We start from the raw sequence: 72,089 nt of genomic DNA, 5'->3' as shown, positions 1-72,089 counted from the left end.
CTTAAGGATGATCACTTGATCTGGGCTGCTGTCCAACTGATGTCTGTATATGTGCGACCATTATTGGCGCAATATGCGATCGCGGTTAACTTAACTCAGCCATGTTTTAGTATTAGAGCTTATATACATTCAGATATTTATTGACCTTCGTTTTCCCATATGGCTCGAGCTTTTATATGTCGTGTTAGCATTTTAAGCAATGCGCGACCTCAATGTTTGTTAGTCCGAAGGTTATAATTAGTTTTTGGTATTTCCCATGATTTGATAGGTTCAAGAGCACAATCATCCGCATATTCTTCTTCTATCAAATGGGAACACGTTCTGCAAACATCCTGGTGGCCTGGTCATTTGAATCTTGGATAAAATGGTACATACCTACCACTGTTTCTGGTATAAAACTCCTTATCAATTTACGATCTCTTTTGATTATTTATGTGCATGAAATAGGGTTCTATATGCATTAAATAAGGTTCCATGTGCTTGAAATAAGCTTCTACGTGCATGAAATAAGTGTTAAATGGGCATGAAATAAGATTTTATATGCATGGAATAAGATTATATATGCATGAAATAAGATTCTATGTGCATGAAATAAGTGTTAAATGGGCATAAAATAAAATTATATGTGCATAAAATAAGGTTCCATATGCATGAAATAAGGTTCCATATGCATGAAATAAGGTTCTATGTGCATTAAAAGGTTCTTTAGTTGCATCAGTTGGTTATATTATGATACTGATTAATGTTAGTGATACGTGCATTTAATATAGTCTTTTTAGCCTATTTTATGCACGTATTTCTATGCTTTTATCGTGGTTTTATGCTACGAAATGCCCCAAATATGCTACTTTGGGTTATTTTGTCTTATTTGCAGGAATGAACCAGAAATTAGTGAAATCGAGCCATTTATCGTCCGTTTTGAATGCATTTGGAGGAAGGGTGAATTTGGAGCGGAATTATTGCTGCCTTGGGATGCGTGTAGCTGTTTCGGGAGCTAAAAGGACAAGTCAAAGTCAAACTAATGAGAATTATGAGCTGCTGAAGTTAGTTTCCACTCGATTGAGTACTTAACTGGTCGATCGAGTGGTTTTAGGTCAAATAATCAGTCGATCGAGTACTTTAGTTGGTCGATCGACCAGTTCCATATATGGGTTTAGTCGATCGAGCACTTTGTTTGGTCGATCGAACGGTCTGAGCTCTATTTTGCTCGATCGAGTGGTTCTAAACCACTCGATCGAGTGGTTTATCCTACGGGCTTGGGCTTTTTAGTTTATTTCCGTCAATTAGGTTAAATAATTCCTATTTTCTTATAAATAGGAAGGTAGGATGTCATTGTAATCGGACACTCTCTCGGTTTCTGAACCGCGCGTTACTTTTCCACTGTTGAATGTTACCTTCTATTTTCCTGATCTATTTCTACTGTAACTCTCTTCTCTCCCTTTCTCCTTATTTTAATTTAATGTTATTTATTCCCCCTTCCCTTATTCTTGCTCTTTCTCTTATGTCTAGCTAAATTCTCTTGCTAGGATTAGGGTAGTCAATGAATGAATGTTAATTGCTAATTAGGCTATTAGATCTGTCGTTGCTGTTGTTGTCTTTGTTGTTAAACTGCCCTTAACTGTATCTTGCTAGTTTATTCGAAGCAATTAGCCTTTTAATATTGGTAACCCTTGACCTTGACCGAAAGGTTGGGATAGGTGAGACCCGCAGTGAAAAATAGGTTGCTTTAGTGAGGGCGAAAGTTAAGCTAATAGCATTTACGGGTGAATTGAGACCGAAAGGAGATATTCATTGCCCCTTAGACCGACACATCGACTGATTTGTGACCTTACCCGCAATTAACTGACGTTCATTGATGACCCGAAATCCTAGTTCCCTTCTCTTATTGTTAATTTCTCTTGCCTTTATCCTTCTTGCCTTTATCCTTCTTGCCTTTAGCCTCATTAGTTTAGTCAAAACATTTCAAACCCCCAATTGTGACATTAGACAGATAGAATAGACAAGTAGATAGTTAACCGCCTCCCTGTGGAGATCGACCCTACTTACCGCTGACTTCTGTTGGTAGTAATCTAGGTATTTATTTTTGGTACAGAAACGACGGTATCAAATTTTGGCGCCGTTGCCGGGGAGGCAACTATTTATTTATTTGTTTAATTTTGTCTGTTTTTAGCCTCAGGGGATTTTTCCCTTGAGGCCGTTCTAATCTTTTTCTTTAGTGCTGTTTTGATAGGCCTTACAGGTACTACCTAGACAGTTCTAGGTGAAAGATTGTCAAAGGGAAGGCTTGAGTACCTTTGACCCATCACCTATGTCCCATTATATGGCGCAACAGGTGATTTACTGCGGGAGATGTGGTTCTGCTGAGCACAATGCAGTTCTTTGTATGGCAGAAAATGACGCGGTCTTTGAGTTCAAGCGTTGGGGACGTGTTAGCCATTCCCCTGTAGTTGTGCCGCCACATCCACCCTATCAATGGCCACCTCAACAAGATCCACCTGATATACAGAAAGAAGAGGTTGCGGAGCTGAAGTCCTTGTTGGAAACACTTGCATTCCAAGTGCAAGAAGGTGATAGAGACACTTTTTCGCGATTTGATAAACTCGAGTCTGAAATTGCTCAGTTAGCAGCTGAGTCGGATAGTTGGCAACCAGAAGAGGTATACTTTACTGAGATCGGTTTTTTCCCTGAAGAAACCGTGTTGCCCAATGCTGAGGATGACTTTTATGACTCGGACGATGAATTTCTATCATATTTCAAAAGTTTACACGAAGACTTCAGCGCTGTACAGGAAGAATCACTCGATCGAGTGACTTATATTATTCGATCGAGTGAATTTCCAGAAGAAAGCTCTCGATCGAGTGATAATTCTGCTCGATCGAGTGAAAATCAGGAAGGAAGTGGTCGATCGAGTGACAATTCTACTCGATCGACTGAATTGGCCAGCGAGAGCATTGATTCGTCATGTGGATTTGTTTTGGATGACGATTTTGACGATGATAATGGATACGGTGAGTCACCCCTATTCAAGGCCGAGTTGGATGCACTTGAGGCCGCGATTTACGGGACGAATTCCACTGAGGGCGACGAAAGGACAGCTAAGTCGGTATTTGCTCCTAGCACGGATGAGGTATTACATTCTTTTGTCGTTGATTCCATTGAGAGCAACCTACCTGAGGTAATTAGCGATGATTTTATTATTGTTAATATTCAAAGTATGCTACCTCGTTTGACTCGTGCTATTTCTTTTAATGCTATACCCCCTCCCATGTGGACGTGTAATTTAACGAATTTTCACCGTCCTTGTCATTTCAATTTTGTTAATCTAAAATGGAGCCCTAATTTTTTGTCTATTGCTCCCGCTCTCCTATATTTTGTGGATAAATTTAGGAGCTCACATAGGAAATTTGTTAGGCTTAAACGGTTGTACAATTTTATTTCCTATTTCTTTATTCCACTGTGGTGCTACTTACATTTCTGTGTAGCACATGCGCAGATGTATGATCTCATGCTGCGCGCTTTGAGCTGTTTTGATTATGATTGATTATAGTGGCTCGAAGAAAAAGAAGGCCGAGCTGGGACCTGACTGAAGCTAGCGCTACCCGGGAGGTAACCCGGAGTTTTTATTTTGCATTTTTATTTCATTTCAGTTGTAATATATGGTTTTCATTCCATAGACGATCTCAGTATGCTTGTCTAGTTAGTTTGCGGGCTGTTTTTATTTGCGTTTTGCAGGAAAACACTGGAGATTACTCGATCGAGTACTTTTTGTACTCGATCGAGCACTTTTGTTGCTGAATCCACTCGATCGAGTGATTATTTTACTCGATCGAGCACCTGCAAAGAGAGAACTACTCGATCGACTGCTATTCTTCTCGATCGAACAGTTTTAGATGCCCAGTTCACTCGATCGACCACTGTTCGACTGCTATCGAGTGTTTTTTACTTGGATTCGCTTCCCGTGACGATATTTGAGCTGTTTAGCGACCTCCCACGTTGCTGGCTGGTTTGGGGAGGTCCCTTATTCGCGCAATCTTGTGAGTTTTTCCGTATTTACTCTCTTTCTCTTTTAGTTTGCATTTCCTTTCCATGTTTTGGTACAATGAGGGCATTGTACGGTTTGGTTTGGGGAGGTTGTGCATCCGTATCTGTGTCTGCATGCTATTTTTATTGCATTTCTGTTGTCACGTTTAATTTTTGTATGCATTGTTGTTTATTTTCATAAAAATAAAAAATCTCATAAAAATAGAAAAACTACCGAAAGTTCAAAAAATTTCACGTTTATTTTAGCATATAGGTTGAGTCGGAACAGTCGATTTCCATGATGAAATTGCACTATTATTTGTCCTTTTGCTTAAGCCTTGCAATAAACTAATATCTTTAGCCTTGTCTTATTGCATATCTACGAGTTAATGTTAAAATTTAGCTGAACATATAGACTTGACCTGAAAATTTTGGCAACGTACTTATAATTTCTAAGGAATTAGAGCCTTATAAACTGGTGCCATTTATGACCGGTTTCATGTAGGATTGTGAGTAGTTACTCCTTGCATATCATGTATCATCAATTTGCACGTATATGAAATTCAATTGCTTTTTGCCGTCATATATTCGGGTTAGTGGTTGGTGTCACATGCAGGTAGGTGCTTACATTTCCCCTTTCTTTCATTTTTACCCATTTAACTCCATATTAGCCAAATTTGCCTGTTGACCCTTAGCTACATTCCAAATTTGGCCTGCCTTGTCAAGCTAGTTTAGATTGTTCTGCGGTATACTGTCTATTGTATCAAATTTTGGCGCGTATTCTGTTGATTCGGAGTTGGTAATTTTTGATGAAAAGGAGGATGATGAAAAAAGATGTGAAAAAGAAACGAAAAAAAAGTTGAAAAAAAAATTCGAAAAAAAGAAAAAAAAGAAGAAGAAGAAACCGAAAAAAATTGAAAAAAAAGAAAGAAAAAAGGATGTTGTTTGATGAGACGGTTTCACTCCTGTGCTTTATCTGTATCATTTAAGGAGTATTTTCAGTTCGGTTTGGTGAGTTTTATGCCAAATGAAGGGCATTGTGCTTATCTCATAATTGAGTAAGGATGGATGTTGTCATATGGTTCTGTTTAGGTACTAGCTTGATCACCTATACCTCCACATTCCCATATATGTTTTGTCTTTTTTTACCCATTGCCTCACTTTACCATATTTTTGTAAGCCCTCGGCTGTGACAGGACCTTGTTTGGTTGGAATGTGTGTACGGTAGCTAGAATTGTCTATCATATTAGTTGCATGCATGTTTATGTGGATCGTAGTCTAGGTGAGCGACTATTTTTCTTTCTCTCTTACATATATATATATATGTTCACCCTTTGCTTCATGAGAGAAGAGTGACCCGTGAGAGTCCATTATTAAAGGTCTTGCAAGGTCGACGGTTCAACTTTATTATAAACATCTTACAACTCGTTTGCTTTTGACTGTTTGCTATAAGTGTTAGTTTACTTGCATTAAATTGGTTTAAGCGGCCATTTGTAGCTAGCTCTGAGTTATCTTTTCCGTTCCATAGGTTTGCATTTAGTTTACTCGAGGACGAGTAAAGGTTTGGTTTGGGGAGATTTGATACGTGCATTTTATATAGTCTTTTTAGCCTATTTTATGCACGTATTTCTATGCTTTTATCGTAGTTTTATGCTATGAAATGCCCCGAATATGCTACTTTGGGTTATTTTGTCTTATTTGCAGGAATGAACCAGAAAGTAGTGAAATCGAGCCATTTATCGTCCGTTTTGCATGCATTTGGAGGAAGAGTGAATTTGGAGCGGAATTATTGTTGCCTTGGGATGCGTGTAGCTGTTTCGGGAGCTAAAAGGACAAGTCAAAGTCAAACTAACGAGAATTATGAGCTGCTGAAGTTAGTTTCCACTCGATCGAGTACTTAACTGGTCGATCGAGTGGTTTTAGGTCAAATAATCAGTCGATCGAGTGCTTTAGCTGGTCGATCGACCAATTTCATATATGGGTTTAGTCGACCGAGCACTTTGTTTGGTCGATCGAGCGGTCTGAGCTCTATTTTGCTCGATCGAGTGGTTCTAAACCACTCGATCGAGTGGTTTATCCTACGGGCTTGGGCTTTTTAGTTTATTTCCGTCAATTAGGTTAAATAATTCCTATTTTCTTATAAATAGGAAGGTAGGACGTCTTTGTAATCGGACACTCTCTCGGTTTCTGGACCGCGCGTTACTTTTCCACTGTTGAATGTTACCTTCTATTTTCCGGATCTATTTCTACTGTAACTCTCTTTTCTCCCTTTCTCCTTATTTTATTTTAATGTTATTTATTCCCCCTTCCCTTATTCTTGCTCTTTCATTTATGTCTAGCTAAATTCTCTTGCTAGGATTAGGGTAGTCAATGAATGAATGTTAATTGCTAATTAGGCTATTAGATCTGTCGTTGCTGTTGTTGTCTTTGTTGTTAAACTGCCCTTAACTGTATCTTGCTAGTTGATTCGAAGCAATTAGCCTTTTAATATTGGTAACCCTTGACCTGGACCGAAAGGTTGGGATAGGTGAGACCCGCAGTAAACAATAGGTTGCTTTAGTGAGGGCGAAAGTTAAGCTAATAGCATTTTAGGGTGAATTGAGACCGAAAGGAGATATTCATTGCCCCTTAGACCGATACATCGACTGATTTGTGACCTTACCCGCAATTAACTGACGTTCATTGATGACCCGAAATCCTAGTTCCCTTCTCTTATTGTTAATTTCTCTTGCCTTTATCCTTCTTGCCTTTAGCCTCATTAGTTTAGTCAAAACATTTCAAACCCCCAATTATGACATTAGACAGATTGAATAGACAAGTAGATAGTAAACCGCCTCCCTGTGGAGATCGACCCTACTTACCGCTGACTTCTGTTGGTAGTAATCTAGGTATTTATTTTTGGTACATAAACGACGGTATCAGTTAGGTAAGGACATTAGTTTAAATTATATGTGCGTGAAATAAGGTTCTGTGTGCATGAAATAAGGGAAATGACCGTGAAAGAAATTTAATGTATTTACCGGCCTTTCAAGGCATTTTAGTGTATCTATTACATATCTTACTAATATGTGAGAAACATTTCAGTGTATCTATGTTTGACCTCCAAACAATAAATTTTGCCATTGGATTGGATTAGAGCGAGCATTATATTAATGTTGTCCTTAGAGCTGTTTGGTAATGAGTAAGTTCCTAAATAAAATAGGTTTTGCATTGTGTTGATGTCCTCCAGGAAGGATTTTCTGAGTCGGTGTCAGAGCTTCTACTGGAGGTCCAATAAACACTGGATGAAGCCCCAAACTTGAGTATTCTATCTGGAAGCATATCATTAGTCACTGAAGAACTTCTTGGGAGTCATTCCCTCGCGCTTAACCAATTATCTGTACGTTTTTACTCCGATTTCATTATTCTTGCCAATCTTCTTAAATATGCTGATAGAATAGGACAATAAGTCATTATTCTAATCATTTTCTTTTATTTGCATTATCTTAGTCGTGTTATTTTCTCCAATTTTGTCTAATCTACTTTAGTTTGTGCAGAATTTCAAATTATATATATGTGAGAATGCTGATTTGTTGAAGTCCATCTTTGATGATCAATTGCTTGAAAAATAGAATATCTCAATTTGAGAGTGAGAAGGTGATATCATAGCATGTCTCCGATGGTACCTAACGTTTTCTAGTTTTTCACCAATTGTTTAAAGTGTAAACTCTGTTGTTTATTGGGATATGCAGCTTCAGTTGCAGAGTAAATTTGAAGATCTTATAGAACAATTGCAAGAAAGCCTTTGTTGTAAGTTGTCACTTGTTAAGTTGTTTTGTTTATCTTGTGAGCATGTTATTCTATTCTTATCAAACAATTTATTGTATTTGGTAGAGTAACTCGTATTTATTTAGTGTACTTTAAAGGCTATTAGCTCAATGGTAGAGCAATGTGCAAATTTTGCACAAAGGTATGGGTTCGAATCCCTTATAGCATATTAGATATATGAAAAAGCAACCTATGTGCATTAAACAACCCTGTATATGCATGAAATTAGTGTCCAATTTCCTCATCATTTTTGTCTTTAGATCCATGATAAAAAGTGGAAATAGGATTACCAATTACACTATTTCATTCTTAGAATAAAAGAAAGATTTGGTATTTTATTCATAGCCAATATGGGAGTCGAACCCACATCTTGTGCATTGCACAATGCTCTCCCATTTGAGCTAATTGACTTTCAAAATAAGTAAAGCGTAAACATTAATAATGTAGAGAACATGCGACAGTGACATACTGACATGGTACTGACACCCTCGGTATACGCTATCCATTTCAGCAAGTTCTACAACAAATAGCAGTCCCTTATAGAACCTGTGAGATATATAGTAGGATTCGATACGCGTTTGATTAGCTTACAACCGATATTTAGAGTTTCAGACTCGAATTAAGGATACATAAACTTTCAAAAGAAGGGCACAAGGTAACCCTTGATTAAAATTTCAGTGAAAACTTGAAATTACGGAGAAGATAATCAAACAAGCAATAAAACTACTTAAGCAAACAAAGGATTAAAATACTTAACGTAGGTGGTAGTTCTAACAATAGCCACTGTCACAGTAACTTATAAGACGCCAATCAATCCCATGGGCTAGCTAATGTATCATAAGAGAATACATAGGCTAATCCACAGTATATAGAAATAAGGTTTTGTCCAACAAGGTATTCTGTCAGGTTGAAAGAGAATTAAAACGATATCATTACAACATGGGCAATGGTAGAGTGTCATCGGGTGGTTCAATCTCGCAGCTATATCGAAGAGATAAGACAAAATATATACAGTTGGTCTTGTTTAGGACCTTGTACGACTGTGTATGACAGATATATTTTGAGATTGTTGTATATCGTACATGACATATAACTACCTAAGAGATTTGTTATATTCCGGAATTAGGATGATTTCATATTGTAAAACTGTCTTATTTAATATACCAGTTTCCTCATTTTAAGGTTTAATTTATAAGGCCGAAGTCAGGTACGCATCATTTCAAACAAATAAAGACAGAAAATTAACTAAAATTGTAAAACTCGAAACTATTTGTCAGATTTCATATTAGTTGCTCCAAATTATAGGATACTTTCATTATAAAAGCAAAACATCCAACTATCTAGTTCATTCACACAAAATAAAAACATAGTAAAACATTTCTAATACGAGTATCAACAATGACAAAAATTTGTGCTTAGTCCAATACATTCTCCTTCTCCTCCTAACTTGGACTCGTCCGAGATACAGCCGCTGAAGCTCGAGAATACCAAGGCTATATGCAGGGTTTTCAGGCATATTTGTGTTTGGAAACTCTCAGTTCGACAGTGTAATAACAATTTCTAATCTCCAAATCACATACTACAGGAGGAAACCAAGGTAGAAAATTTCTTCACAATAGCCAGTTTTAAGTTTGGGATATGATATAACACTAGAATTCAGTCATAACACCAAAATTCGACAACCATAAGAGGACGGCAATGAATTATCGTCATCTAAATTGATGAATATAAAAGCTAATTATCATCAACGAAAAAGAAATACAAATTAAATTGATGAATATAAACCCTAATTCGACTAATTTAATTGATGAATCGTAAAATTAAAAAGACATGAAAATATAAACCCTAATTTCACTAAAATAAAAATCAATTTCAAGTGTTTACCTCGGCGAATCCAAATACAGCTTCCATTGATGAAGATAGCATGATGAAATTGAATCCACAAAGTTTGGAATGTGATCGAAGAGAGAAAGGGAAAGATTCATAGCAACACGAAATCGGGAATTGATGTTCGAGCATAGAATATAATATGTACATCGAGGTTTAAAGAGAGAGAGAGAGAGAGAGAATAAATTAGGGGAATGAAAAATGTAAAATGACGGGGTTTGGGTTTGGCTGATCTATCAGTTGCAAATTAAGTGGTTCTCATAGTTCTCATTATGTTAGTGGTTCTCACCGGATCCTGACCCTATATATATATACATATATACATATATATATATATATATACATATATATATATATATATGTATATACATATATATATATATATATATATATATATATATATATATATATATATATATATATATATATATATATATATGTATATATATATACATATACATATATATATATATATATTCGAATGTTTGTATTTAGCCGCAAGAAATATGTATGCTTTCTTTGGTTGAGTCAGGTTCGTTAACATTTAATTCAATAATTTTTTTTTATTATTTGTATTTTAATGGCAGGAAATATAAATACGATTAGTTTTGGTAGTAATAGGCTAATAGTCTATATAAAACAAGGTTTGCCTTCTAACGACCCCAACAACTAGCTATGCTCATTATTAAACATTGTTTATTTATTATGGAGTATTACATGTAGAATAACATTATGGGAGAGATTCATATTTTTGAATACCGACAATTTTTTAAAAGGGAACAAAGGTTGGACAATGTTTAAATTATTATTTGGTATTTTTCACAAATTCTACTCCTTTATGAACTTTCTCTAAATTTTTCAGTCAATATCAGACTTGATACTATATAGTAGACATTATAAAACGGATTCTATATATTTACTATGACTTGAATTGTGATTTAAGTTTACCGAGAGTCCGCGTTTTACATTAACTCTAACGAGCAATATTGGAAACGAAGTAATAAACTTCTATAATAACAAAAATATCACGTTCGATTAGTTGTCAACCACCAAAGAGAACGTAAACCCAAATAGTAGGAAAAGTAGACAAATTAAACACAACTTCAAACATAAAGATAAGATATATAGTGGCCAATTAGCAAATTATACTGTTCACAATGTAGATTAAATAATGGAAAGGTTATAATAATACAATAATAAATTAAAGATTGCATGGATGTGGAGTTTCATAGAAGTAGAATACCTCAAAGTAACTACATATTTGGTTATATTTATCAAATGTTTAGTTATTCATATTATAATGGATATACACATGCATTATGAACGAGGATTCTTATCTCCGCAATTGTTTTACTCTGTACATCTCATCATAGGTACCCCGTAATTTGAATAAAATTTTACTTTTTATTGGTAAACAAGGCACATATCATTCTCTTATTTCAAGTGTTAATACACTCTTAGGAGAAGAGCACAACCGATTTAATTTACCGAGATTGTACATTCTTTATGTTGAAAGAGTTTTGTTATGCCAAAAGTACTTTTGTTTTAAGGTCTCCACATACTTTATAATATCCTAAGAATGAGAGTTAACTCAAATGGTAAGACCTCTCTTACTCCAACCGTGAGGTTGAGAGTTTTATTCTTACCTGCGATATAATCGATCATTTCAACAAAACAAACTTAATAACAATATGGCTTGATTATTAGGGATTGACATACTTTATGTACTCACAGATCACAAATATCAATTTGCAAGCTAGGCACCTTAAAAGAAATTAGGAGATTAAAACTAATTAAATATTTTAATTTGGATATTATATATTTGATATAATTTTGACTACATTTTATAAAAATAAGATGAATAGACCATTCGTTGTTATAATGTCGGTCTGTTATTTGTTATATACATACAATTTTACTATTGCAAACATCGAGATAATACGTGATATTTTAGCAACTGTTTGTAAAACGTAATATTACAAGTGGCCCGTGCATCGCACGGGCATTAAATCTAGTATATTATTAAAGGAAGCTTTTTTCGAGCGACTACAGAGAGTCCAACTTTCACAGAATATTTTTGAGAAAAAAAATAATAAATATGTTTCCATAGTTGACGTAAAGTGAGCATACAAAAATCCAATGTATCCTACCACTGCTAAGATACGGAATGTGATAAACAATTGTTAAACGTTCTAACAAATATAGTTACGCAAAACACCAACTCATTCTACCTTGAGTGTTAGACTAGATAAAATCGATATTTAAAAACCTAAACAAACACTATTACCTCAATGCATTTACATATATATAAGTATACGTATATTAATTTCCTTCAAAAAATTTACATCTCACTTAACGTTAAATTGTTTTTATTTTTATGTTTCTGTTTTCTTTTAAATGATATATATATGACATTATTTGTGGTGTTTATTTGGATCTTAATATTTACATTGTATTTAAATTTTAGTGTAGCATTAATCTGCTAATATTTTGGTTTCGCTTTGAATCAATTTGGTGTCTAATAATTTCCTAACAAATCTTATTTTTTATGTGTAGGTTTAAGCATACGATGGTGATATATCGATATAACAATCGCTATACTATACGAGTAAGGATCGTTTTTAAGCTTTAACGCAAGTAGCATAAATGTTTCATTTTTCTGAATTTTTTGTACAAATGTACGTACACATTACTTGGAATTTAATTTGTTATCTAATAGTTTTCTAATAAGTCTTTTTTCTTTTATAATTTTGAAGTTACGACGATTAATACTTATTTGGGTGAGTGTGGCTTCGAAAGTTTTGAAACAAATTATTGCATCAAACTATTGTTTATCATTAGTAATAGATTATCAAGTTTAATATTCCCGCCGCTTTTGACGAAATGAAAGGTTTGTGAAAAAGTTTGGTTATGCTTGCAAAAGTTTGGGTCAAATGAGACTTAATGCCCTTAGAAGATAACGGGAAGGGGGTATAGAACCTGTAGCATTTACAGGGTGTCTAACTTTCTCAAAACGCTTTCGAACGGTTTTTTTTTGTCCAATGAAGCGCGCACTTAGGTGCATTACAAGAGAGAGGATGAGGGATTCGAACGATATTAGACACTCCAACTTTTAAGAACTACCAAATTAAATATTTAGCAATTGAAAAGTTATAGTAATTGTTAACATTACTACTAACAATAACTAACTCAAAATATTTGCCTTAATTAATACGAATAGCCGATAGGATACATCTTAGAGCTATGTTAGAGTTCTTCTACTAAACCAAAGTGTACTACTATATATATACTCCTATATTGACATATGCACTTTCCATCTTCACCAAAAAATTGTTAAGAGGAATTATATGACCTATCGCGAGCCTACCAAGAGCTTCAAACGGAGCTCAATTGCGGATGTGTGTTTAACAATGACGACTTATTTGACAGTTTTGCTAATCGAATTCGAATTAGGTTCTAAGAGCCGTACATATAACTTTTGTTGTTAACTTACACATGTACCAAAATTTAATTTTATTGGAAGTTGGAAACTAATTTCGTAGAACTTGAGCTTTGATCATGTGCTCAAAATTTCAGTTTTTAAAACAAGAGATTCACGCATCCTGTCATCTACTTAACCAACTCGCATTTGATTTCTCCTAGATATCAGAAAACGATTATTAAATATATTGCAAAAGGACTATACTAAGCAATCCGTGCATCGCACGGACATTAACTCTGGTATATATCTATTTCAGGCTTTTTTATGTTTTCCTATTAGAATTAGAAAATTATTATTATTATTATTATTATTATTATTATTATTATTATTATTGTTATTGTTGTTGTTGTTGTTGTTATTGTTGTTGTTGTTGTTGTTGTTGTTATTATTATTATTATTATTATTATTATTATTATTATTATTATTATTATTATTATTATTATTATTATTATTATTATAAATTAATTATTTACAATTTTTTCAATTAAAACCCATTTTATATAAAAAAACACTTTATGTTAAAAATTAACCACTTTTCATTATTATAAAGTTACCACTTCTAAATTATTATAAATTTACCTCATTTTAACATATAGCTATCACTGTCTATCCTAAAATGATCACTTTTTTTTATCTTTTGCACCATACAGTTGCACACAATAACTATTATTCTCTCTTTCTTTCGGCTTTAACTAGATGAGACAAATAGAGAATGATAAAAGAGAGATTTAATGATTATAATTTCTGAAGTTTAATCTAAGATCAATATTAATCAATTAAATATAAACCTATTTAAAGTTATCTTATTCATTATAGGTATGACATGAATCTTATAGGGCGAGAGATGACTTTACTGTGCATGTGTATTTTGTAAAGAGGGGGTAGGGGTATGGCGGGTTTTTTGGGGAGGGGCGTGAGTTTCTCGAGGGGTAGGGTTAATCTCTAACGTTTAAGAGTGTAATTTAAGGAATATAAGCAGATATTGATAGAGGGAATTGTTTGTGGATAGAGATGGGATTGGGTAGGAAGGGTTAGATTGGTTAGTTGGGTGGGAAGGGTGAACGCATGTGAAAATTGATATGGTGAGGTAATATTAAAACAGGTAAATAAGTATATTTTATTTGAAGGCCGTACTATGAGAAAATGAGAAAAGCACACATATTATATTATTTGAAGGGGTAAGTTTCTCTAAAGTATCATATATATAAACGAAACCATATATAAGTATATAACATGTATGTTTTATATAACAGAAAAAAATACAACATTATTGGAGAGGGAAAAGGGAGTCAGAAAAAAAATAGACAAATAAGGAATGACAAAAGAGAGTTCTGATGATTATAATTTTAGAAATTTAATATAAGATCAATATAATTTAAATATAAACTACTTAATATTGTCTTATTCATTTTGGACAGGACATAAATCTGATAGGGTAATTTGTCTGTTTTTAGTGGTAGGAGTAGGGGTATGCTGGGCTTCTGGGGAGGGGGTAAATTTGTCGAAGGGTGAGTTAATCTCTGACGCTTTAGATTGCAAGTTAGAGAATATAAGCAGATGTCGATAAGGGAAATTGTTCACGGATAGGGATGGGGTTTGTTACGATGGGTTTAGGTTGTTTATTTTGGTGGGAACTGGGAATGGTGAATGCATGTGGAAAAATAGTTGATATGGTGAGCAATATTTGGAAAGGTAAATAGATAAATTTTATTTGAAGGAATCAATATAAGGAAATGAAAAACGTAAACATACTATAAATATAGGCTAAATGCCTCTGAAGTATCGTGTATATAAACACATAACTTTTGTACGTTTTATATAACGGGGGAAAAAACAATATTGGAAAGGTAAAAGTGAGTAAGGAAGAAAATGAGAGAAATGGGGAATGACAAAAGAGGGTTTTGATGACTATGAGTAGTTTATATTGAATTGATTGATATTGATCTATTTCAAGTCATGTAAACTTACATTTTATTTGTAAAAATAAAAATATAAAGGAAAAGAGAAGGAATAAGATGGAGGGAGAAAAAAGGGATGCAAATACGGAAATTGGAATATGATAAGTTTGTTTCATATTTATTCTATGTTTGTGGGATTTTGGTTTGTATTTCAGATGAAAATAGATATCACTTTTTATATATTCTTTATCTTTCTGTTTTACCTTATTTGTTAATAAAACTTGAAACAAGTAATGCAAAAAACTAGTTGCAACTTATCTTAGTATTCGTGCAACGCACGGAAATGAAAACTAGTGGATTTCTATTGGGCACCATTCTTGGTGGAGTCAAACTTTGATAAATTGTAGCGGAAGACAGAATATGTAATTTGTGTATATTGCGATGATTCGATTATGACGATAGATACAACCTTATATAGTACAAAGACTTGACAAATAAGAAACCTAAAACATGAATTAGGAAACAAAGAAACTATGGTAATTAGGAAACTATCCCAAAAATCGATCATAAGACGATTAACCATATCACAATACTCCCCCTCAAGTGGGAGCGTGAGGATCGCGAACGCCCAACTTGGATAACAGATAGGCATTGTGTCGCGCCAAGGGCCTTAGTGAAAATATCAGCATACTGCTACTTCGTGCCAACATGGGCAGTGGTGATGACGTCAGAGGTCAGAAGCTCACGAACAATATGGCAATCGATGTCAATATGTTTGGACCGCTCATGAAAAACAGGATCAACAGCGATATGGAGGGCAACTTGATTATCGCAATAACACTACGCCAAATAAGACCTTAAATAACGGACAGATAATGCAATTACCGTTATTAAATAGAAACACAGAACCGTTATTGTAACGACTGTTGTTAAATATATACCACGGTTGTATACAAACACGCGACCATTATATAACATCAATAACGGATCTATAACACCGTTATCATAACTCAAGAACCGTTATAAAACTGTTGTTAAATATTTTTATGGCAACGGGTATACTTTTAAGAAACCGTTATTAAATATTAATAACGGTTTCAAACCCTTTGTCCTAGTTTACTATTGACAACGGCTTAAAGGTTCCAAAACCGTTGTTAAATATTATATATGATAACGGTTCATTTCGTTATCTTATTTAATTAAATGTCAAAATTTAACAACGGTTTTATTGCGTGCTAAAGCGTTGTTATATTTATCAATTGACAACGGTATTTACCCGTTATCTATTTTTATTGATGAAACTTTGACAACGGTTCTTCTTAAATAAACCGTTATAAAAGTTTTGTACTCGACAACGATTATCGTTCGTTATCTTATATTTTTGGCGGTTTGAATGGGAGGAAAAAGATGTCAACGGTTATTTATCTAAATAAAACCGTTGTCAAATAATTGTTTGCAACGGGTTGTTTTTAACCGTTATCGTTTTTAATTATTTTTTTTTAAAAAAAATGATTTTAACTTGTTCTAGCAGCTGCGAAAATGCTATTTTTTCAGCGGCGTTTGTAAATTTTTTGAATGCTATTTTTCAAATTTTTATTGTTGAAAATAGCATTCCAAAGAAATGCACGCAAAAATGCACATCTTGCATCAAAATATTACACCCCGTGATCAATTAAACCCAGTTTCAAAACAGTACAAACAGGATGATCAAGCCAAAACACAACTTCCTTAAAAAAACAAAAGAAGCCAATACACAATGGCTCTATATATACACACACACACACACACACACACACACACACACACACACACACGTACATAAAGCATGAGCAAACTATTGAGGCTCCGCTAATGAAATAACATAACTGGCCCACATATTTCTCATCCAGTTGATGTCCTCTGGCGAATATTCTGGGGCTTTGTTGAGTATTAGTGGAAACTACAATTCAAAATAATCAAAGTAGATATAATACATGTAAGTATACAGAATTGAACTCAATTTACGTCTGAAATAGTTTTTAAATCACACTAACCCATATCGGAATGGTAGAAAGTTTTCCTTTGATAACCTTCCACATGGACTGACAAACGTAAAAGGTGCATTGTTGGTCCTCTGGTGCTTTAGGAGACTATTATATAAATCACACACAAATTAGCTGAATTAGATAATCAACCTCTCGCATAAACATTAATTAAATAATACGAGTAATTATTAAGAATACACTTACTAATTAAAATTGGGAACAGTGTTGCTTTCATATTTCCCAAGTGGACATAATCTTTTTTTTTTTGCTTCAAAAACACTAATTTATAAATATACACACATGCCATTATTATTTGCATATATATATGGCTCAAGTCATACAATAACAAATGACATTATTGAAGGTTGTAAACTTACTCAGTTATCATCCTTACACAACTGTCAGAGGGTTTGCCTTCGCGAGAGTCAATCCAGTACACTATTTTTGTTTCCACTTGGATTGCCAATAGCACCCAATGCTTCCTATTCAATTTGGGGTATTGAACTGTTAGTTCATTTACACGCATTTAAGCATGTTAATAATAAATTTATAAAACCGTGATTCATTACAATAATCACGTACTATACATACATATTCTCATTGTAGGGGGCAAGCCATAGTTTTTTTTTACGACATCAACCGATACTATTGATTTGTTCTTCGTATGAAATTCCGTGTAGAGAGAATGCCTTGGGACTCAAGAATCCGTAGGTGTGAATTGGGACCTTTAACTCAACGAACTGATTATTGAGGTACCTATTACGCCACATGGAACGAAGATTGTTATTGTAATTGATAATTTAAACAAACATCATTATTCGTAAATGGAAATGACTAAATAGTTTTATTAATAAAACTTACTTCATCCAAATCAAAATGTGAACAACATCTAAATTGTCAAGGTCGACAAATTCCATCAGTTGCTTCGGGTCCAGTACGGCTATATCAGCTGCGCCCATATTTCCTTTTCAATGTTAGTCATGATTTCATCCCCTCTAGGTGACCTCTTTACAGTCAGGTAGTTTTCATTTTTTTCTTATATTCACACTATTCATAATAAGAATCATAAGCAGGCTTGACTGCAACAAATTTCATTGACGTAGTAGTAATTGCTTTAGCTGCCATTATGGCTTTGCTTAACTTCTGCAAATGTAAATATTAAAGTATTTACGATATGTTAATATTCGTACCCTAATATATTTAAAGAACAAGTAATAATTAACGTCTTCATATAGGTACCTCGGGGATGGCAACATTGATGAGGTTGTCAGGCCATTGCACATAAGAGCATAGGGCTTCTTTCAAATAAGTGACCTCCTCATTAGGAAATGGTACTTTTACTTCCCCATACTCGTCTTTATATAATTGGAATACTTCCACTTTCCTGCATTTGTCACGAAGGGGTATACCATGAACCTTAACTTGCTGAAGCCGGTCGTAATTGAACACGTATCCTCTGGCAACAACAACTTTCTGTTTCCCCTGTAAATAGAACAGACGACAAGCCACCTTGCAATCGCCCATCACGTCAGCTTTAATCAATTAGTACACATACATTCACTACCTTTAATAAATTTCATAAGTAAAAAACGTGTATGATACTAATAATTATAAACTAGCAGCTATTACCTTTTTTGGTGTTGAGAAGAACATTTGATCATCAACTACCTCCACCTTATCCTGTGTTACGGCCTTCTTGGCTTCCTCTTCCTCTTCAACTGCCTGATATCGATCCTCGGCTCCTACCTCAGTCTCCTTTGCCATTTCCTTCTCCCTTGCCATGTCATCCTTGGCTTCCTTCTGTACATTAACACTTGTCCATATAACACGTACTGATTTTTCCAATCATATAACACACTGTATATAAGACATAAATATTATTACCTCCTCCTCCTCCTCCTCCTCTGCTTCCTTTATGAAATCTTGAACCATATCCAACTCTTTTTCTGATAGCTTTTCCCCAGTTTTCAACATTCTCAGCATCAACCTGGCAATTTTCTGTAGCTGTGTAGTAGAAATTAATGTCAGGATATATAGTTATAAATTACGTTAGTTCAAATATAGTATTTATACGGTTACCTTCTTGGAATCATCACCACTCGTAATCCTTCGAGTAGTTTTCCCAAAATACTTAGTGATACCAACATGCGTCGGTACCCCTCTCACCCGACTTGGATGCTCTGCTTTGCCGATTGCCCTAGCAAGAATGTTATCACGTCCTTCAGGCTTCCATTTTCCTTCCTGTACCTCCTTCTCACAGATCCTCTACATACACATAAAACCATTAAACAACTCACAATTATATAACTCCGACCACCAGTGGTAGGAGCGACATATTAAGTCAAACTTATAATTTCCTTTTTGATGTCCTTATCATATTCAGTATCCGTCTTTCCATTATTAGGAGTGTGACCTCCACCCAAGCGTCGTGACGACTGAATTTTCCAAACTTTGCCTACATTTCATTCATCACATTGATATCCTCTCAAAATATGTATGATTACTATGAACATATATAACATCTGACTAAAACACCTAATAATCTAATACTATAAGAATTATGTACTTACAAGTTTCGTCTTAATCAATCTATAAGCACCTCGGGAGCCGTAAAAGACGGTCTTTTTCTTTGGAATGTTCGCCTTGTTCCTCTCACTCATAGCCTTCATCAAATAAATTTTATCAAGAAACGTAAGCATGACCAAACACTAAACTAAGTATACTTCTTTACTTATTATTATTAAGTTACCTTAAACTTGTTAGACTGCCTATAAGTGATATAGCTATTCCAATGGTCCTGACTGACATACGGATACTTCTTTTTTGGTGGTTCTCAGCAATCTTTAACTTCCAAGATCTGAGGGCTTCCCCAGTCTTTTTTTTTAGGTACTTATCATACTTTTCGGGGTCAACGTAAGTTAACCGCATATATGATGAGCATAGTTGGTACAAGTGTTTCGGCTAATATACATATCAAGTAGTAACTTAATTTCAGCTAAAACATTTATTATTGTATATACATACCTTTATTCTGTTTATTAGCATGGTATTCCGTATTTTACTCAGTTCACTGATACGCAGCGTACCGAGAGGCACATACTGTCTTACACAACAACCAATCCAACTCGCAAAATACCCGGAATTCTCACCATATGGCAGCCCCGTATCTTTATCCCATTGTAAAGGATTAGGTATCTTTGAATTTTTTGCTTCTAGGGAAACCCTGTGGCGCATTCGACCCGCAGTGTGTTACAAATTATTCTCATCACCTGAGTCGTCGTCTGACGCATTTCCATTGTTTCTTTTCCGATTTTCGACCATATCTAAAGCAGAAATTAATAAACAAATAATAACAATGCATACTTATAATAACAAACAAATCTCTAGAGAGGAGAGTTTATTACTTCTTTAAAGAGGAGAATCCGGATTAATCTGGCGGCAGCAATGACGATGACTGCGACGACGATGGGGTAGGCTGGTGGTTGAGGGGAAGCTCAGTGGTTGAGGATATTATATGGGCGAGGGGAAGCTCAGAGTATGTATATGTGAATAATACAACACTTGCAAGAACTTGTTTATTGGAAAGTAATAAACACGGTATAAGAAAAACTGTTGTATTTTGTTTCCAAACAGACAATGGTTTTGTTTGAAACCGTAATTGATTAGTACTATCTACGACGGGTTAGAAATAAATGGTCTTAAATATTTTCATTTTGTTTGATTTTCCCACCAGGAAATAAAGCATCATTTTTATATAGATAACAATGGCCTGAACCGTTATAACTGTATAGGTCCAGAACAACGGTTTAGGTATAACCGTTTTATTTTATATTTCATTTTGTTTGATTTTACCGCCAAGAATAAAGCATCATTTTTATATAGATAATAGCGGCTTAGCTTGAACCGTTATAACTGTACATGTCCTGAACAACGGTTTAGGTATAACCGTTGTATTTAATAATTCATTTTGTTTGATTTTACCGCCAAGAAATAAAGCATCATTTGGTACGATTTTTCCGTAACCCGCCCGCTGCAACAGCAGAAAAAGTTTACAATAGCAGTTTGATATATAAAAGCAAGACAATAATTACACATGACGTAAGATATCTTGATTGGATTGCTGATATTTTCACGGCTGCCGGGAACGTTTTTTGGATTTGCTAGTCTCTTCGCGATTTTAATAACCTTTTAAACATCCAGGAGATGCCCCTTGGACCGCCCTATGGCTCTCGCCCCAAGAGGTCTCCTGTTTCCATCTTTTACAAATCAGGGCAGAGCCCTTTGCATTGCCATATCCCCTATGAGATGCTTGATACTGTTCTATCACTTCTTTGACACTTATCTAGGACGATCCCGATTAAGGTTAACACGAATGCATCGTGGATAAGATTGACGAGTTAACACTATTTTACACATTTTATCATTTTATTATTTTATCCTTTTATCATTTCATTTTAACAATAAATGGATCGTGTTAAGCACCATAAACCTGAACTTGGTAAATGGATGTTTAATTTTCGTTTTTACACGCAAATTAACTTAAATCCAACGCGACATCAATTAGTTGATACATGGAAATCAACTGACCACTTCTTATCCATAGGATCGGTAACATAAAACACTTGTTTTGCTTGTGACGCTAATATAAAAGGATTGTTCTTATTTCCAACCTTGTCAAAATTTACTAATGTGAATCCTAAATCATCCTTTCTAACACCATTGTTGTTGTCAACCCAGTTGCACTGAAATAGAGGTATCTCAAAATTCATGTAGTGTAAAACCAATATCTCTTGAATAACTCCATAATATTGCATTGTACCCAAAATAGGATTTTTATCCTTTGAACTAGCAAAGTATATTGCCTCAGAATCTATGCAAACTCCACTGTTTTGCATTGTGCTAGCCACATCTTGAATGCGGGTGTAGAAAGTGTACCCATTTATTGCATACCCGCTATAAAAAGTTACACAAGCATCAAGATCGAAAGCGAGATGTCATAGGCTGGTTGAGCAATCATCAATTGGGTTGTCATCATCGTAAATAGTATCCTTAAACCAGTCACTAAATTGCTTGTAATGCTCATTTGCATACCACCTTTCGTTCTTATGAGGGTGTTTTCCCTTAAGGTAACTCTGGTGATCCATACTATAAGGCTTAACATGATCATCGTTAAAAAGAACGTATGTATGAGCTCTATGTCGCATGTCAGATGACATATCCTTGGAAACACGACCCCTTACACCTTTTCCATTCATCCAGTCACTATGACGATTCATAGGAGCTCTAATTAACTCATCCAAGGAGAGGTACGCGTAACAATACGAAAGAGCTTCATCGTTAATTGCTCGCTCAGTAATACACCCCTCTGGATGATACCTATTAGATGTGTAATCCTTGTAGACTTTCATCAATCGTTCGAATGGATACTGATATCTTAAATACACTAGCCCGAGATACAAAACCTCTCGGAGTAGGTGGACAGTCAAATGAACCATGATAGTGAAAAATGAGGGAGGAAAATACATTTCAAACTGACAAAGACTGGTGACGAGGATGTTCTGCAAAGTTTCCGCTTTATCGGGATCAATGACTTTACTGTTGATTGATTTGAAAAAATAGCAAAATCTAATTATAGCATGTCGAACTTTTGGAGGTAGAATGGAACGAACGGCCACAGCTAGTAGTTGTTGCATCAATGTATGATAGTCATATGACTTTAAACCCAGTAAGTTTTAGGTCCTGCAACAAAACAAGGCTTCTAATATTAGACGAATAGCCCTCTGGAACCTTAATACCATGCAAGCATTCGCAAAACTCTTTTTTCTTCTTTTTTGAAAGAGTGTGAGCTGCAGGTGGCAAAAAAGTCTGATTTCCTTTTGTTTTAGCTGCCAGCTCGGGCCTAATACCCATCTCAACCATATGAATCCCCAGCTGCCTTGTTGTCTTTCATCCTTCCCAGAACATTCAGCAGAGTATTGATTATATTATCACAAACGTTCTTTTCAATGTGAATAAAATCTAGGCAATGTCTAATCGGGAGGTCACGCCAGTACGGAAGTTTGGTAAAAAATATGGTTTTTTTTATAACCACGAGTAGACAACTTAGGTCCGTTCTTCCCATACGTTATCTCAATATCTTTCACTTTCTCATACACTTTATGACCATTCAAAATTTGAGGACTCCTACGTTGCTCAGGCGCATTAAACGCCTTGTGAAGCTTACGATAATGATGATTAGGGCATAACCATCGACGATTTCCCCTGTACACATGCTTGCGAAATGCTTCAAATATTCTGATTCAACATCCCCTCCACATAATGAGCAATCCTCTTTTCCATGTACAGTATGTCCAGAAAGATCGTCGTATACCAGAAAGTCAGTTATTGTACACAATAACATAGCTCTCAGATTGAAACTTTCCTTATTATAACCATCAAACACTGGTATCCCTCTTTCCCACAGAATCTTCAGATCATCTAGAAGTGGTTCTAAATACACATCTATGTCATTTCCAGGTTGTCGAGAACCAGATATCAACAAAGACAACATTAGATACTTCCGTTTCATGCAAACCCATGGGGAAAAATTATAGATAGCCAACACAACTGGCCAAGTACTGTGTTGGGTACTCATGTTTCCATGAGGGTTCATTCCATCTGTAGAGAGCGCTAGACGCAAGTTCCTTGCTTCTTTGGTGAAGTTAGGATATTAAGTGTCAAACTCTTTCCACAGTTGACCATCCGCTGGGTGTCTTAACTTTCCATCTTCAATCCTTCCACTATTATGCCAAGTCAATATTCTTGCATCTTCTTCATTCAAATAAATCCTTATGAATCTTGGTATTATTGGAAAATACCACAACACCTTAGCTGGGATCCCTTCCTTAGTCTTATAACGCCATACAGAGCAGCGCGGACAATATGAAAATTTCTCATAATCTTTACAGTACAATATGCAGTCATTGGGACAAGCATGTATTTTCTCATATTTCATGCCCAATTCTCTAATCATTTTTTTAGCCTTATATGTCTGACTTGGAAGAACATTACCGTCAGGAAGCATGTCACATAGCAAAGCTAGAAGATCTGTAGAACTCTTATCACTACACCCATTTGCCCCCTTCAAGTTATATAATTTTACCACCACGGGCAATTTGGTATAATTCTTACAACCAGTAAATAAAGGCATTTCAAATTGACTCAACTTCTCAATTAAATCATCATCATTTATTTTCCCATCATCTGTAGCTTCAAAATCATCGAATCCATCATCTTCAGCAAACTTCTCACCTAAAACAACTTCAGGTGTAGGTGAACGATTGTTTACACACACATAATATGCCCCATCCCCTATATCTAAACCAGCAGCTTCAGGTGTATGATTATTTACCTCTACATCAGATTCCCCATTCTCATTCTCTAATTCTCCATGAAAAATCCAACGCCTATAATCTCTACTGATACTATTCTTTTCTAAGTGTATTTTGACATCTGGGATAGGCAAAACCCTAATATTACCACATCTATTACAAGGGCAGGGGATTGATGAGTGGAGATGAAAATTTTCACTAACGAAATTTTAAAATTCAGCAATTCCATCATTATAAATGGGATCACCAATTTCACCATCAATCATCCAAGTACGACCCATATATAAGCCAGTAGCTATGAAAATGAGATTAACTTTTTTAAGCTATAAAGATTAATGACGGCGACGACGGCAAAGATGACTTGTTCACCATCAGTCATTCTATTATTAATACCTTTGAAATTTCATTTATTTTTAGAGTTACATAATCTAAGACGGTTCTTATAAGAACCGTTGTAATTGTGCATGCATGCGTGAGGTGAATAATGGTCAAACAACCAATAATAATAGGGCCACTACAACAAATTGTCACTTGCGCCACGACTTATGCCACGGGAATTTATAATTCGTGGCTAAATTCTGCTTAGCCACGGGAAAAACTTATTCATTATTTTGGAAAAAACATTTATGCCACGGGATAAATTTTCACGTGGCAAAATGTCACTTGCGCCACGAATTAGGCTACACCCATGGCAAATAATCATTTTAGCCACGAGCTATGTCACACCCGTAGCGAACTTTTATTTTGCCAAGAAATGTTCCGTGGCAAATATTTTTTTAGCCACGAGATACGAGCACCCGTGGCGAGTATCTTTTCCGACTTAAATAAATATACTTTCATGTTAAGGCAAATCTAAAAATTGCTTTTTTAAAAAAAATACAAAATATGAATGAAATTTTATCTAATAAAAATAATATGAAAATACTTTTAAATATAAAATTTTGGAAACAATTTGATTGACTTAATTAATATATTTTATAGTTTTATTTACTTTAATAAGAAATTTTAAAATTTTATAAACTTATATGTAAACAAAGAAATGTTTATCGTCTAAATTTTTTGATTTTTTTACAAATCACAATTATGTTTTGTAGGTTTTTTAAAACATTGATAATTTAAGAAATTTGTTTTAATATATAATTTTGTTTATTAAAGTCGTGAATTTCTTTTACTTTTTTAATTAAAATTTTATAATCCTGAATAACAATCTTAAATGACCGTATCACATTTCAAGATACAGCATATCAAATTAAATAAATAAGTTATTTACCATCTATCTTAGAAAAATCTAAAATTAATATATTATCAAACCGTTTCATTCAAAATTATATTTACAACTTTATTTGTAAGATATTTATAGAAAAATTTGAATTTGATATAAAATTTAACTTGTGTAAAACAATTTGGGAAAATTTTTTTAGGAGTGAAAAATAAACAACAATTTACAGAATTGATTAAATAAAATAAGGGCGCTAATAAATGAAAGTAAAAAAAATGATCACTCACAAATCAATTAAGAAGAAAAAAACATATTGGAAAAATGATCAATGTAAAAATTCAATATGGAGAATTTTTTTCATTGAAAATGAGCGCATCACAGGGAAAATATAGAAATTATAAATATTTAAAGTCACAAGGGTAAATAATGTGAAACTTTTGAGAAAAGAAACGACAAATCATAACAAAGAGAGATCAGTTTAGAAAAATAAGCGATTCCATTGTACGACAGTCTTTTTCGTGTTTTTTGGGTAAAAAGTGATTACGTTTTGGTTAATAATGACCACTTGGAGGAAAAAAGACTATTAGTTATAAAAAGTGCTCATTGATGAGTCTATTGATCCGAAATACTCAAGAGGAGAGGGGGGGGGGGGGGTTGAATTGAGGATTAAAAACTTTGACCTACTTTTCAATTGTAAGTGTATAATTAATTATTTAAAGTTTAGTGATTAAACTTTAACTAATTAACCAATTAACGAGTTAAAACAATGCAAATAAACGAAAGAGAAAGAGAGGCACACAGATTTTTGAAGTGGTTCAGTTTCACAAATCGAAACCTACGTCCACTATTTACGATTAATAAAGTTAGTACCTTTCTACGGATTACAAATTTACTAACCCAACTCGTACAACTAACCCTAGTTGTAACTCAAGTGAGTATCGCTAAATACTCGAGTGACTAACTTACGCTAATAAGAAAGTACTAATGATTCTTCTAAAAGTTCACGTTAATGAACGAGTAAGAAATCAATTAAGCACTATTATCTTATAACGATAACGAAAGAATGAATGCACAAGTTTTTGAGACACACGACCTTTTCAAAATAGCAAAACGGTTTTCCTTGTAAAACACGGTTTTTGCTTCTTAAAATAAAATCAAAATTATGCTCAAAGGTCTTGCATTCATATGTAGCAAAGAGTAGATTATTTATAGCAAAGGAGGAAACAAGGCACACGGTTTCCACGAAACCCTAGAGGCCGAAACAACAGATATGTAAACAAATCATATCTTTGTTATTTATTTCCTTAAAATCTTAGAAGATAATAGAGAATATTCAAAAGATAATTTTATCAATTATTCTCCTATTATCTTTTCTTTAAATTTTAAGATATGATAAGATTTTCCATAACAAAAATATTCTTATCATATATAACCATATCAAGTTAAATATAAAAGATATGTTAAGATAATTCTAGAGAATAAAATCTTAACAATAAACAACTTTTATCCTTAAGCTTACACGAAACCAACACGGCTCATATGCCTTGTTTTTCGTGAAAACCCTAGCTTGATATTAGGTTAGATTTAGGGTTTAAGAGTATGCAATATTAGAAACCCTAATTAGTAAGATGACTTAACTCATAGGTTGATTCAACATAATTACTAATTATGAGCTAAAAATAAAACCACGCTTAATACGGACTTCCTTTGTTAATTAAATACTTTTTGCTAAAACATTCAAAAGAGACAAAATCATTTTTCAAAAACAATTTGAAAACTTCTTAAGTCGTGCGTTATATAAGCTTAGCATTTCAATAGTATAGTACAAGAGCTATAACATTGAGCTCTTACATAAGTAATGTTATAGTTGTGAAGCTATAACTTTACTAACATAAGAAATCAATTTTTATGTTATCATTACGAGACAATCACCTACGCTATTCTAATCTTCTTAGGAGATCTTTGAGTGTAGGCTACTTCATCATTCAAGCTTGATCAATCTTTAAATGAACTTCATCTTCTCATGAATGCTTAAATAATTCCTTCACTATCTTGTAATATCTTGATCCGTGAATGAGGGCTTGATCACAATATGTTCTTGTATACTTACATCACAGTTCTTTAAGCTTTGCAAATAATAAGCCTAATCTGAAGAGACTAAGCAAACAATTACGCGCAACGAGTATATGTAATATAATGTACTCTTGACATCATCAAAACATAAACATATAAATCTATATGGTTCAACACTCATTATTTTACAAAAAGAATGGTCGCATTTTTCATATAGCAGGTACGACGGTCATACTATAGAATTTGCATAGAAAAATATAGGCAAAAAATAGGTACAAGAGAAATGAAAATAAGAATGTCAATAAACTAAAGAAATAAAAATATGTTAGGAAAACAAGATTAAGTTTAGTTTTTGGAGAAAATGGTTTTGCTGACTTCAGAAAAAAAAAATGACGTCAAAATCATTAATCGGGAGGCTAACATCGAAAATTTGATTGTTTTGGCCAAAATAATGTTTTTTCCTAAAAAATTTGTAAATCATGTAACATTTTTGTAATTAAATATTACTAAAGGTAAATTTTGAAAGAAGAAAAATAAACTTAAAAGGATTCAAAGTGCTTATTATATCAACAAAGTTACCTTTCAATTCTGGTAGCACATTAAAAGAACTCTACGGTTAAGCGTGCTCAGGTGAGAGTAGTGTTTGGATGGGTGACCTCCTGGGAAGCCTCTCCGTTGCGTACGGATGCATGACTGGCGAAATCAAATAATGTTCAAATGAATTGAGTTAACTAGCAAAAGAAGTAACTAGATTGTCACGGTTCCATATGTAATAAAATATCCATTGTGAAAAAAAAATTATTTTACGTTTTGTTTATTTAATTTTCATATATATTGTTTGCCACGGGAATCATTTTTTCGCCACAGGAATTTTTTTTGGCCACGAGAGTTATTAGCCACGAGAGAATCCGTGGCTAAAAATTAAATAATAGCCACGTTCTTGTTTTTCCCATGGCTATCTTTCTGCCACGGCCACTTGCGTCACAGAAGGTATTTCCGTGGCAAAATGATTTAGCCACGGAAATTTAGCCCTTGCGCCACGAATTTAGCCACGGAAATTTAGCCCTTGCGTCACAGAAGGTATCACAGTGGATCTGTTTTTATAACGGTTTTAAGAAACACCGTAGTTAATTGGTGTAATATGGCAACGACTTTAAAATAACCGTTGTTGATATATGTAATATGATAACGGCTTAACAAAGAACCGTTATCATTTTGTCTTATTATTATTATAACGGTTCCAATTCTTATTATCTTATTATGCCGTTTCTATTCTTTTTTATTATTATAAGTAGAAAGTTAGCCATTATAATATTTTATTTGGTGGATTGCCTTTGAGTGTAAGGAGTACCATACTCCCGGAGGACACAATAATTTTCCTGGTGATATTGTCTCTGAATTCCAGAGGATGGGGTAATAAAAAACGTAACAAATAACATAAATAATTAAACTTTAATTCAAATAACCAGCATAATCAAAATACAACTCATAATGTCAGATAATAATTAATGGCTTAATTAGAATCTGATGAAGTATTGGATAGTCTTCATGCCCAATTTCGGCATAGATCAAGTCGTAGATCGACTCTTCATCATCAGCAGGCAGCGCAGGTGGAATGGCCTCTTTCTCCTATGACATAGGCACGGTGGCAGGAATGTGATGCCTCATGTAATGTCTCAGCAGAAGATTATCAACACGGGTCATAATCCATAAATAAGGGCCCTTTTGTCTAGCATCGGAATAGAAGTCCTCTTTTCCCGCATCTTTCCCCTCAAATCTAGCTCCTAATTTTCTTGCCTGACGAAAACTATAATGGCAGTTGGCTTCGCCAAAATCGATAAAAGTGAAGCCTACAAAACCTTGCTTGTTTGTAGACACAGGGTACACTTTTTTAACCGCGGTGAAACCAGAGTCATGAAGCATTTGCGTCAACCACCCAAAATTAGGGTTTAAACCCTTTCCATTCACGTCATAATGAACCGGAAGATTATGGAGAATGCAAGTAAAAGGCTGTGCATAACGAGAACGTGATTGTAGCTCCGATACACCAGCCATATTTTGTTTTGAGAGAAATTAAAGAGTAAATGATTGATAATTTAGATTTTGACCTAAAACATTACGAAGACATATTTATCGAATTATTTTGGTGAAATTGAATATGATTAGTCAAATTGAATATTTATTAAAGTTCTTATAAAGTTTTGCATGTAGTGGTCAAACAGAGAAATCTAATCAAATAGTGACAACGGTTAAATTGAAAAACCGTTCTTTCATAATTGAAAATGATAACGGTTACAAGAAACCCGTTTCTATAACATAACAACGGGTACCACAATCCGTTTCTAGTGCTAATTTAGTAACGGTTTTTGAAATGCCGTTTTCTTAAACTGATAACGGATGTCTAACAACCGTTGATAAGAGAGATTTTATAACGAGGTTTTGGAAACCGTTAAACGTTTTTGTAACGGTTTGTTAAGTAGCCGTTGTCACATTATAATAACAACGGTTTTCGTGGAAAACCGTTATTTTCATTATCGCGGTCTAGTAGGTTTCAGCCAATATTTGGAAAATAGTAATCTAAGTGTCGTTATTACATGCATTAAACCGTTGTGATACGCTCCTTATTGATTGCTAGATTTAGTGTAGTGTAAAGACGAATAGGCTGTCGTGGAGGGACACTTAGGGCGGCCAAAATGTATCGAACCCATTTAATTTCAGCACAAGCAAACGCCATGGCGCGGTACTCAGCTTCATTAGAGGAACGGGAAACCGTTGTTTGTTTCTTGGTTTTTACACGAAATAGGAGAAGTACTAAGCAAGAGAAAATAACCACTGACGGACCGACGAGAGAGCGGGCAACTTGCGTAATCGGAATCACAATAAACATGAAGCTGAAAATCGTTTTTAGTGGGAAAAACAATACCTTGACCCGGATGACCCTTAAGATACCGTAGCACTCGTACTGCAGCTTCATAATGAGCTTTGCGTGGAGCGTGCATGAACTGCGAAAGAATGTGAACAACATAATAGAGGTTGGGGCGCGTTATAGTAAGGTAGATCACCCGCCCAACTATACAAAGATATATGGCTGGGTCATCATACATCGGGCCATCGTCTGAGGCTAATGAGTGATTTAGTGGTAATGGAGTGTCAGCCGGTTTGCCTGCAAGGAAGCCTCCCTTATGGAGAATGTCCAAGGCGTACTTCCGCTGACACAAGAACAGACTATTCGCTGAACGAGCACATTCAATCCTGAGAAAATACTTTAGAGGACCCAAATCTTTCAATTGAAACTAATGAAACAAGTATCGTTTAAAAGACGCACACAAAGTAGGAGTGTTGCCAGCGACAAGAATGTCATCCACGTATACCAGTAAACACAAAATAGCAGCACCACGCAGATACGTAAACAAAGTATGATCGGCATGAGATTGCGTAAAACCATATTGACGAAGGGCCTATGTAAGTTTAGCAAACCAATTTCTCAGAGATTGGCGTAAACCATTGATGCGATCCCGCTAAGTGTTCACAAATTAAGATGTGGTCGTTGGTCACGGTCGAATCAAAACACAATTTATAACTCCACAAACAACTCTACAATTAGTAAAGAGGCAAGTAAAGGTCGGATCCCAAGGGACGGGAGTTGAAATGAGATTTCTATTGTAACTAGTGGTGTCTAAGGGGTGTCACAAATTGGGTTGATGTAGAAGGTTACTAAACTAAAATAGCAATGAAAATAAACAAGCAAGATGAATTAAAGGGGTGTAAACAATTGATTAAAGGCACTAGGGTATCATGGGATCATAGGGGAATCATGGGATATGATCATACAAACATGTTCCCAAATTATAAGCAAGCAATTATTGTTGTGATGGATTAAGTTGGGTTATATCTTACAATCCTAGGAAAGTTTGGGTCCCGGAGCCGAATCGATTAGATTGTACAACACCTACAAGTCGACTTAATCTTCCCTACTCAACAACATGCATGGTCTAATGAGACTCGAGTTGGGTTATGTCTTACAAGTCTCATTGAAAAGATAGAAGATGATAGTAAATGCAAGGATTCATAGGCTTAGCATTTCATCAAATAAAACATGTGCATGAGTTGAGATCAAAACAAGCAAGCAAATAAAACATGAAAGCATATTAATTTAAGCATGAATCATTCCCTATGTTGGTTTCCCCTAATCACCCATTAACCCTAGCTAAGAGACTACTCACTCATTATCATGTTGATCATGCTAGCAAGGTTGTCAATCATACCAACAATATGAAACATGATGAATAAATGAAAGTAATTAACAATAATTAAAACGGGATTAAGAGATTATACCTACTAATGATTCCAATAATAAAGCAAAGATAAAAGAAGTACTTGAATGCTTGATTGAGAGGTTGTCAATCTCCCAACAATAACCCAAAATAATCTTCAATTACCCAAAATAAATGATGAACAAGAGAGAGATTAAAGAACTAAAACTTGGATTAAAACTTGATTAATACTTGATTACAATATTAAAGAGAGATTTGATTGATATTAACTACACTAATTATTGATAAGAAGAACATGCTCCTCTAATTAGACTAATGGGGTATTTATAGTGAAAATTAGGGAGGATGCATTAGGGTTAACTAAGAGCTAAACTAGGAATTACACTTTTTAAGTTGAGCAAGGAGGAGCCGGTAATTTCTGAGAGAAGGGCTTCTCTTTTCGTAGCTTGGAGAAGGCAATCCGTCTTTGGAGCGAATCCGGCGGAATAGGGTCGGGACGGGCGGATTCTGGCTTTGGAATCCGAGCGGATTCATGGGAATCCGGGCGGATTGTGGAGGTGGAATCCGAGCGGATTGTGGCAAAGACGCTCGGATTGTCTTTGAGGGCCGACGGACGGATTGGTGACAATCCGCTCGGATTGTCAGTCAGCAACAATTCTTCTCTTCTTCTTTCCTTTTCTTCATAAATTCCTTGGGGATTTCCTTGGGGACTCAAGGATCTTTTCTCAACATTGGTCTTCTACTATGATATGTACAAAGGCCTTCTAATCTTGTCTCTCCTTGATGCTTGGTCATTGAATTCGATCAATTTAGTCTTGTTTTGCCATGAAAATGCAAGATTCTTACTCCTTTCCTACCAAGGGATCAAAATCTCAAAGAATATGCGAAACAAAGAACTAAAGATAAGAAATGACCCAAATAAGCACTAAAAAGCATGGAAACAAGGCTAATTCGAGGGCTAAATATGCGCCAATTATGGTCACATCAAATATCCCCAAACCGAACCTTTGCTCGTCCCGAGTAAAGAGGTGACAAATACTAGGACCAATACTAACCTATCCTAATAATATAGCCGATATGAGACAATTAGCGGGTCTCACTCCGCCCCTTCAACTCACAACAAGACAACCATGAGGTAGGATGCCTTCTTGCAAGGCAAGGTGGGTCTTGCCAAAATGGCAACACATCCAAACATTAAGCACACAAAATCACATAATGGATGCATCTACAAAAAGAATAGCCACTCCCTCATCAAGTGGCGAAAATTATCTACAAGGGAAGCAATTCAAGGGTACACACTCCTTCATAGATGCAATTTCTTCAAACTACTAAGCCTAGAAGGATACCAATAAATCACCTCCAAGTTGTGTCAAGCTAGGGTACTTTTGTCCTCAATCGTTAAATGCTTTTGTCAAGAGTAGACTCCCTATGGTGTTAGAAACACTGGAGGATCGCGGAATTCCCCCTCTTGCCTAGACAAGAAGAAGGGTCGTCCCCTCTCTACCATGCACAAAAATGGATACGATGGATAAAGGGATCAATAGAATTTTGAGTTTCATTTTGGGAGTTTGCTTTGGTTTTTGTTTTCCCCCCAATTTCTTGTGGCATATAACATTTGAGAACACTTTCTTTTTGCCATTTCTTTTGATTTTTGGCTTTTCAACACTTGACAATTTTTCAACTTTATGCATTTTCTTTTGAACATTTTCAAAGTCACCCCAATTAGTAACGAGGGTGCCTTGTATTTGAAGCTTAGGAGTTCTATTTTTGCTCCTCTTCTCATTTGATGCATTTTGCAAACTTTCTTTCACTTTTCATTTCATTGAACTCAAATTGATTTCTTTTTGTGCCCATTCCCTTTTGTTGACAAAAATATGGTAGAACATGGATAAATGATGGTTGCATGGTTTCAAGGGTCACCTTGGGAATAAACGGTAGCCAAGGAGTTATCACACCACAAGGTACTCTTGACTAGGCCTTAATCCATGGGTCAAAGGATACTAGCATGACACATCCTAGGGTGTTTTACAAGTATTCTAACAAGCAAAGTCTTAAGAACAAAAGCCATCTACTAGGGCCTATATACACTTGTCAAGCTTCCCAAATAGACGGTTTCACAAAATTTTTCTAACATGCAAACTACATGCCATGATGCAACTAACATATAAACATCCTAATGCAAATGATTCTACCAACTAATATGCCATATAAACTAAATGCAAGTCCTAAGTTCACATTATTTTACCGCATCATTCAAAATAAAGCCACATAGTCAGTAACATAAAGAGGAAAAAGGAGATTGGAAAGATCATACCATGCGGTCTTCAATATCCTCATGTCTCGGATGTGGCGTAGTCAATCAATGTGAACAAGGATAGAACAAATACAATATATACAAGATAATATATACAAGATTACAAAAGGAAATAAACATGTTTTTGGGTTTTCAATTTTCAAATTTTTATGATTTTTGAAATTTTTCAATTTTTTTGGATTTTTGAATATGAGTTAAATGTTAGAATTCCCATCCCCACACTAATATGGGCATTGTCCTCAATGGCCAAAATGATGGAAATTATGCAATGATGATGCATGATTTCTATACTAAATGCAATCTATACTAAGCTACACTACATGATGCATGGTTTTTGTTATGACGGAGAGGATAATTTAGATTACCTCCCGTTGCGTATGCATTAACTTCCCCAAACCGAGTGAGACACTATTGCTAATGTCCAAGGATGGGTATAGTTCATGCACACACTATGCTATGCATGAAACTAGTTTGTCATTTTGGATTTTGAAAATGGGAACAATAGAATGAGAGCACCTCAATGGTACCGAGGTGTGAGTCCTTTGATGGGGCTAGGACTACTCCAACAATGATCAAAATGAAATAAAATACAAAGAGAGAAATAGACAAACCATGAGAGTGTAGGAGTCTCCAAGGCTTGCTAATCTTCCATCATGCTATCATCATCACTTCCCTCATGAGAAGTGGTGACATTGCCACTTTCCTTGTCATTTGCTTCTTCACTTTCTTCCTCATCTTCCTCATCATCATCTTCACCATCTTTTTCTCCTTCACTTGCTTCTTCCTCAATATTATCATCAACTTCCTCATCATTTCCAACAACCTCATTGTCACCCACAACGACCCTAGATGCACCCGGAAATAAGACTTCTCTATCCGCCCAACTAGGCAAAGGACAAGATGGATCAAGTAGTCCTTGCCTAGCTAAATGTAGGAGGGTGGATATTGAGCCAAGTAGGCATTTTTCCGATCTTCATAGGCTTGCTTGTGCATTGCTTGCATGAGAAGGGTCACATAGTCTTTACCAACTTCAACTCCTTCCGGCTTGAACTCTTCATACTTAAAGGGGTAAGGTGGTATGACAATGGAAGAGGAGGGCATTTCAAGATCACCCTTTTGTTGTTGAATGATATACTCGGCTTCTTCGGAAAGGGGAAGTAGATAATTGGTCCGGTGGACGCTTAGACGGCAAATCTTTGAAGGCAAGGTGAACGATCTAGCTTCACTAGTTAGCCATCCATACTTAGTGTCAAGGGGGTTATGGGCAACCCACTTGAACTTGTGAATCATAGTATGCATATCAACAAGATGGCCACCCTCCTTTGCTTTGTACTTGTTATCCTTATTGAAGTTAGGATCAAAGTGCTTGGCTAGGAGTGTAACTAGGCCGCCATTGACAATAACGGTCGTGCCCTTCTTCCCACTATCGATGTTGAGCCATCTATCTACGAAGAGCCTCAAGGAATTGTAAGGCTTGGTGTGAACTCTTCCGATATTCGAAGCCGATTCAAGGAGAATAAAATCAAGTCTTGTGAAATGGTTGGTATCTTTCCTAGCAATTATGGTGTTACCCACGACCTTGTGCCATACTCTTATGCCCGGATGGTGGACCAAAAGAGCACGACTCGCATGAAAATCCTCAAATTTCTTCCCGGAGATTGCCTCCCAAAGAGGTTCGGGGTCATACTTTCCATAACTCTTAAAATAACTCCGTTCATCACTAAGACCCAAAATTTCACCCAATTCCCGAAAGGTAATGCGTCTACTAACATTAGCTAGACGAAACTCGATATTCTCCCTATTCTCAACTTTGGTGACTTTCAAAGAACTTAAAAATTCCAAGGTAAGGGAGGGGTATGTCAATTCCCTTTTTTCAAACAATTTCTTTAACCCCATGGCATTGAAAAAGGCTTTTGTTTGTTCAAGAACACCCAATTTTTGTAAGGTATCTTCACATATGAATTTGGTGGATTGTAATGATTTCATAGCAAACTTGACAAAGGTATTTCTATTGGTATCGGAAATAAAAGTTACCTCCGGATAATGCAAAAGTTGATCAATTACCGGAGTAGAAGGTGTTGTTACTCCCATAGAAGGTTGTTGTTGATGTTGCACTTCCAAGTTTGGTGTTGCTACCACCATAGCCAATGCTTTCTTTGTTTGAAGAGCCTTTTGCCTTTGTGAGAGTGCTTTAGCCTTTGGTGCCTTTGTTGCTCCCTTAGCCCTTGCCATTGATGAATTAACCAAGAAAAGAATGAAAAATCTTCAATTTGTAGTATGCCCAAATCGATTTGAAGGTGAAAGGCTTTGCCTTTATGAAAACAAAAATCCACTCAAAGGTTGAAGATTTTGTTCTTGGTTTTGATTTTTGTTGAGGAAGGAGTGATTAATTTGTTGTTGGAAGGATGGTTTGATTTGATTTTGGTGAATGTTGTTGAGGGTTTTTGTTTTTGTGATGGAGAGGATGAGGGTTTTGATGTTGTGGGTAGTGTTTATGAATGAATGAATGAATGAATGAAGGTGGGAGGGGTTTTAAAGAGGCCGAAAATTTCAAATCTGCAGGGGCAATACGTGCGGATTCTGTCCAATCCGTGCGGATTCTGCTCTTTCTGAATTTTGCAAAACTCGCCTAAAGACGGGCGGATTTTTTACAATCCGCTCGGATTTGCTGAACACGGGACGGGCGAATTTGCTCAAAGACGGACGGATTTCAGTCCAGAAAAATTTGCTTGTTTTCCTCAGCTGCAAAGACGGACGTTTTTCTCACAAGACGGACGGATTCCACAAGACGGGCGGATTCTTCACAGGACGCCCGGATTCAGTCACAGTCAAGAATTTTTCAAAATTTAGCTCAGTTCAAGACGGGCGTCTTTTCTGCAATACGCTCGGATTCTATAAGACGGGCGGATTCTTGGGAATCCGCTCGGATTCTGGCCCTGTGTACACGGATTCAGTTCCACCCGTGCACAGCGCATTTCCCTTATCATTCTTTCTTCAAGTCTTGTGTTCTTCATTGTGGGGGCACTACTAAGGCATGGATAGCCTAGGCAATTGCCATCCCCACACTAAGTTAAAAGCACTACACATCAATTGAAATCGTTAGTCCCTCCCTCACTTTCTCTCAAGCATGACAATTATTTTGATCAAAGTAAATAAAAATCCAAAAATGACAACAATGCAATACAAGAATTGAAAAGTAAGTTAGGGAGTTAGAAATATTTACAAGTGGTGGTTTAGGGAGGACTCCACCAAACTCTCATTCTTGATGAGATGTCAAGGGGGCATGTCCAAGGTATTGTTGATGTTGCTCAACACCTTGAAGAAGTAATCAAAAGCTTGTTCATTATCATGGTAGAGGTTCTCAATAGACTTTGGCCCTTGTTGTTGATCATGATCGATGGCATGTCCAATGTAGGGATTAAAAATCCCTTCAAATTCGTCGTCCCAAAGACCACAAACTTCATTGAGTTGATCATTGAAAATCTCTTGCTTAGATGGAGACAACTCTCCCAATTTCTTCTCTTGGCCAATGAGGCCATCCTCTTCTTCCTTGGTTGATTTTGATGAGCTTTGCAAGCTCTCCTTGTCACAATTCACTTGCTCTTTGAATGGAGCATCTTCAATTTTCATCTTCCATTGGAGTTCCGATTTCTTCCTTTCATCCTTTCGGCTATAATGATCAATCATGAAACATGGCTCATGCAAACGAGGAGCTCTCATAGTCTTGTCGAGATTAAAAGTTATGCTTTCATCTCCCACTTCTAGAGTGAGCTCACCATGTTTCACATCAATTACCGCACCGACGATGTGTAGGAAAGGTCTTCCTAGGATGATTGGAATGTTGGAATCCTCCTCCATATCAACAATGACAAAGTCCACCGGGATGAAAAACTTCCCAATTCGCACGGGGACATCTTCCCATATCCCTAACGGTGTCTTCGTCGATCTATCGGCCATTTGGAGTGTGATGTTGGTGCATTTAAGCTCTCCCATCCCCAACCTTTTACTTACCGAGTACGGCATGACACTCACACTAGCCCCTAGATCACATAAGGCTTTGTTGATCGTTGTGTCGCCAATGGTACACGGTATTGAGAAGCTTCCCGGATCCTTTAACTTTGGAGGTGAACTACCTTGAAGTATTGAACTACTCACCTTAGTGAAGGCGATAGTCTCAAGCTTCCGGATCGACTTCTTCTTTGTGAGGATATCTTTCAAGTATTTCGCATAGGCCGAAACGTGATTGATTAATTCCGTGAAAGGAATTGAGACTTCTAAATTCTTCACAATTTCCATGAACTTTCCAAGTTGATCATCAAATTTGGGCTTGGCTTGACGACTTGGAAAAGGAAGTCTAATCACAATGGGCTCCTTCTCCTTGGCCTTGTCTTCATTTTTCTTTGAACTTTCTTCTTTTGATGATTCTCCATCTTTGGAGTTTTGCACAATTTCTTCCTTTTCACTAGCTTCCACAACTTCATCCTCAACTTGCTTCTTCGGTGCTTCATACCCTGTGCCACTTCTCAAGTGAATGGCACTAACCGTTTCATGTCTAGGGGGATTACTTTAAGGTGGTAATTGCACCTTTTGTCTTTGTGAGCTCGAAGATGCTAGTTGAGTCAATTGTGTTTCCAACATCTTGGTGTGAGCTAGAATGTTGTTGATGGTGGTTTCCTTTGCTTGGCTATCTTTTTGCATTTGAGTGAAAAATTCTTGTTGATTCTTTTGCATTTGGAGGACCGCGTTTTGGACATCAAAGCCTTGGTCATTTTGGTGATTGTATGGGTTTTGATTTTGGTAACCTTGGTTTTGATTGTAAAAGGGTCTTTGATTTTGGTTTCTCATGGGTGGTGGAGTGTATGTTGTTTGAGGGTTTTGAACATTTTGGCTTTTGTATGAGAGATTTGGATGGAATTTGATGTTTTCATTGTAAAAGTTGGAATAAGGGGTACCACTCTTGTATGCTTGGAAAGCATTCACTTGTTCATTTGTTCCTCTACATTCACCTTGGTCATGTCCCAAAGTTCCACAATTCTCACATATCCCACTTGGGATTGATGAGGACGCCGTCATGGCATTAACATGATGCTTTGATGATTTTGAATTTTCCTCAAGTCTAGCCATAGCTTGTTCAAACTTCAAGTTGATTGTGTCAATGTGAGCACTAAGTTGAGCACCCAATTGAGTAACGGAGTCCACTTCATGCTTTCCTCCTCTAGTAGCCTTGCGAGGTCTGCTATATTGTGAGTTATGGACCGCCATTTCCTCAATCTTGTTCCATGTTTGATTGTCATCAACTTCGGTGAACATTCCATTTGATCCCATATTGATAATGTTCCTAGAATCTTCATATAAACCATTCCAAAATTGTTGCACCAAAAACCATTCGCTAAGTCCATGGTGAGGACATGAGCGACAAATTCCCTTGAACCGCTCCCAAGCTTCATACAAAGACTCTTCATCCCTTTGCTTAAAACCCGTAATTTGAGCTCTTAGCATGTTAGTCTTTTCCGGTGGGTAGAATTTTTTGTAGAAAGCTAGAGCCAACTTCTTCCAAGAATCTATTCCAAGGGTGGCCTTATCAAGGCCCTTTAACCATTGCTTCGCGGTGCCGATTAATTAAAAAGGAAATAAGACCCATCTAATTTGGTCCTTAGTCACGCCCGTTTGAGAGATAGCATCACAATAGTCGCAAAAGGTTTCCATATGGGAATGAGGGTCCTCACTAGGCATCCCCCCGAATTGGCTCCTCTCAACTAGTTGGATGAAGGCGGACTTGGCAATAAAATTTCCGGTGAGATGTTGCGGTGTAGGAGTACCATTTGGTAGATTCTCCTCGGTGGGTACGGAGTGTGACGAGAATTTTGGCATTGTAGGGGGATTTTGTGGGGTATTGTGTAATGGGTTTTCTTCTCCTTCTATTGCAAAAGGATTGACAAACTCACTAGTGGGTTGGACAACTTCACTAATACCTCGTAAATTCCTCCTAACAACTCTCCTATTGTTCGTCAAGGTTCTTTCGATTTCATGGTCAAAAGGTAACAAATCACCTTGTAACCTTCTAGACATGCAAAATATCAAACAACTCGAAAACAATTAGAACAAACCTTGAGGAGTTTTACTTCCTCAAGGCGAAGAAAGACACAACTAATGACAATAAAAAGAAATCTAAATCAAACAAACACCGTCCCCGGCAACGGCGCCATTTTTGATGCGATCCCGCTAAGTGTTCACAAATTAAGATGTGGTCGTTGGTCACGGTCGAATCAAAACACAATTTATAACTCCACAAACAACTCTACAATTAGTAAAGAGGCAAGTACAGGTCGGATCCCAAGGGACGGGAGTGGAAATGAGATTTCTATTGTAACTAGTGGTGTCTAAGGGGTGTCACAAATTGGGTTGATGTAGAAGGTTACTAAACTAAAATAGCAATGAAAATAAACAAGCAAGATGAATTAAAGGGGTGTAAACAATTGATTAAAGGCACTAGGGTATCATGGGATCATAGGGGAATCACGGGATATGATCATACAAACATGTTCTCAAATTATAAGCAAGCAATTATTGTTGTGATGGATTGAGTTGGGTTATATCTTACAATCCTAGGAAAGTTTAGGTCCCGGAGCCGAATCGATTAGATTGTACAACACCTACAAGTCGACTTAATCTTCCCTACTCAACAACATGCATGGTCTAATGAGACTCGAGTTGGGTTATGTCTTACAAGTCTCATTGAAAAGATAGAAAATGATAGTAAATGCAAGGGTTTCATAGGCTTAACATTTCATCAAATATAACATGTGCATGAGTTGAGATCAAAACAAGCAAGCAAATAAAACATGAAAGCATATTAATTTAAGCATGAATCATTCCCTATGTTGGTTTCCCCTAATCACCCATTAACCCTAGCTAAGAGACTACTCACTCATTATCATGTTGATCATGCTAGCAAGGTTGTCAATCATACCAACAATATGAAACATGATGAATAAATGAAAGTAATTAACAATAATTAAAACAGGATTAAGAGATTATACCTACTAATAATTCCAATAATAAAGCAAAGATAAAAGAAGTACTTGAATGCTTGATTGAGAGGTTGTCAATCTCCCAACAATAACCCAAAATAATCTTTAATTACCCAAAATAAATGATGAACAAGAGAGAGATTAAAGAACTAAAACTTGGATTAAAACTTGATTAATACTTGATTACAATATTAAAGAGAGATTTGATTGATATTAACTACACTAATTATTGATAAGAAGAACATGCTCCTCTAATTAGACTAATGGGGTATTTATAGTGAAAATTAGGGAGGATGCATTAGGGTTAACTAAGGGCTAAACTAGTAATTACACTTTTTAAGTTGAGCAAGGAGGAGCCGGTAATTTCTGAGAGAAGGGCTTCTCTTTTCGTAGCTTGGAGAAGGCAATCCGTGCTGGAGCAGAATCCGGGCGGAATAGGGTCGGGACGGGCGGATTCTGGCTTTGGAATCCGAGCGGATTCATGGGAATCCGGGCGGATTGTGGAGGTGAAATCCGAGCGGATTGTGGCAAAGACGCTCGGATTGTGCTGGGGCTGGACGGACGGATTGGTGACAATCCGCTCGGATTGTCAGTCAGCAACAATTCTTCTCTTCTTCTTTCCTTTTCTTCATAAATTCCTTGGGGATTTCCTTGGGGACTCAAGGATCTTTTCTCAACATTGCTCTTCTACTATGATATGTACAAAGGCCTTCTAATCTTGTCTCTCCTTGATGCTTGGTCATTGAATTCGATCAATTTAGTCTCGTTTTGCCATGAAAATGCAAGATTCTTACTCCTTTCCTACCAAGGGATCAAAATCTCAAAGAATATGCGAAACAAAGAACTAAAGATAAGAAATGACCCAAATAAGCACTAAAAAGCATGGAAACAAGGCTAATTCGGGGGCTAAATATGCGCCAATTATGGTCACATCAACCATACAAAGATTTACGTAGCTTACACACTTTACCAGAAGACGAAATAAGAAAACCTGGAGGTAAGCGCATATATACATCTTCACGAAGATTGCCATGAAGAAAAGCATTATTCACATCAAGCTAACGAATCTCCCAATCCTTTCCGACGGCAACAAATAAAAATATGCGAACTCTAACCATTTTAGCAACGGGTGCAAATGTGTATGTAAAATCAACACCCTCTTGCTGATGATTACCAAGGACAACTAAACGAGCCTTATCTCGCTCAATGCTACCATCAGAATTGTATTTAGTTTTAAACACCCATTGGCAACCAATGGGCTTTGTTCCAGGTGGCAGATCAACAATGTCCCAAGTATGGTTTCGTTCAAGAGCTTGAATTTCTTGTTGCATAGCTATTCACCATCGCTCATGGACCACGACTTCCTTATAGGACCGAGGTTCAACATTAGAAGTTAACGACGCAAGGAATTTACGATGGTCAGGAGAAAAATTATTATATTGAACAAAATTAGCGATAGGGAACCGCGTACCCGAGGAAGCTGCGGAAGTGGAAGAGAACTGAACGAGTTGTGTAGTACGGGTTGTGTGACAAATATAATCATTGAGATGATGCGGCCAAACACGAGGCCGAGTTGATTTACGAATATCATCATTACCGGAATTGTTGTAATATTATGGTTTTCTATATCTATGGGTACTCTATCGAGTGGGGCTTACTCTGTCGAGTAAGTATGTTTTTATACGGAACAGTAGGCTACCTGATGGGTACTCGATCGAGTATGTTGGGCACTCGATTGAGTATGGGTCATTCGATCGAGTAAGTGAGTCTTACGGGTTATTTTAGCCGGATTTTGTTAATAACGCGTGATTAGTATAAAAGGGTTTCGTTATCTTCCTTAATCACTTTTTTACCTTTCTAAAACCTTTCAAAAGAAAACGAAGTTACGTAGTTCTCTCTCATCGCGTTATTAGCAAATCCCAAGGGCTAGGATCGTTGGATTGTCTTGTTCTTTACGCCGTTGAGATCGTCGTGTCAAGGGTAAGCTTCTTGTATATTTTTTTATAATATTTCGTTGAGTTTGTTTCAAACCCTAATTGGGTATATTTGGGGGTTTTGGGTGTATTGTATTGATTAGGTGATAATTATATGAATATGTGTTATAGGAGGAGGTTTCGTAGAGGAACATTTCTGATTAGCTGCTGTGACGGTCTTGTGGTTACTATTCCAGGTAGGGTTTCCCTACTCGGTTATTGTTTACATTGTATTATTGGTGGTTGATCATTGTTGTTGATTTATATCATATCGGATTTGGTAATTGGTAATTGTTGTGGTATAATGTGGTTGGTCGTATAATTGTCTGTGGTTTGCGAGGTGCGTCCTCGGTTGAGTGGAGTCAATTGCGAGAGTGGCTTCACGCCTTTCGTTCGCCCTCTGTGGAACCCGCCACAGAGGGGATGTGCACATTTAGGAACTTGGGCTATCGCTTGGATGAGATGAGCGGGGCTTAGGTGAGAACTGCTACGGTCCCCCACTGGTGGTGTGGAATACTTGTTGGGATGAGTATTCTGGCAGGACTACACACTTTAGTGTGTAGTCAGGTGTGTGGAGTTATGATGGAGATTGGTTGATTGGATTAGATTGTTTTGTTGTATTGTTGTATTGTTTTTTGTAAACAGTAATTGACCCCGGTTTAAATGTTTTGAAAACTGTGGTGATCTATTCGGGGATGGTGAGCAATTATTGAGCAAGTATGAGTTGATGCGCATGGGATAACTGGGTTGAGTCGCCACGAGATGTCTAGAAGTCTTCCTCTTTGTCATGAACATTCGTTTACATTGTTTGGATTAGTATTTTTGGAGAAAAAGTTGTATTCACTTTATCAGTTTTGGTTTTGGACTTGTATCACTTTAAATTCATTTACTAAAGTACGTTTCTTTATTGTCTGTTTGATATACATTGCCTTGGGTAACTGAGATAGTAGCATTCTCATGCCTTAATTGGTCCTGGTAAGACACTTGGAGTATGGGGGTGTTACAAATTTTTCATACAACTAGGCACTCCACTTTTATCATTGATCAAATATGCCCAAATAGCACGAGAATGGTCGTCAACTATAGTAAAAAAGTAATGCGCACCAGACAAAGATGGAGTAGAATATGGTCCCCATAAATCGCAATGTATTAAATCAAAAGAACTACTAGCAACATTAGAGTTAGAAGAAAAAGTACTACGAGTTTGCTTAGCTCGTATACAAACATCACAATTAGCTAATAATTGTTTTATTTTATTATCCGAAGAACTAGAAAGAAAAGACAATAAACTTTCAGGATCCAAACATGCATAACATCGTGAATAGAATGATAATGCTTGAATTAATTGAAAAACATGTCGTCAACTGGAAAGATGTTGAACTATCTTATCTTTAACACTTACATTTGGTGGATGAACACCTTCCAAATAAAAGTTCTGTAAATAATTATTTATTACTTATTCTTATACTTCGCCCGTTTCAGTTATTTGTTTACCTTTGATTAAAATACCCCTTACAAAGAATATAAAAGGTGTAACTTTAAGTGTGTAAGGGTGTAACTTCAAGTTTTAAAAGATGTAACTTCAATTGTATAGTGTGTGTAAGGGTGTAATTTCAAGTATATAGTGTGTAACTTCAGTTGTACATCGTGTAACTTCAGTTTTGTAAGGGTTTAACTTCAAATGTAAGGGTGTAACTTTATTGCTTTATGAGTGTAAATTTAGTGACTTATGAGTGTAACTTTATTCTTTTAACTTTATTCTTTTAAGAGTGTAACTTTAATCTTTTAAGATTTTGTATATAAAATTTTGAATATATTAATTTGAATTTTTGTAACTTTAGCACAAGTTTATGTAATTTTATTGATTTACGAGTGCAACTTTAATGTTTTATGAGTGTAACTTTTATCCTTGACGGGTGTAACTGTAGTTATTTAAGGTCATTTGGTAAATATAAAATTTAAATTTGTGTAACTTTATCACATGTCTATCTAATTTGAATTGTTGAAGGTATAACTTTAATAGGTGGCATGTGTAACTTTAATACAGCAAGTGTGTAACTTTAGTCTGTCCCACCACCCTCGCCTCTTCATTCGGTCTCCAATTAATTATATATATATATATATATATATATATATATATATATATATATTTTTGATTAGGTAATAAAACTAGATTGATCCTCTAAGGTAGGACCAACCTATCTCATCATTTCGAATGATAGAGGTAAGTTGAAGCCACCGGCTTTCAAACCACCTCGAAAGAGTTAGACATGAATGTCCAATAGAAGCCATAAAGTCGACAACTTTGTTGACTTCACAAAAGCAATGTTTAATTATCATTTCATCAAAGAACTGAAGATCTAATTTTACATCCTTGATAATACTAGAAATTTCCCAAAGAATTTGCCAAGTACTACGAATTGAGTTGATAACACATAAATTATCACCTTCTACAATTAACTTTGAGATTCCTAAGTATTTAGCTGCTAAAATGCCTTCTTTTAAAGCGAGAGTTTCAGCAACAAGAATACTATTAGATCCGCACTTTTTTGCTCCTAGCAAAACGACTTTACCATTATGATCTCTTATAGAATATCCTAGAGCAGCTTTATTATCATTTATTTTTGATCCGACAAAATTTAGCTTTAGAAACCCATTTTTAGGTTTCTCCCACCAAATTTCTTCCTTACTAGTAGTATTTCTAACTGACACGTCTTTATTAGGATTATTAAGATCATTATGTCTAGTCTCATTCCAAATCTTGATGCTATTATTACATAAAAAGATAATTTTGCTAATATTAAAATGAACATCATTAAAAATAATATCATTTCTATGGAACCATGCATTCCACCAAATAAATACAATATTAATGAAATCGGCTTTTGGAATTAAAATTTTAAGATGATTAAGTTTCTCTATAAAGCTCTGACTTGCAATATTATCGTATATTGCCAAAAAATTGTTAAAACTAATGATATTCATGTCTTGGATGACCGATACAATCAAGGAACACTTGAAAAAGAAATGATCTCTATCTTCAATTGAATGATTGCACAAAACACATTGAGGTGGGACAATTATATGATTTTTTAAAAGCCTACTTTTCGTAAGGCTCCAATTAATTATATGAGTAAATTAATTAATTAGGTTCAAGTAGAAATAGTGTAACTTTAAGCGAGTATGGTGTAACTTCAAGCAAATGAGATAATTTCAAGCAAATACGGTATAACTTCCGAGTAATTAGCAGTACTCAAAATTTCATAAACTCAATGGTATACGAAAATATTACCACTGTGTCGAGCTCGAAAAAATAAAAAATTTAGAATTTTGTTTCTCCTTAATTGGAGTCCGAATGAAGATTTACGGAATCTTTTACGAATCCGCTTTTATTTTACGCGGGTATAAAATTTCGTTTTTTAAATCCTATATTTTGATATTTGAAATATAAATAATACTCCCTCCTATTCACTAAGATCTTCCACATTTTCTAAATCGAAAAATACACAAAGATCTTCCACTTTCCTTATTTCTTTATCATTTGTGGTTAATATAACATCTAACCCCACATTCTCTCTCCTACTTTCATTTTCCTCTACATATTACCACTCCATTAAATATTGCTCCAGAACTAATGTGGAAGATCATATAGAATAGGAGGGAGTAGCATATTAATTTAATAAATTAGTTGATAAGAAAGAGAAAGTAATTGATTAGAAAAACTGGGAATTGAAATTATGAGAGACAAAGCATTAATTACATGTTGGTGAGTGATTTTTTTGTTTTAATCTCAACCATTCATCTTGTAAAATCTAATGGTAGAAAGTAGGACTTAGGGACTCAACCAAATTAGTAGACTCATTTGAATCTAACTCTCTGTCTCTCTCTCTTCTCTCATATTATATATATATATATATATATATATATATATATATATATATATATATATATATATATATATTATGTGAAGATACACTATCCGTTTGAGGATTGAGGATTTCGTCACAATATCGAGGTTCTTCAATATAATATCACAGGTTATCCGATAAAATATCACATAAAAAAACACTGTACAAAAAAAAATAATAATAATATTTTTCTTTTTTGTGTGAAAAAAATTTATTTTGGCAAAAGTCGATTTTTCGTGATATTGTGTTGAAGAACGTGTGATATTGTTTTCACTAATCCTCAATCCTCAAATATTTAGGAGTTCTCACCAGATCCCAATCGTATATATATATATATATATATATATATATATATATATATATATATATATATATATATATATATATATATATATATATATATAGAAGAAGGATCAAGTGAGACCACCTTAAGTCATTAAGTCCATAAATCTCATTTAGAGCCCTTAGATTGTGAGGATGAATGGCTAAGATTACACACAAAGCAACTTATAACATTATAATAATATGTAGACTATTTACCTCTCTCCTTAGGGTGATAGACTCACTGTTCAAATTCTGCATGTTTGTTCCTCCATCAGTCATACGCACGTTATTCAACTTCCCTCCACTATCACATACAACTCCTCTATTAATTTCAAGAAACCGTCCTTACTAATTCCTGTCTTTCATCTCACATTTCTTCCATTTTCTTTTCTACATATCCTCTTCCTTACCAAATACAACAAATCCATTTTCTTCTCTATATTTTATCCCATTCAAACGCCCGTAGTTCCTATCTTTGTTTCTTTACCTCACTTTGAAGGTAATCCATTGAACATCCTTTATTCTTTTCTTTGTTGTAATTTTTTAAATTTGCAAATTATCCTTGAGTCGTAATTGTTATATTGGGCTTATTTCATTTTTGTATTTTCTTATTTATGAGTTTATGATTTTATTGCATGTTTAAATTTATGTGATTTTTATTATATTTGCTTATCCATAAACATTTTGATTCATTAGCATGTTTGAATTTAATTCTAAGTGGGTAGTGTAAATATTATAGTCTTTGAATTGCTAATTAAATTGATAGTGTAAATATGAACTAATGGGTAGTGAGAATGTATTTGTTAGAGTTTCAATCGAGCCTGTTTTTGGGGATTCTAAATGTGATGTAATTGGGACTGTGAATGTGAGGACAGCCCAATTGTAAATGTGAACCAAAAAAAAAGTGTAAATGTGAACAAATAGAAAGTGTAAATGTGAATATAGGAGAAGTGTAAATGTGAACAAATAAAGTATAAATCTGACTAAATTTGAAGTGTAAATGTGAAGATATTGAAAGTGTAAATGTGAGGATAGAGTAAGTGTAAATCTGACTAAATTGGAAGTGTAAATGTGAAGATACTGGAAGTGTAAATGTGAGGATAGAGTAAGTGTAAATGTGAACACTTAAAGTGTAAATCTGACTAAATCGGAAGTGTAAATGTGAAGATACTGGAAGTGTAAATGTGAGGATAGAGTAAGTGTAAATGTGAACACTTAAACTGTAAATCTGACTAAATTGGAAGTGTAAATGTGAAGATAATGGAAGTGTAAATGTGAGGGTAGGAGAATTGTAAATGTGAACAAATAAAGGGTAAATCTGACTAAAGTGGAAGTGTAAATGTGAAGATACTGGAAGTGTAAATGTGAGGGTAGGAGAATTGTAAATGTGAACAAATAAAGGGTAAATCTGACTAAATTGGAAGTGTAAATGTGAAGATACTGGAAGTGTAAATGTGAGGATAGGAGAAGTGTAAATGTGAACAAATAAAGTGTAAATCTGACTAAATTGGATGTGTAAATGTGATGATACTGGAAGTGTAAATGTGAGGATAGAGTAAGTGTAAATGTAAATGTGTAGGCTGTTATATGTTGACTAATATTGTGCATTTCTTATGTACTTTTTTTTCCTGATTCAGATGGTATCTGATGGAGAACTACCTGAAAGCGAAGAACAACCACAAGTTACCCCTACTGTTTCCGTTAAGTGTCGCCCCAACAGGCTTCACAAGCTTATTAGTAAGCTTAACATTGCTCAACGAGCCGCTGTACAGAGGTTGGATTTGGGGGGCTGCTTTATCTTAAACTCAGAACTTTCCCGCTTTCACATGTTCTTGAATTTCTCGAGGCTTTCAGCGATGGTTCTTATGTTTTCAGGGCGTCGGAGTTGAAGGAGTTTATGGTTACTAAGTATGATGTCTATGACTGTTTCATGTTACCTATTGGTGAGAGAGAGATGGAAATAGTACCTACTGGACATATGCCTGGTGCTAAAGATGAAAAATATGTGCGCATAAAACAACTGTGGCACAAAAGTTCAAAGTGAAATCAAATTCTGATTCTATTCCTTTAGGAGACGTCTTCAATTATATTGAGTCAGAGCAATTCAAAGATGGAGGGGATGAATTTTGCCTTTGTTTGTCTTTGCTTAGCATTTCATCATTCCTTGCGCCGACATTGAACAACGGCATTGAAATCAAACTTTTGAAAGTGGTTGAAGATGTGAGTGCCATACCGGAGTATGACCGGTGCTCGTATGTATTAGAATGTTTAGCTAATCTTTGCAACGAGGCTCGCAGCGTGCGATCACATCATCCGCTTGGTTGTATCCCTTTCCTTACGATTACTTATTTTCAGCGGTATGATTACCGTGGTATGAGTTGCCCGGAGACGCGTTCCACTTATTCAAATTGATTGATCTCAAAACTCTATCGAAGAGGTTAAAGGATGAGCTGGACGTGGGTCCATTGGGTCGACTAACTTTGTCGAAGGTGAAGTACCCTCGATGTCAAAACAAGACCCCGATGAGAAGGACACTGTAATAAGATGTTGGCCATAGCCGGCGCGCCCAAGGCGCCATTGGCAAGCCCTACGCCTCTTCTGATTTCAACGTCGGGTACAACACCCGATAAGAAGTTTATTGATTGAACTCCCCGGTGTTGAAGATGACGGTGAGTTGAAAGCTAGGGTCAGTAGATGTAAGTTTTATGTTATCAATGTTTAATTAATGGCATATTTTTTTAGTATATATATATATATATATATATATATATATATATATATATATATATATATATATATATATATATATATATATATATATATATATATATATTGAGTATATATTTTGTGTATCTAGACTCTTAAATCTTTTTTTGTTACCAACTCGTAGGGTGTACACGAGCATGCTTGAAGATTCAAAGGAACGCCGTGGCCTTCTATTCCTGGTATGCGGATGCAAATTGCAATGCTTAAGAATTTAACAACAGGTGCTACTTCTTCAACTGGTCTTGTTCCGTCACAAGCGACGTAAGCTTTTTTTGAAGGTGCAAAGGTGAAGGAATATGTTGAAGAAGTTAGAAATTTAGCTTCCCAAATGAAGAAATATAATGATAACGCTCCCTCATTTTCAGATGTTGGGAAGGTGGCCAAGAAAAAAACAAAGGCAAGCAAGAAAAAAAAGACCAAGGTTCCTAAGTTCGAGTTTACGCCTACTGTAGAGCCTGTATCACTTGCAGAAGATTCTGATTTGGGTGATAAAGCAGGTGATGCGGCGATTTCACAGGTAATGGAGATCGCTGATTTCTACAACACCGCTGAACTTAATGAAGCCTGTCGACGAGAAGAAGAGGAATGCGGGCTAGATTTAACCGATGACTTGACTCAATTAACGGATCGGCAGATTCCAGAGAGAATTTATAGCCCGGATGAAGTTGAAGAAGCTTACACAAAGCCCTCATTGAACGAGGAGCAGGAAAGTTTGGGAGGGGAAGTGCCTGACACTAGTGGTGCCCATGAGAAAGCTGAACATGTTGTTGAGAAGGGTAAGCCAGAAGCAACGAATAAGGTGGATGCGGATGTGGTAGGTCAGTCAACTGAAGATGGTTCATCTTCAGTTCAACTAACATTTATTTATTGCGATATTGAGAACGCGCTGCAAGGTTTGACAGATATTGGTGATGGTGGTGGTGAAGCGGCAGAGGGCTGCGTACAGAGAGGTGAGGATAAGTTTGTGCAGGGTATGGATATGGAGCTGGCTCAAGAACAGGGGCATGTTACTGGTGACGGGGAAGTGTCTAATTCAAAAGTAGCGAACAAGGTGGATTCGGATGTGGTAGTCCCGTCAATTGAAGATGGTTCATCTTCATTTCAGTTGAAATTTATAGCGACAGCTGATATTGATAACGCACTGAATAAGTTGTCGACAATGGGTGACAATGTGAAGTGGCACGGGGTGGTGCACCGAGAGAACAGGACGAGGCTGTGCAGGGCATTGATATGGAGCCACCTCAAGATCAGGGGTCCTGCCGTGGGCCCAAATCACTGGTGGTTGGACTAGTGCCTGGCGAGGATGTGGATTTTAGCGGTGCACTGACAGACCAGGACGAGCCTGTGCAGGGCATGAACATGGAGCCGCCTCAAGATCAGGGCCCCTACTGTTAGCGGTGCACCGGGAGTGGAACAACCCGTTGACCGACCCCAATTTAGTGGTACGAAAGTACTAGATGTTGAGCCTGGCGTTGTTTCGACCACGGACCGTGAAGATGCATCTCAAGAAGGGTTAAATAGTGGTAGTGGCATGGTCAACGAGCAAGGTGAACGCCCTACTGCACAACCCGCTTGTCCTGGTTCATTTCAGAATGATGACAAGCCCATGCATGTTGTAGAGGGAGTAGATAAGGTGGTTGTTGAAGCACCCTCCTCCGAGTTTAAGTTGCCGGAATTTCAGTGTACGTTTATATCTCTTTGCGAGAGCTAGCCGAGGCGATTAAGGGGTTCCGGGTGAGGAGTTTGGAACGACCGATGCGGCAGCCCTTCGAACCAAATTGTTCTGCGGATGGTCGGGAAATTTATGTCCCCCGGAGTAACCTGGATCAGCACCCTTTCCTATTTCATTCAACTGAGCCCTTACAGTGCATGAAAGTGGTCCCTGAGAATCTGACTTGCACCATGGATTGTGGGGAACCATGCCCGAGCCGGGCTTTGTTAATGTAGACCTGCAGCTGAATAAGAAATTATTTAGGAATGTTAATAAGGAAAGGAAATACGTCCTGGACTACGTATTTAACAAATCGGAAGCTTGGTTGAAAGGGTGAGTCGATTAATTTCTATGTCAAAAATATTAATACTTATATGTTGTCGTAATCATGTTCGCCTTTTATAATTTTTTCTTTTTTTGTAGGGAAGAATTGGCAGTATTTTCAGACTTTTTCTTCGTGTCATGGGAAGACATGTTAACCCTTGAACCTGGACAGGAAGTTATGTCTTCTGTAATCGATTGTTGGTGCCTACTAATCAATAAGATGATGTATGACCAAACCGCACTGCGATTCATCCTCTCGTTGTTTCTTCGGGCTTAGTCACACCGTATTTGTCCTATCCTCACTCAATGCAATTTGTATAGTTCCAATTTAATTGTAACGTAAGTGTCTAAATTTAATAGCGCCGCCCTTCGTTTAAACAGAGTGTTGCGCTGGATATTTGGAAAGCCAAGAAGAAAGGAATTGTTCTTGACAAAAAGGACAAAATCTGGGCTGGGTGGGATGCTTGGATTCAATCCTGTTTGTCTCCATTTCAACTTGGATCTGATATGGTAAGTGTAAATGTGACCTATTGTGAAATGTAAATGTCATCACACAAAAAGTGTATATGTGATTTACACAGAAAGTGTAAATGTCTGGATGTGATTAAGAAGAAAGTGTAAATGTCATGACATATGAAGCGTAAACGTGAGACATAGTGAACTATAAATGTCGTGAGATATTGTGAAGTGTAAATGTCATGACATATAAAGTGTAGATGTGATTAAGAAGAAAGTGTAAATGTCATGACATATGAAGTGTAAATGTGAGACATAGTGAAGTGTAAATGTCATGATGTATAGTGTAAATGTGATTATATAGAAAGTGTAAATGTGATGACATAGGGAGTGTAAATGTAACTAAATAGGAAGTGTAAATGTCAGCACATATAAAGTGTAAATGTGAATATATGGAAAGTGTAAATGTCATGACATAGGAAGTGTAAATGTGAGACATAGTGAAGTGTAAATGTCATGATGTATAGTGTAAATGTGATTATATAGAAAGTGTAAATGTGATGACATAGGGAGTGTAAAGGTGACTAAATAGGAAGTGTAAATGTCATGACATATAAAGTGTAAATGTGAATACTAAATGTCATGACATAGGGAGTATAAAAGTGAGACATAGTGAAGTGTAAATGTCATGATGTATAGTGTAAATATGATTATATAGAAAGTGTAAATGTGATGACATAGGGAGTGTAAAGGTGACTAAATAGGAAGTGTAAATGTCATGACATATAAAGTGTAAATGTGAATATATGGAAAGTCTAAATGTCATGACACAGGGAGTGTAAATGTGACGAATTATTGAAAGTGTAAATGTGAAATTTTACTGAGTGTAACTTTTATGTCTTTGTTGTCACATCCGCCAGGTGTTTATCCCGGTCCTATCTGGTAATAATGATCATTACAGCTGTGCATGCATAAACTTCGTATGTGAGCAGATAGAGTATTTGGACAATCGTCGCTACGACGATGATTTTGAGAAGCTTCCATATTTTGGAATTTCGCGTATTGCGGTAATAATTATAAATAGCATACCTTAATTTGTTCTTTAGTGTATATGTATTCTGGAATTGTAAACACTGTTTTTAAATTGACTATTTTTTTGAAATACCTTTTACAGTGTGATTTAATGGGCGAGTATCTGGAGTCTAAAGGGTATGTCAGAGGTTCAAAGGTCGCCGGGTTTAAATTTGTCAATGTCTAATTTAAATGGCAAGGTAGGGGGTATTCTGCGTTTGATTGCGGGGTGTACATGATGATACACATGCTGCTTTTCAATGGGAAGCTCTTTGACTGCGCCTTAGGTGAGATGGACGTTATCAACCTCATCCGGGCTGAAGTGGTGTCGATCCATATCCTGAGTGACCATAAAAAAGTGAGGGAGAGCGTTCAAGCAAGGATAACCCAATTCAGGCAAAAGTATCGTCAAGGTCTGAATTCGGTCTCCAAAGCTGCACAGAAGCGGAGTCTGAACGATGTGTAATACTACGGTTTTATGAGTCTCTGGGTACTCTATCGAGTAGGCCTTACTCTGTCGAGTAAGGGTGTTTTGCTTCTTTTTTTAAAATAGTTTCTGACCTGTAGGGTACTCTATCAAGTAGCCTTAGGTACTCGATAGAGTAGCCGGGTACTCTATCGAGTAGCCTTAGGTACTCGATAGAGTAGCCGGGTACTCTATCGAGTAGCCTTAGGTACTCGATAGAGTAGCCGACACTCGATCGAGTATGCCAGTTACTCGATCGAGTAGCCGGTTTACGGGTGATGTTTTGTCGGGTTTTGTTAATAACACGGATTAATATATATAAATCTTTCCGTCATCTTTACAACACACTTTTACAAACCTAATCACATTGAAAAGAGATTCAAGTTACGTTCTTCGCATTCATCCGTGTTACTGACAAATCCCGGAGCTTGAGAGGTCGGATTCCATCGTTCTTTATACCTGTGTGATCCTTGCGTCGAGGGTAAGATCTACATACCAATTTTATACTCTTTCGTTAAGTTTCGTTAAACCCTAATTTTGGGATTGGGGGTTTTTGTTATGTTTCTTGATTGGTATCAATTGCATGATTATATGTTAGGAGGAGGATTCGTAGGAGAGGAATTTTGATACAGCTGTTGAGACCGTCGATTGTGTTGTTGTTCCGTAGGGTTTCCTACCGATTATTACTTACATGTGGTGTGGTGTTGTCTTTGTAATTAGTATAATTGATTGATTCAGACGATGTTGTGATTGTGATTGTGATTGGTTGTCTGTGGTTCTCGAGATGCGTTCTCGGCTGAGTGGAGTCACTTGCGGGAGTGGCTTCACGCCCTAGTTTTGCCCTTCGTGGAACCCGCCACGGAAGGGGATGTGCACATTAATGGGACAGGTTATCGCTCGGTATGATGAGCGGGGCTTAGGTGGGAACAGGCTGCGGTCCCCTGCGCGGTGGTCCGGTGGACGATCGGTGACGGAGATGGAGTGGAGTGCTTGATTGTGTATGATTGCTTGAGCCGTGTTGGTTCTTTATCTTTTGTTGATTATATAACTTGTGTAAATAGTACCGACCCGTTTAAATGTTTTAAAAACTCGTGGTGATCCATTCGGGGTGGTGAGCGATTATTGAGCGGTGTGTGATATGACGCGTATGGGATAGATGGGATGAGTCATCACGTGGCGCTTAGAAGTCTTCACCGTGTCGACGGTGTTTTATAGCTTTGATAGTTTTAGCAGTAAACCGTCTGAGAATGTATTTCAGTTTATCAGTTTTGGTTTTGATCATGTAATCACTTAAACTATTTACTTTTAAGTTTGTTTCGTTATTGTCTTATGATTATCATTGCGTCGGGAAACCGAGATGGTAACATCCTTATACGTGGGTGGTCCTGGTAAGGCACTTGGAGTATGGGGGTGTTACAAAATGGTATTAGAGCGACGATCCTGAAACCTGTAACCAATGAATCTAATGAATATAGGGAGTCAATTAAAATGAACCCGGGGTAAAGGTTGTAGGAGCTAATGCAAAGGCTTGGGAGACGTCCTAAAGTCGCGAACTTGCCCTACAATTTTGAACCGGTCACCATGGGATATGAGTCGGGATCGCTATGTGTTTATCTTGTGAATTGTGTACCTATATGGTGATGTGTGGCATGAATCAGTGGATGTATGTATGTGGAGAATGGGAATGTGTAGAAAAGATGGTAATGATATGATTTCGTAAGTTATTGATTGAAAGCATGATAGTTGTTTTTACGATATGGCATTATAGAGATACGGAAAGAAAATTTGTTTGATTGGAGTTATACATAGAGTTATGTATACATATATGTTGTTGGTAGTGTTGTACGAGTTTATATAGCTGAAAGTTTGAGTAAGAGCATGAATAATTGGTGGAAAAGATGATAAGTGTTGCATGATAATATGATAATTTTTTTTTTTTAAGCATGTTGTATGATGGAAGAGATGTTATAATTTTGTTATGCTAGTAACATGTGAATATGATACTTGATGTCATATAATTGTAATTTTGTTTACGTAAAGTTATATAATAAAAACTTGTGGGTAATATGTGATTGGTAAGTTGAATGATATATGTGCATCGAGTTATTTGTTGCTTGGCTTTTGAAGATAGTAACATATGACTAGGAATACTGGTTTGATGAGTTTTGGATTGGTTTTGTTTGCTTGGTTGTTGTCTAAGTTGTTTGGAAGTAAAATTCAAATAGTTTTGTCGTTTGATTACAGCAAAGTTGTCTTTAAACTGTTATAACTTGAGATGCATAAATGATTTTAATGTGATTCCACTTGGAGGTGATAGCTTGTCCTTTTACGATTCAACGATAGGTCACTCTCCCAAAACGACCAAGAAATGAGTGAGTTATGACTGTTTTACGAAAACTGGACAGTGCTGAAAAATGCGTAGGTACTCGATCGAGTAGGGGGGACTCGATCGAGTACGTCAGTTACTCGATCGAGTAGCACTGGTGATTTTTTTTACGTGCTTCTGATCTTCACCTACTCGATCGAGTAAGTCACTTACTCGATCGAGTGGCCTGTACTCGATCTAGTGACCCCTGTTTTGGGTCATATGCTTATCTTTTGAATTCGTTGCATGTTATATTTAATTCAAAGTGGTTATTTTGCTTCTTTATGCATTGTTTTACTTGTACGTTGGTCTTGACGCGTAAGTTACCCAATCTAGTGGTGTAGCGAGTGGCACCTGTGGTGAGTATGAGTTCGATGGGAGGACATGAGTTATACGTGGTTGTGATAGATAGTGGAAAAAGAAAAGGAAGATCCTTATAGCTTAATTGAGACATGGAGCATGTTTTCTAAGATGAAATGAGATGAGTGATATGGTTGTGTGTTGAGTAACGTAAAAGTAAGTGAATGTGGGCAAGGGATGATGTGAGTTTATGGAACGTGAGAATGAAAAGATTGAAATGAGGGACGCAAATAGTGGCATCTTGAGATGTGTAAAGAATCATGGAGGGGGATGGTTAGGAGTCGTGTGGGTTAAGAATATACATAGTGAAAGTTCGTTTTAAAAATGTGAGAAGAGTAGTATATAGTGAACTTTGTGGAGACATGTCGCGAGGTGGATTTGTAAACAGTGAATGAGTTTGGGAGATTTGGTTTATTAAGAGATGAAACTACTGTGTGATTTCTTTGGGCAATTAGCGGTATGAAAGGAATTTTGATTTCTAGAGATGTAATTGTTGAACAGTAAACGTTGATTCTATGGAAGGATTAGTGGCAAGGGTGATTGATGACATAATAAGAGAATATTTGTGACAAGAAAGAGTGAGATGATATCGATATGAAATAATTAGATGTGAGTTTTGGAGCGGAGAAAGTAAACAACTAAAGAGTTAGGTAGAAGTGATAAGGAGTTGAATGGTTAATTGATTCTGTCGAGTGTACAAGAAAAGAATGAGGGGAGCAAAACTAGGAAAATGTTGACCGGAGTTATGTGACATAAATGTAAGGAATCGTCGAGATGTATGATACTATCAAGAGTAAGTAAGTTAGTGATTATACAGAAATTTCAGGACAACATGATTAATCATGAGTTTCGAGGAATTAAGGGAGTAAGAAGTTGGTGGAGAATTTGCACGATAATAGATAACTGGTGGAGGGTTAGATGAAAATACAAGTAAGATAGTATTGGGAATGATGTGGATGTAATTTTGTTGGTGAATTTGATGATAGTTATTTGGAATGTTAACCGAAGATAGGAAAGAAATCGTGATGTTTAGAGATGAGTGAAAGAGGTTTGATGTCCGGACAGTGGTGGTGTTATGGTTTGTGACTAATGGTTAAGAGTGATGGTATATTAGAAAGGTAGCAATTCAAAAGAGGTTGATTTGGTAGGGACCTGATTGTTGTGTATAGTTGTGAGAAGGTATCAGATGTGGTTAGATGAGGCGGATGCTAATAGTTGAATAGTAATGGTATGGTTATACTTGACAAGAAGTGATGGTTGTGCGAATAGGGGAAAATGTTATGAGGGGCATATGAGTTAAGCTCAGGCGGCAGGTAACCTATCTGAGTGGTAACTCACGTGATCAGGATTAACTGGTTGGATGTGATTACGGGTCTATGATGTGTATAAATGTTTGTGTGAGGTTTTGATCTCACAAGAAGTGGTATAGTGTGATTATTATAAAGTCATATTGGAATGTTCTGTAATGCATGTTGGGTACGCTAATCTAATTGAATGGTATTCAAAAAGGTAATAATTCGAGTGATCTGGCGTGACTGGTTATGCTTGTATGTATTCATGATACATGTTAATCTGTGATATGGTAAGGGGATGATATTCATAAGGTTATCTGTTTAATTCATACAATATGTTGCGATGTGATTTAGTAAAGTGGATTTGAATAAGTTTTTCTTGTCTGAGAAGTTATTTTGAGTCAGTGTTTGTGGGAATTGTATGTAGCTGTGATGTCTATCGATGTGGTTGTGGTGCCTCGGGTGGTGATCCGGGCACGGTGTTTAGTATTGTGATGCGGGTATTTTCGCACTGTGGTGTGGCTGTTGGTGGCGGTGTTGCGATGCCGTCACCGGTTGTGGTGGAGTAGGCGGGATGATTATGATTCGAGTTTCGAAAGTTCATACCAGTCATACATAGATTGTTGTTTTGTTTGATGTTGCTTCCTGTGAGTTCCAGTTTGTACAGATAGACAGTTGTCTTGTTTATTGATGTTTCTTACCAGTTAAGTCTTGGTATGTGGGTAGAGTATGATATAAATAGAGTTGTATATGTTTTCGTTGTTGTCAAGGTATAGTGATATTCCGTTGATGGGACACGGTTGTGAGAAGTTGTTACAGTAATTTTGATCTTGTTCTAGATAAGGCTTTAGTGGACATGGTAATGGCAAGTGATTCGTAAAACATGTGTGGTAATGATCTGATATATGCAGGTGGTTCATAATCCTTTGTTGAGACAGTGAGTGTAGGGTGTTGGGAATTAGGGTCATGTTAAGTTTTGTATGAGTTTTGCGGTAATAAAGAAAGGAACTTGAGGATCTAGTGTGAGTGTACGTAACAAGTGTGGATCGCGAGTTATGCTTTTGGCGATAAGAGTTTTATATAGTTTATATAGAGAGGTGTGTCATGTTGCGGTAATAGGGAACAAGTGAAGTTTTGGGTTAAGTTAAGGATTTTGTGGTATATGTTAGGTGGTGTGACGAGTGAAGTGAAGTATGAGAGTTGTTTAAGTAAGAGAGCCTTGGATATGTGCATGGCGAGTGTTTAGGTTCTAGGTGGTTATCTTTGACATGCGGTGGTGATGAGGATAATGAAAATATATATCTAGGATTTAGTATTAGTGAGTTACGAGGACGTAACATTTATCTTAAGAGGAGTAGGATGCGATAAAAGAGATTTTGATGGTTGTACATATGGTAGTATATTTGGAAGTAGAGTGTTGGTGTAGCATAAGGTATGGATTTGTATATGTTGTGGTTGATAGTGTTAAAAGGTCATGGACGTGCTTGTAGTAGTTCGATGTTAGGAATGCGAGAATACTTCGATAGTGTTGACAGTTGGATGATGAGGTTATGAGTGTGAGTAAACTTCGAGGACGATGTTCCTTTTAAGGGTGGTAGAATGTAACATTCGGTTTGATGTTTATGTAGTTGGTTATGTATGGAGTTAGTGTCGGGAGAGTTTATGATGTAGTTGATACGACATCGTGAGCGAGGTGTGGAGGTAGGAATAGTTGGTAGAGTTGGTGTTAAGAGTTCATGGTTTCATATTTTGTAAGTTGGGGTTTTGTTTTGAGTTCTTAGTAGCTTTGTTGCGTCTTGACCGAGTTAGTATGTTTGTTTTTATGTATGGGTTGAACTTCGGGGACGAAGTTCTTTTTAAGGAGGGAAGACTGTAATACTACGGTTTTATGAGTCTCTGGGTACTCTATCGAGTAGGCCTTACTCTGTCGAGTAAGGGTGTTTTGCTTTTTTTTTAAAATAGTTTCGACACATGGGTACTCTATCAAGTAGCCTTAGGTACTCGATAGAAATGGTGGGTACTCTATCGAGTAGCCTTAGGTACTCGATAGAGTAGGCGGGTACTCTATCGAGTAGCCTTAGGTACTCGATAGAGTAGCCGACACTCGATCGAGTATGTCAGTTACTCGATCGAGTAGCCGGTTTACGGGTGATGTTTTGTCGGGTTTTGTTAATAACACGGATTAATATATATAAATCTTTCCGTCATCTTTACAACACACTTTTACAAACCTAATCACATTGAAAAGAGATTCAAGTTACGTTCTTCGCATTCATCCGTGTTACTGACAAATCCCGGAGCTTGAGAGGTCGGATTCCATCGTTCTTTATACATGTGTGATCCTTGCGTTGAGGGTAAGATCTACATACCAATTTTATAGTCTTTCGTTAAGTTTCGTTAAACCCTAATTTTGGGATTGGGGGTTTTTGTTATGTTTCTTGATTGGTAGCAATTTCATGATTATATGTTAGGAGGAGGATTCGTAGGAGAGGAATTTTGATACAGCTGTTGAGACCGTCTGATTGTGTTGCTGTTCCAGGTAGGGTTTCCCTACTCAGTATTACTTACATGTGGTGTGGTGTTGTGCTGTAATTAGTATAATTGATTGATTTAGACGATGTTGTGATTGTGATTGTGATTGTTTGTCTGTGTTTCTCGAGATGCGTTCTCGGCTGAGTGGAGTCACTTGCGGGAGTGGCTTCACGCCCTAGTTTCGCCCTTCGTGGAACCCGCCACGGAAGGGGATGTGCACATTAATGGGACAGGGTTATCGCTCGGTATGATGAGCGGGGCTTAGGTGGGAACAGTGCGGTCCCCCATCGGTGGGTCGGTCCAGTGGACAGTCGGTGACGGAGATGGAGTGGAGTGCTTGATTGTGTATGATTGCTTGAGTTTGTGTTGTTGGTTTGTCTTGTTGATTATATAACTTGTGTAAATAGTATTGACCCCGTTTAAATGTTTTAAAAACTGTGGTGATCCATTCGGGGTGGTGAGCAGTTATTGAGCAGGTATGATATGACGCGTATGGGATAGCTGGGATGAGTCATCACGTGGCCGTTAGAAGTCTTCCGCTGTGTCAGACGGTGTTTTATAGCTTTGATAGTTTTAGCAGTAAACCGTTTGAGAATGTTGTATTTCAGTTTATCAGTTTTGGTTTTGATCATGTAATCACTTAAAATGGGGGTGTTACACGATGAGGAAGAGATTACGTACAGTAAACGGCCCCGTGTTGTAGACCCACCTCCTAAACGCGTAGAAGGAAGCCCTGTGGTTAATCCTGTAGCCATACCAGCGGAAAGCAGCCCCGTTGTTGTTCAAGCGTCAGTGTAGTCTTCAGGTAGCCAACCTTTGTCAGCCGTAAGGAGCCGTCCCCGGGGTGGGGGGGATGGCTTGGGATGCTCAATTGACTGTGGAGCTACTGGTACGCAGACTATTATTGTCTCGACCTTCTTACGGAACAATCAAACTTTGGTCATGTGTATTCGAACACGTCGAAAGCAAGCGGTGGACTATTGCTTGTTACGACTACAACTTTGAATATTCGTTAGTATCTCTCAGACTCTTATAACAGGGCCAATTAGTTACGATATTTAATTTGTAACTATTTCTCAATTTCTTACTACTATACGTGTGTTTCATTGCAGCGAATCAATCTCTTGGTACAAATAGGGCATGCCGCGCTTACGCCGGTCCAGCATCATGTCCATGCTTCCTGAGGTTGTAATGTCGCCTGTTGTCATTGAGTCCTGGGCTGTTTTTCTGAACCATTTGGAGTCTGCTGAATACTTACTTCCTAAGATGGCCTTCTTTGGGATACGTCATATGGTACCCACCCCCCACCCCCCCCCGCTAAAAGTTATACATTATTTTTACTTTTATTATGCAGGCTCACTCACTTCTCTGAACAGGAATGTATCATGCAGCTTTTGGATATACGTGAAGCAGGCTCACAGTCTAATGACATCACTGATCGGCTGTATCACATTTGGGATACCTTCATCCAGGACTGTGATAAAACTTTCAACCTGAATGCCGAGTTTATCTTCGTACCTGTCAACATTGGTGGGCACTTTACATCCGTATGTATAAATTTTGGATAATAAACTGTTGATCTCCTTGACTACCAACATCATGCCAACTCGGATCAGTCTGAAATGTGCAATGTTACTCGCCAAGTGGTAAGTCTGATGCCAATAAATCATTTTCGAAGAAATGAACAATAGATGGTTTATTTAGTTGTTAGTGCTTTAATGGCAGGCATCAGCTGTTAGCGATTATTTGGATGTCAGAACGGACAAGGGATACGAGATTACTAGCTTTGAGCATCGACAAATCCCGTTCAGGCGCCAAACACCCCTTCCTAACATAACAGAATCATGGATTTTCTGTATGATGTATATGTTGATGTATGAGGGTCAACCTTTTGAGCATCCAGACTTGGAGAGGAAGAGAAATCGACGGTACTTGGTAGTCAAGTTGGTGGCGACGCTTGTTCTAGCTGACATAAATGTTAACAGAGACGTTTTTGAAGCAAAGTTGAATGGGTTTATCGCTGGAAAAGAAGATTTATGGGCCAAGTTACAAAAGAAGCGCAAAATTAAGGTTGTGTTATCGAAAAAGTAAACAATTTGTGGACATATTTTTGATTGAAATTTATTTTGTTTGGCAATGTTGAAGTTAGAAAAGAATTTTTGTATTTTGGTTGGCAATGTTTACAGAAATGTGTAATTTTTAAATTGCAAGTGTAATCATTACAGTAATGAAGTGTAATGGTAAATTACACTAATGAAGTGTAATGGTTGACTATTTTTTGGCAGTTATAATCATAGTTTTTTCAAAGTGTAAATGTGACTAAATTGCAAGTGTAACTGTTAACACACTTGTAATTTAGTAACATTTACACTTTAAGTGTAACTGTTAACACACTTAAAGTGTAAATGTTAACACTGAAATTGAAGAATTTTTTCAAAGTGTAAATGTGAATAAATTGCAAGTGTAACTGTTAACACACTTGCAATTTAGTCACATTTACACTTTAAGTGTAACTGTTAACACACTTAAAGTGTAAATGTTAACACTGACAGTGTCAACTTTATCATACTGAAAGTGTGAATGTAAACACACTGAAATTGAATTTCAGTGTAAATGTGGTGACATGGGAAGTGTAAATGTGGTGACATGGCAAGTGTAAATGTTAACACCAGTTACTTGAAAATAAGTGTAACTGTTACTTGAAATAACATAAGTAATCCAAAATAAGTTCAAGTAACACAATGTTTGGCTATCTAATAAAACAGAGAGATTTTGGTCTTATGACAGTGTAACTCAAACGTTGGTGTTACTAAAAGTTACACCAACTGCAGTTCAAAGTTACGCTGCCATGAGACCAATTCCTAATCGCTCGCTCCATTTATAGCACATCAAAGTTTTAAGTTACACACTCAAAATATATAGAGCAACATTTGTCACTGATCTGACGTCTATTCTTGTTCTGATTCCAGCTCTTCCTCCTCCTCTCCTTCATCCTCTTCTGGTTCAGACGACCCTTCGCACAATGGCGTGTGTGCTGAGAAAGGGTCAGGGTAGTTCCTCTTGTCGTGATTTGTCATTCTCTTGCAATTCTTACACTTACGTTTGGGTTTCCTAGCCAACACCATTGCTTTTGTTTTGGCTGACAGCAATCTTTTTCCGGTACCCTTGTTTTTCGAATTCTTTGGTGGCAATATCGTCACTACCTCACATGCCGTACAATTCAGAAATTTCTCCATTTGTTGATTTTTATTCAACACTTCCCCTAATGGTGACAAAATGATTTTTAAATGCCCTAATTACAAATGTGGAAAAGTCACAACATCAGCTACTCCTTTGTCTCGAAGGAGCCCTACAGCTTCATGAACTTCTGACCACATTATTGACGTTGCAATTTGTTTTTCATCGATGACTTGCATGTTTTCTGTCCCTTCACCATTAGTATTGAAAATCCTTAATCGGAGATACTCTTTCATCCATCTATTTACAACATAATCTTCTGGTATAGTCTTTATCTCACTTGCTGAAAAAATCCATATTATATGGCGGCATAGGATTCCGGTTCTTTCAAACATCGTACAATTGCAGCTTGCTTTACGTGTACCTGTGTCATCAGTTAAAGCTAGCATGTAAGTGTGAATGTTAAAAATAGTGTCACTGATGTAAAGTGTAAATGTCATGAATTGTAAAGTGTAAATGTTAAGTTATTAGAAGTGTAAATGTAAATTAATAGGAAGTGTTAATGTCATAAACTGTAAAGTGTAAATGTTAAGTTATTAGAAGTGTAAATGTTACGTCATATGAATTTAAATGAGATAAAAATAGAAAGTGTAAATGTCATATGATGTAAAGTGTAAATGTCATGAACTGTAAAGTGTAAATGTCATGAAGTGGAAAAGTGTAAATGTTAAGGTATAGGAAGTGTAAATGTCGTATGATGTAAAGTGTAAATGTCATGAATTGTAAAGTGTAAATGTTAAGTTATTAGAAGTGTAAATGTAAACTAATAGAAAGTGTAAATGTCATAAACTGTAAAGTGTAAATGTTAAGTTACTAGAAGTGTAAATGTTAAGTTGTAGGAATTTAAATGAGATAAAAACAGAAAGTGTAAATGTCATATGATGTAAAGTGTAAATGTCATGAACTGTAAAGTGTAAATGTCATGAAGTGGAAAAGTGTAAATGTTAAGGTATATGAAGTGTAAATGTAATATCATTGAAAGTGTAAATGTCATATAATCTAAAGTGTAAATGTCATGAAGTGGAAAAGTGTAAATGTTAAGGTATAGGAAGTGTAAATGTCATATGATGTAAAGTGTAAATGTCATGAACTGTAAAGTGTAAATGTTAAGTTATTAGAAGTGTAAAGTGTAAATGTTAAGTTATTAGAAGTGTAAAAGTTAAGTTATAGGAATTTAAATGAGATAAAAACAGAAAGTGTAAATGTTATATGATGTAAAGTGTAAATGTCATGAACTGTAAAGTGTAAATGTCACGAAGTGGAAAAGTGTAAATGTTAAGGTATATGAAGTGTAAATGTAATATCATTGAAAGTGTAAATGTCATATAATCTAAAGTGTAAATGTCATGAACTGTAAGGTGTAAATGTCATGAACTGTAAATTGTAAATGTTAAGTTATTAGAAGTGTAAATGTTAAGTTATAGGAATTTAAATGAGATTAAAACCGAAAGTGTAAATGTCATATGATGTAAAGTGTAAATGTCATGAACTGTAAAATGTAAATGTCATGAAGTGGAAAAGTGTAAATGTTAAGGTATAGGAAGTGTAAATGTCATTTGATGTAAAGTGTAAATGTCATGAATTGTAAAGTGTAAATGTCATGAAGTGGAAAAGTGTAAATGTTAAGGTATAGGAAGTGTAAATGTCATATGATGTAAAGTGTAAATGTCATGAATTGTAAAGTGTAAATGTTAAGTTATTATATGTGTAAATGTAAACTAATAGGAAGTGTAAATGTCATGAACTGTAAAGTGTAAATGTTAAGTTATTAGAAGTGTAAATTTTAAGTTATAGGAATTTAAATGAGATAAAAACAGAAAGTGTAAATGTCATATGATGTAAAGTGTAAATGTCATGAACTGGAAAAGTGTAAATGTTATGAACTGGAAAAGTGTAAATGTTAAGGTATAGGAAATGTAAACTACCTGGACTGTATGCAACTTTAAAGTTCTTCTTTCTGGATGAATCTTTGACAGTAGTTACCTCTAGCTCGCCTCTCTCAGTGAAACCTCCTGTTTTAAATGTATCAATTGAGAAGATGGCTTCTTCTTTGAATTTCTGGAAAGCTGAATAGGTGTACACCTTTGCAACATGAATCTCTAATGCCAGATGTGTTGACGCCGCTGCGGATGAGTGCTTATCCATGTTGTCAAGCTTCTTCTGTGTATGTCTTTGTTGGTCCATAGCGCTCTCAAAACGCATCCAAAACTCAACTAATGTTCCTGACTTATACTCAAACCTCTTGAAAAAGCTATTTTCGCTCTCCGATCTTTGAGTCGTCCTTATAATCGATGCCATCCTCAAGTCTCTGCAATTCGCCATCACCCACTGTCCCCTTATAGCATACGTATCTGCAAACCAATCATTTACGCCAACACCATGATCTTCAATTCTTTGCTCCCAGATACCATCAAATTATGCTGCCTCAAGCTCATCATCCCATGTAATGTCATTAATTTTACACATGAAGTCATTATAATCACTCCTAGAGACACCAAACTTACTGGGCATTTTGTTCATTATATGGCACAGGCACATACAGAACCGATAGCGCTCTGTTTTGAAAACAAGAGGGACAGATTTGATAATACCTGGGTCCTGATTTGTAATTATGTACACGGGTTCCTTACCCCCCATTGCTTGTAAAAACCGGCTGAAAAACCAATTAAACGCCTCATAATCTTCCCTTGCAATTAGAGCCCCACAGAACGTCACAGATCTTTTATGGTGGTCAACACCTGTGAATGGTGTGAATACCATAGAATACTTATTGGTGGAGTAAGTTGGGTCGAATGACACTGCATCACCAAAATTTTTGTAATTATCTCGGGCAGTACCGTCCGCCCATATGGCCCTACGTAGGCTGCCATCATCGTCAAGGTCATAGTCAAAGTAGAAACCTATTCTTGTTTGAGTTATTTCCTTGAAATGGTCAACAAACAACGGACCATCCCGTTCGTGAATGAAACATTTTTCATCCTTATGGAAGTTTTTAAAATCATTTAAGCTTGCTCCAATGTTTTCGAATCCATTCACTTGTTCTTTGCAGATTATGTATGTCTTTGTTGCTCCTATCTTCAGCTTCCAATCAATCATTAACAGATACGTCATATAAATATAACATGAATGGAATTATTTATTTAGTATAGAGAGTGATTATATATTATAAACCCTTGAGTTCGAAACAATTATCATCTTGTGATAATCTGTTATGTTACGCGACAATTTCTGGAACTCTCTGTCCTTAAGTGAGATAAGCTCGTGTTTATGACCCTCGTGGAACCGGTCAATTAATAAAAGACCATTCTTCATATATAGTCGTATCCTTGCTTTACACCCCACTCTAGTGACCCGGAATATCCTCTGTGACTTCTCCCCAACCAGTCCGTTATCCCGATCTTTACTGGGCGTCTTGTGAGCGAAACCTTCTCGATTGCAGACGACGAGCTTTGACTTGATCTCACCGCCACGCCATTTTTTTTGTGTACCTACGTACATCAAACCCACAAGCAATGGCGTATATCTTATAAAAAGTCACCGCGTCCTCAACCCCCCCAAACTCCTGGCCGATGTACGGTGTAAACCTCTTCTCGACCTCCCTACACAACTCCTGCCTGTCAGGTTGAACTCCATTCTGTTTTAGCAAGTCTGTAAATGTGCACAGAGTGTAAGTGTAAATGTTAATGTCATCAGATATGAAGTGTAAGTATAAATGTCCATAGAGTTTAAGCGTAAATGTCATCAGATATGAAGTGTAAGTGTAAACGTAAGTCTAACTAAAGTGTAAATGTAAAGGGAATGTTCCATAAATGTAAATATTCCAAAAGTGTAAATGTCCAAATTATGAAGTCCCAAAAGTTTAAGTGCAAATGTAAACATCCAAAAGTGTAAGTGTAAATGTCAGCAGAAACGAAGTGTAAATGTGCTGTTCTGAAAGTGTAAATGTCAGCAAAAGTGTAAATGTTGTCAGAATGCTAACTCACATAAAAAATATAACAATAAAAATGCAAAGGTGGCTATAACAATTAAAAAGTGTAAATGTAAAACTACACCAAAAGTGTAAGTGTAAATGTCAGCAGAAATGCAGTGTAAATGTGATGGTGTAAAAGTGTAAATGTCAGCAAAAGTGTAAATGTTGTCAGAATGCTAACTCAAATTAAAACTATAATAATAACAATTAAAAGGTGACTATAACAATTAAAAAGTGTAAATGTAAAACTATTGCAAAAGTAAACATCCAAAAGTGTAAGTGTAAATGTCAGCAGAAATGCAGTGTAAATGTGATGCTTTAAAAGTGTAAATGTCAACAAAAGTGTAAATGTTGTCACAATGCTAACTCAAATTAAAACTATAATAATAACAATTAAAATGTGACTATAACAATTAAAAAGTGTAAATGTAAAACAATAGCAAAAGTAAACATCCAAATGTGTAAGTGTAAATGTCAGCAGAAATGCAGTGTAAATGTGATGGTTTAAAAGTGTAAATGTCAGCAAAAGTGTAAATGTTGTCAGAATGCTAACTCAAATTAATGCTATAATAATAACAATTAAAAGGTGACTATAACAATTAAAAAGTGTAAATGTAAAATTATAGCAAAAGTGTTCATGTAAATGTTGTCAGAATGCGTTGATACTACTCAAAACTCAAATTAATGAAAACCCAGCATGGAGATTTACTTCTAACAATCTTCATTTCAAACCCAGTAACAAATAATAATTACAAGAATGAACAAATTCGATGACATGCAAATTTTATCATGACCTTATCCATCCTATTCAATTGAAAATATTAAAACGTGACTGAAAACAATGAATAAAATGAAGAAATACCATTGATGTCATCTATTATTTGCATGTTTACGCTGATTTGCAAGATTTAGAGAGAAGTTTAGCTGAAAACTTCGTTTTTAGAAGGAAGAACCCAGTTTTAGAGAGAAGAAAAGAGAAGAAAGAAAGAATCCAGTTGGAAATAAGTGTGTTAAGGAAGGAAGAATGTGGGAGTGTAAACATAGTACAAAGGATATATCCTTTTGTCCGCCAGTTTTGATCATTGGGAAGGACAATTTGCAGGAAATGTTGTCCTCTTTCCTACCCAAACTTTTCCATTTTTTTTGGCCTATATTTTGTAAAAAATCTCCACCTTAGATGTTGTCCATCTAAGGGTCCTTATAAGGACTTAAGGACTCAAATGAAGTAAGGGACCCTATTTTTATAGTCAGGGTGATCAATCCAGCAGTTAAGGAACTTAAACTGCTTTTTAGGAGGAGGATCCCCAGAAAAATACAATAAGGCAGGACTGTGATCAGAAACAGTGGGAGCAGGGAAACTAGCATAGGTCCGAGTGAAGGATAGAAGCCAGTCAGCATTTGTGAGGACTCTATCAAGCTTGGAGTAGACTCTGGTAGGCAACTCATGCTTATTAAACCAGGTGAACTCACATCCATTACCAGGCAAATCATGAAGACCACACCTCTCAAGACAAGAATTAAACTCAGTAATGTCATTCAAGTCAGGGGGAGTGTTGCTAATTTTCTCCTGAGCATCTCTAATGATATTGAAATCCCTCATGGAGACCCAAGCTCCTACAGTAGCAGCATGCTTAACCGAAGAATCCTAAAGTTTCCTCCTATGGACAGCACTATTACTACCATAAACCACAGACAAGTGGAATTTCCTTCCAGAAACCAAATGATGGACAAAGCAATGCACAACCTGTGACTCAGCCTGGATAATAGACAAATTCAAAGTGGAAGGATTCCAAAGAAGCCATATCCTACCATTGTGATGACAACTGTAATTACAGTAGTGATGATAACCACCAAATTTATTATGCAAGATCCTGGTAGACTTATTATGCTTAACCCTAGTTTCAAGCAATCCAAGGACATCTATTTTTGTGTTTTTCAGAAACTTGACCACCTTTAAATGCTTTGTCAATTTATTGAACCCACGAATATTCCAAGTAGATAAAATCATTGAGGGGGTAAATCAGGAGGATCCTCCACTATTTGGGTATCAGCCATATGAGTAACCAAAACAGAATACTTGTTAGGGGAGACAAGGTCCTCAGCAGGAAGAACATGCATATCCTGGACAGCAACACTACCATTCTTAGGGCTGTGCCTTCCCTGACAAGGATTAGACCCTAGCACATGGCTTCCTGAGTGCATTACAGCTTTCCTAAGAGAAGGAGACTTAGCCTTGCCCAGGTCAGGAGAGCCTAGCCTCAGGCATTCTGAGCCCACCTGACCAGACAAATCTAAGGACACTTCACCAGAGGATGCTATGGTACCACCTAACTCATGGCATTCTGAGGTAACTACCTTATCAGGGGGAGAAACCCTAGGAGCAGCAGCTGGGACAGGCCTATAAACCTGCTTACTCCCTTTAGCTGGGGCCACCTTAGGGACAACAACAGGTTCAGGAGCCTGAGTGGCCTTATCCTTCTCCACAACAGGCCTATTCAGCTTACAAGAAGCTTCTAAGTGACCCAATTTGTGACAAGTTTTGCAGTAATAAGGGAGCCATTCATAAACAATCCTCTGAGTGGACTGCCCAATAAAGGGAGCATTGATAACCACCTGATCAGGTAACTCTTTGGACACATCTGCCTCAACTAGGACCCTGGCAAAGGACAATCTAGCATGGCATGTAGTATGAAGATTAGCAAATAAAGGTTTCCCAACATTGCTAGCCATTTTGCTTAAGACAGAATCAGTCCAAAGGTAAGGACCAAGATCAGGGAATAAGATCCATATGGGAACAATGGCCACACTCTCCATGATACATGAGAAATATGGAGTCCATTGCTTCAACACTATAGAATTAGACCCTAATTTCCAAGGACCCTTATTCAAAACAGCATTCATGGCTTCCTCACTATCAAACTTGAAGCTGAACCAGCCTTTTTTGAAATATTGCACAAGGAGAAGGGACCCATGATTCCAATGTTTTTGGACAAAATCAGTAACCTGTTTCACATTAGGTTTAGCACCCAAGATATTGCCCATTAAGGTATACTTCCACTTGACCAGCTCATCTTTTACTTCCTCCAAGTGAATGTCAATTTCAGAGGATTTAGCACTTTCTTCATCGAAGAAGAGACTCATCCCCTTGCTAGCCTTACCCTTGGTCACATCCGCCCAATTTTTCCCAGAAGAGACAGTAGTTGCTACTTTATCGCCATTAACGACACCAGTAAGCGTAGGAACAAGGTTAACACTAGGGTCCACACCCACGTCCCCTACCTTAGGAACCTCCACAACAGGTGAAGTAGTCACAGGAGAAGCCATGGCTTCCCCTGTTTTAGGAGCACAAGACACATTTTGTCCAGTAGTATTATTACGCGAAATCGAAGAATTAGACACAATTGGAGACGAAGAAGAAGAAACAGGAACAATAGAAGGAGAATTAGTAGTAGGAAGGGAACGAACAATCACCTCATTCACTGTGCGATGACTGCGCGAAGAACGACCTATCGAAGAAGTGGTGCAAACAGGGGAGAAAACAGTACCAGAAGAATCGCGATCATGAGAGGAGTCTAAAGGTAACCTTGATTTTGGGGGCCGACCCCTCCCCCTAGCCATGGTGAAGGAAGAACACGCAACAATGGCGACGCTTTCTTGGGAGAAAAATCTCTCTATACCGGCTTAGAGAGAGAAAGTCGTGTTGATCAATTATTATTATTATTATTATTATTATTATTATTATTATTATTATTATTATTATTATTATTATTATTATTATTATTATTATTATTATTATTAATATTATTATTATTATTATTATCATCATCATCATTATCATTATTATTATCATTATTATTATTATTATTATTATTATTATTAATATTATTATTATTATTATTATTATTATTATTATTATTATTATTATTATTATTATTA

General features: G+C 36.4%; 1 protein-coding gene and 1 non-coding gene across 2 annotated transcripts; one reads left to right on the top strand and one right to left on the bottom strand.

Annotated features, from left to right (window-relative positions):
• The first annotated feature begins 39,759 nt into the window (after positions 1-39,759).
• On the top strand, positions 39,760-39,866 carry LOC141637122 (small nucleolar RNA R71). The gene has a single exon (XR_012541684.1). It is a non-coding gene; the product is annotated as a small nucleolar RNA R71 (small nucleolar RNA).
• A 24,376-nt stretch (positions 39,867-64,242) lies between these two features.
• Positions 64,243-66,505, bottom strand: LOC141629165 (protein FAR1-RELATED SEQUENCE 9-like). Its single transcript, XM_074442210.1, has 2 exons — positions 66,109-66,505; positions 64,243-64,565 (listed from the first exon to the last, which is right to left on the bottom strand). Exons 1-2 carry the CDS (start codon positions 66,503-66,505, stop codon positions 64,243-64,245), a joined length of 720 nt encoding a protein of 239 aa, XP_074298311.1.
• Positions 66,506-72,089: the final 5,584 nt, after the last annotated feature.

This window comes from Silene latifolia, chromosome Y (genome assembly GCF_048544455.1).
Source record: "Silene latifolia isolate original U9 population chromosome Y, ASM4854445v1, whole genome shotgun sequence".
Lineage (NCBI taxonomy): Eukaryota > Viridiplantae > Streptophyta > Magnoliopsida > Caryophyllales > Caryophyllaceae > Silene > Silene latifolia.
This window is presented reverse-complemented; position numbering and strand designations above follow the sequence as displayed.

Excerpts from the sequence above, each read along its gene's own strand:
- LOC141629165 (XM_074442210.1), bottom strand. The coding sequence starts at position 66,505 with ATGGCGAATTGCAGAGACTTGAGGATGGCATCGATTATAAGGACGACT. Across the intron at positions 64,566-66,108 it reads TAAAGTTGCATACAGTCCAG|CTTTAACTGATGACACAGGT; the intron begins GTAGTTTACATT and ends CTTACATGCTAG.